General features: G+C 43.9%; 8 protein-coding genes across 8 annotated transcripts; 4 read left to right on the plus strand and 4 right to left on the minus strand.

Moving 5' to 3' along the window:
* Positions 1-1,382: 1,382 nt before the first annotated feature.
* On the minus strand, positions 1,383-2,360 carry LOC118094894 (olfactory receptor 6E1-like). The gene has a single exon (XM_035135639.2). It carries the CDS (start codon positions 2,358-2,360, stop codon positions 1,383-1,385), a length of 978 nt encoding a protein of 325 aa, XP_034991530.2.
* Positions 2,361-10,614: 8,254 nt separating this feature from the next.
* LOC118095714 (olfactory receptor 6E1-like) lies at positions 10,615-14,978 on the minus strand. Its single transcript, XM_035136946.2, has 2 exons — positions 14,969-14,978; positions 10,615-11,567 (listed from the first exon to the last, which is right to left on the minus strand). The coding sequence occupies exon 2, from the start codon at positions 11,554-11,556 to the stop codon at positions 10,615-10,617; it is 942 nt and encodes a 313-aa protein (XP_034992837.2). The 5' UTR covers positions 11,557-11,567; positions 14,969-14,978.
* A 3,775-nt stretch (positions 14,979-18,753) lies between these two features.
* On the plus strand, positions 18,754-19,698 carry LOC118095713 (olfactory receptor 6C74-like). Its single transcript, XM_035136945.1, has one exon. It carries the CDS (start codon positions 18,754-18,756, stop codon positions 19,696-19,698), a length of 945 nt encoding a protein of 314 aa, XP_034992836.1.
* Positions 19,699-27,050: 7,352 nt separating this feature from the next.
* Positions 27,051-27,995, plus strand: LOC118095712 (olfactory receptor 6C74-like). The gene has a single exon (XM_035136944.2). The coding sequence runs from the start codon at positions 27,051-27,053 to the stop codon at positions 27,993-27,995; it is 945 nt and encodes a 314-aa protein (XP_034992835.2).
* A 5,604-nt stretch (positions 27,996-33,599) lies between these two features.
* Positions 33,600-34,544, plus strand: LOC118095711 (olfactory receptor 6E1-like). The gene has a single exon (XM_035136943.2). The coding sequence runs from the start codon at positions 33,600-33,602 to the stop codon at positions 34,542-34,544; it is 945 nt and encodes a 314-aa protein (XP_034992834.2).
* Positions 34,545-40,497: 5,953 nt separating this feature from the next.
* Positions 40,498-41,451, plus strand: LOC118095710 (olfactory receptor 6C74-like). Its single transcript, XM_035136941.2, has one exon. It carries the CDS (start codon positions 40,498-40,500, stop codon positions 41,449-41,451), a length of 954 nt encoding a protein of 317 aa, XP_034992832.2.
* A 2,679-nt stretch (positions 41,452-44,130) lies between these two features.
* Positions 44,131-45,111, minus strand: LOC118095709 (olfactory receptor 6M1-like). Its single transcript, XM_035136940.2, has one exon. The coding sequence runs from the start codon at positions 45,109-45,111 to the stop codon at positions 44,131-44,133; it is 981 nt and encodes a 326-aa protein (XP_034992831.1).
* Positions 45,112-49,583: 4,472 nt separating this feature from the next.
* Positions 49,584-50,531, minus strand: LOC118095708 (olfactory receptor 6M1-like). Its single transcript, XM_035136939.2, has one exon. It carries the CDS (start codon positions 50,529-50,531, stop codon positions 49,584-49,586), a length of 948 nt encoding a protein of 315 aa, XP_034992830.2.
* Positions 50,532-57,782: the final 7,251 nt, after the last annotated feature.

The raw sequence follows: 57,782 nt of genomic DNA on the forward strand, positions 1-57,782 counted from the left end.
GAATCCCTGCGACAGGGTGAGCTCCCGTTGCTCGGTCCCAGCTCCTGCCAACCTAGCAGTTCAAAAGCATGTCAAAGTGCAAGTAGATAAATAGGCACTGCTACAGTGGGAAGGTAAACAGCGTTTCCGTGGGCTGCTCTGGTTCACCAGAAGCGGTTTTGTCATGCTGGCCACATGACCTGGAAGCTGTACGCCGGCTCCCTCGGCCAATAATGCGAGATGAGCGCGCAACCCCAGAGTTGTCCGCGACTGGACCTAATGGACACCTTTACCTTTATATTCCGTGTTAGCTGCCCTGAGCCTGGCCCTTCTTCTTCTTTTCTTCTGTATTTGCTCTTTTCTTGAAAATGTCTCACATTTCCTGAATACACTGTTGGTGAATCAGTTCTCTCTCTCTCTCTCTCTCTCTCTCTCTCTCTCTCTCTCTCTCTCTCTCTCTCTCTCACTCACACACACACACACACACACAACACTTTCCACATACATGTTGGTGGTGGCAAGGGAAAAAAGATAGTATTAAAAGGAGAATTCCCTCGATGCCAGTAGAGTGGTACCTCGGTTTACGAACACAATTGGTTCCGGAAGTCTCTTCATAAACTGAAGCGTTCATAAACTGAAGCAAACTTTCCCACTGAAAGTAATGGAAAGTGAATTAATCCGTTCCAGATGGGTCCGCGGCGTTCTTAAACCGAAAATTCATAAACCGAGGTGTTCATAAACCAAGGTTCCACTGTATCCAGATTTGGGGCAAGTACTCTTTGGTGAGAGAACCGCAGCAGAGATTTAAAATCACAAATTGTGCAGCAAAGTAAAGAGTGGAAATATAGGCCATGAGACCTTTAAAATATGCCCTTGTGAGTTCCTTCCAAAATTTCCCTCTTCCCTTATGAAAGAAAAAGACCATGCGGCTGATAAGTTAAAGAAATGGTTTACTTACAAACTTTCCAAAGGTCAGATTCATGTGCTTTTCCATACAGTGTTCAAAAAATGTAGCATAGGCAGTAAAACCTGGCTTAGTTACAGTGGTGAAATTTCTTAAATAATTGGTATAGGAACACAAGAATGTCCCGTAAGAGCCACACAGTCTGAACTTGGAGAAACTAGCTCAGACCCCACTGAAGTACAACAATTACCTTCCTCCTCAGGTGAGGTGGAGGGAACTAAGACTGGCAGGACAGCTTACACCATGGCATTAACTCATCCATGCATTAATTAAACTTAAGCATGTTGGTTATATGAAGCTGGTTATCCCACAATACATGAGAAGAATATAAATGACATTGAGTTCCTAGAAGCTGACAAAAGAAAGTCAGTTTATAAGTACAGCTGACAAAAGAAAGTCAGTTTATAAGTACAGCTTCAGCAACCACATGTATCAATACTTACTGTTTAGTATTATTTTTTTGCTCTGATATACCTGAATCACCCTTCCAGAATGAAACAAACTGTCTAATTGTTCCTCTCAAAGCATCTTGAACCTGTTTATTCCTCAGGCAGTATATGAATGGGATCAGAAGAGGACAGAGAACAGTGTTTAGAACAGCCACCCCTTTCCTGAAGCCTAACTCTCTGGTCCCTCTTGGTTTTACGTACATGAAAATGCAACTGCCATAAGTGATGGAGACCACAGTGAAATGAGAAGCGCAAGTGGAGAAAGCCTTTTGCCTCCCTGTGGTTGATGGGATGCGCATGATGGTGCAGATAATATTGATGTAGGACACAATGTTTATGGCTAAGGTCCCAAGGAGAGAAAGAACAGCACTGAGGAAACTGAGGAGCTCCAGCAGACTTGTGTCTGCACATGCAAGCTTCATCAGTGGCCCATTGTCACAGAAAAAATGGTTGATGGTGTTTGGGCCGCAAAAGGGCATCCGGAATAATAAAACTGCAGGAACGATGATCAGCAACAATGCCCCAGCCCAAGACCAGAGCACCAGCAATGAGCAGATCCGATTGTTCATGATGGTTGAGTAGCGAAGAGGGTTGCAGATGGCCACATACCTGTCAATGGACATTGCCGCCAGCAGAAGGAACTCCGTGGTTCCCAGGACAAAGTACAGAAAGCTCTGTGCCAAACAAGCAGCTAGAGAGATAGTCTTCTGGCCCATGGCTATGTTGGCCAAAGCTTTAGGAACAATGGCACTGGTATACCCAATCTCCACAAATGCAACATGTCGTAGGAAGAAATACATTGGGGCGTAGAGCTGTTGACTCACCAGTGTTATTAGAATAATCAGTATGTTTCCCGTTATTGTCAAAAGGTATATCCCCATTAGCAGTAGGAAAAGGATGATTTCAAGATCATGGTTGCCCGTTAAGCCCAAGAGTATTAATTCTCTTACCATGCTGTTGTTCTTCATTTTCGGCACTTCTCTGCAAGTAAAGGAACGTCAGTCATTTCAATACTGACCATTTAAAATAAGCACAAGTTGTTCAGCTTTGATTCTTGCAGTGTCACTAATATCATGAAGTATTGGATCATCTCAGGGGTTGCAGCAATGGACTTTGGGCTTTCAAATTTCAGCAGCACCCTCTGTGATGCTGAAATTTGGCATCCCACCTCCTCTTGCCTTCATTATAAGTTGTGGCATAAGTCTGTGGCATCAGCTCAGCTCAGCATCCAATGCGGATGAACTGGCCATGCTTCCCTGAACCCACCTCTGTTGGTTGTCAGCCACAGGCAAGCTGATGGCTGTTCTCTGTTGTGTCTCTCCCTCCACCCACCCCATAGCTGGTAGTCAATTATCTGCTGACTCTGTCCAAAAGGACTCATAACTACCATGTAAACCAGCCTCCACCAATGTGGTGTCCTCCAGATTTTTTGGACTACAACTCCCATTATATCCCGCAAACACATAAATGTGCCATAAAGCCTTAATCAGTTTCTGTTCTCATTTATTCTTCCAGCTAAAGATGCAGGTTGTTTTGCATCATGCCATTCAGCATTTATTTATATAACATATATTTTAGAACAGACTCTCTCATATAGAATGTGACAGTCCTTCAGATACTTTGCTCTCAGGCTATTTAGAATGGTGTGGATTAGGGATGGCGAACCTGTGACTCTCTAGATAATCTTAAGATTCCATGACAACAGGGGCGTAGCCAGGATCAAAACTAGGGAGGGGCAAGCCATGGTCATTCAGGGGCGGGGCCAAGGCACAGAAGGGGAGGGGCCACAAAGTGGGCGGGGCTAAAGGGCCAACGGGCCTGATGACATCGTGGCGGTGGCAGCAGCGGCCACCTTGTGCTTCTGGGGCTGGTAGCGTTGGCGGCTACCCTGCTTGGCTGGAGAGGACGGGAGGGTCGGGCAGGTGAGAGGGGGTGGCAGGGCGGGCGAGGGCGAGGCAAGACACGGCCGCAGCCACGACGGCTCCGAGGCGTTGCTGCATATCAGCATAATATTTCAACCATGGTTCAAGCCCCACCTTAGGAAAAAAATCCTGCATTGCAGCGGGTTGGACTAGATGACCCTTGTGGTCCCTTCCGACTACAATTCTACGATTCTATTGATATATTACCATACCATATGCATCGTTCTGCTTTCTTGAATTGTCCTACTCCTAGGCATAGCAGCCAACTCCTAGAGGCCTAGGTGCCTCTCCCCCCCCCCAATTACTGGTAAATACCGTATTTGAAAGAGTCATCCCCCATGTTGATGGGCTTTCTATGTGGGGCTTATCTGCCCCCCCTTATTTTATTAAGGATGGAAGAGGGAGGGAAGGAAGGAAGAAATAGAGAGAGGGATAACTCATATTTGTGGGTGCCTCTGGGTGACGCTGTGATGCTGGAACTCTGCATGTACAGGAGCCTTGTAAGCAGCTTTCTCTCTGCTTGATTTACAGCAGGCACGTCCAACAGGTAGATTGTGATCTACCAGTAGATCACTGGATGTCTGTGGTAGATCACTGGTAGGTCACTGGCACCCCTAAAAAAAGCTCACCCAAAATTTTCCTCCTCCCTCAAAAAAATTGAACTATGACCTGAAGCCCTAAACAAAAATGGGCCTCCCTCCCTCCTAAAAGAAGCTCAACAAGTTTGACCTAAACCCCCCAAAACAGGGCTTCCCTTCCTTTAAAAAAAAACTCAACAGCTTTGACCTGAACCCCCCAAAAGGGGGTAGATCACCCCCAGTTTTAAACTCTGAGTAGATCAGAGTCTCTTGGGAGGGGGCCACCCCTGATTTACAGTATACAGATGCAGGAGGAGGGGCAGACTGGAACACCAATGCTTTTTATAAACATCACTGTGTCTGTCAAAGCTACAGCCCCCCCCCTTTCTTATTCACTTCCTTTTAGCCTTGCAGAGCCACCTTAGTCAAATTGAATCCTCTGAGTCTGCACCTTCATTAAATCGCCAATAGAACTCTTAATGCTCCTGAATGCTCATTAACAAGTCCCACTTAAGAACAATAGGGTGAAATGGTCAGCTATCAAATCTTGCCTGGGGATACCGTGTTTCCCACATTTTAAGACACCGTCTTATAATTTTTTTACTCAAGAAAATAAGCCTATGGCTTATTTTCGGGGGGTGTCTTAGTATGGTTCCTGCCTCCTCCTGCCGCGACCGGCGTTGCTGCTGCTGGGCTGGCAGCACTCTGCGAAGGCAGGAGAAGCCGGCCAGACCGCTGGGGGGGGTGGGGTAGAAAAAAGTTCGGAGCGCGTCCCAATGGCAGCACTCCTCATGCGCCACAAAAGCTACCAAACAACTGGGGGGGGAGGTTAGAAAGGTGGCCGGAGCGCAGCCTTATGGCAGCGCTCCTCACACACCACAAAAAAGACGCAGAAAACTGGCAAACAGCTGGAGGGGGCTAAAAAGCAGCGGCGGCCACAGCTTTAAATGGCTGGATCGCGCCTTCCGTCCCGCGCCTGCGCTGCGTGCCAGGTTTTGCCCGATCCGTCGGGGAGCAGGGAGCGCTCAGAATCTGGTGAGGGGGGGTCTTTCTTCCCATTTGGGTGCCCGAGCATCGCCGCTCGAGAGGCCGGAGGCTCTCGGCGGAGTGGTCTGGAGGAGCGATCGCAAGCTCTTGGCTGGCTGGCTCGCTTTCTTTTTGTTGCTCACGGAAGGCGGAAGGGGCCAGCAGGGCTCCCGCCACCATCAGTCGCCCCGCCGCCCCTCTGCCTTGGGCCATGCAGCCCACAACGTTCCGGCAGCGCGGCTCCCGCTGCCGTCAGTCGCCCCGGCGGCGCGGAAGGGCCAGCGGACCTCCGGCCGCCGCTCTGCCGTGGACCATGCAGCCCACAAAGTTCTGGCAGCGCGGAAGGGGCCAGCAGGGCTCCCGCCGCCGTCAGTCACCTCCGGCCGCTGCTCTGCCTTGGGCCATCCGGCCCCAGAACGTTTCGGCGGCGCGGCTCCTGCCGCCGCTTGTCACCCGCCGCTGCTCTGCTTCGGGCCATGCGGCCCCACAACATTCCGGCAGCGCGGAAGGGGCCAGCAGGGCTCCCGACACCGAGGGGTTTCCCCGTCCGGGCGCTCGAGTGTAAAAAAGTTCTGGGAAGAGTGGGGAGGCTCCCAGCGCGGCTCGCCTGGCGACGCCGAAAGAGGGCCGAGCGCGCGGTGCTTGTGCCTCCTCCTGCTTCTCCCCCCCCCCCGCCCGTGTGAGAAATTAGCAGTTGAGGGCGAGGACGGATAGAGAGCTGCACGGCGCTTCAGCAGCAGCAACAGCAGCAACCAGTTCCAGGTGGCTCGGGGTATGGCTTATTTTCGGGGTATGGCTTAATTCCGCAAAAGTGTAAAAATCCTGCTACGTCTTATAAAATGACTACGTCTTAAAATAGGGGAAACACGGTATATGCTCCATTGTCTTAACTGCTTAACTACTGGTAGCCACTTTGCTTTATTTATTTGATGTGTTTTTGTTACTGCTGTGTCCACACCCCCCCAGCAAGCGGAGACTTAGCTGCTCTTGCTAAAGCAAAGCCTTTTCCACTTCAGTTTTTGGAGGGGAAAAGTGCTGGTTATGGTCTGTAAAATACATTAATTTTTTTGCTTCTAGGGGGGGCAGCTGCCCCCTCCTGCCCCCCCCTGCCTACACCCATGCATGACAATCTTCCATGGCCGTGCTGAATGAGACTGATGCCAGTTGGAGTGCAGCAACAATTGGAGAAAAACAGGTCCCCCTTACCTGGAATCCAAAGCAGCAGATTTTCATTGCACATGGGAAGTGGGGGGGGGAGGGATCTTGGAAATATTGAAAGTTGATGTTCCATCCCCAGCAGACCAATGAATTACTGCAGGCCCCTCTCGGTCACCACCCAAATGCTCATCAAAATCAATTCCATACATGATCTAATCTAAATGATGTTGTAAATATGCACCCATGTACAATCAGTTCCCTTTTTAATTTTTTTGCAGTACTTTGCAGCACTTCTTGCACTGCCAAAACATGAGGTTGTAGTGAAATACTCACCAAATAAAATCAAAATAGGGAGCAGAGACTATGCTCTTATTTTCACGAATGCAAACCAAGTTGTTGGAACCTGCAGGTTGTGATGGTGAAGAGTAAACCATCAGTTGTGATGGTGGCAATGTTCTCCTGCTAACTACGGTAAGTAAATGGAGCTTAGGCTCCACTCCCTGTTTTCACAACCCATTAACATGCCACATCCTTAATGCTTTGTGGAGGAATCCTTTCTTTCTTTCTGCACAAACTAGTTACCTTAGTAATATTTTGCTGCAGGGGTGAAGACGGAAGCAACCTCTAGGTGCTGCTTCATGTTCCTAAACACATGTTGCAACAGGTATTCCCTCTTTGCTTGTTAGGATACACAAGGGGCATGCATATTGCTTCTCTAAAGAGCACCATACTTATTGTACATTGTATGAAATTTGCTCAGGCGGGCTCCCCTGATTGAGATTGAATCCTGACAAGACAGAAGTACTGTTTGTGGGGGACAGGAGCTGGGCAGGTGTGGAGGACTCCCTGGTCTTGAATGGGGTAGCTGTGCCCCTGAAGGACCAGGTGCACAGCCTGGGAGTCATTTTGGACTCACAGCTGTCCATGGAGGCACAGGTCAATTCTGTGTCCAGGGCAGCTGTTTATCAGCTCCATCTGGTATGCAGGCTGAGTCCCTACCTGCCCGTGGACTGTCTTGCCAGAGTAGTGCATGCTCTAGTTATCTCTCGCTTGGACTACTGCAATGCACTCTATGTGGGGCTACCTTTGAAGGTGACCCGGAAACTACAACTAATCCAGAATGTGGCAGCTAGACTGGTGACTGGGAGCGGCCGCCGAGACCACATAACACTGGTCCTGAAAGACCTACATTGGCTCCCAGTACGTTTCCGTGTTGGTGTTGACCTTTAAAGCCCTAAATGGCCTTGGTCCAGTATACCTGAAGGAGCGTCTCCACCCCCATCGTTCTGTTCAGACACTGAGGTCCAGCGCCAAGGGCCTTCTGGCGGTTCCCTCGCTACGAGAAGCCAAGTTGCAGGGAACCAGGCAGAGGGCCTTCTTGGTAGTGGCACCCACCCTGTGGAATGCCCTCCCACCAGAGGTCAAATAGAACAACAATTACCAGACCTTTAGAAGGCATCTTAAGGCAGCCCTGTTTAGGGAAGCTTTTAATGTTTGATGAATTTCTGTATTTTAATATTTTGTTGGAAGCCGTCCAGAGTGGCTGGGGGAACCCGGCCAGATGGGTGGGGTAATAATAATAATAATAATAATAATAATAATAATAATAATTCCCATAGGCACCTGGTTGGACTAGATGGGACTTTGGCCAAATCCATCACATGCTCTTATGTTCTGCAAACAACATGTAGGTTGCCTACCTAAGCTTCACTTACCTATACTGAGCTTGTACAATATAGAATAGAATAGAATCATAGAGTTGGAAGAGACAACAAGGGCCATCCAGTCCAGCCCCCTGCCAAGCAGGAAACACCACCAAAGCATTCCTGACATATGGCCGTCAAGCCTCCGTGATGTGATTCCATGAATATTGTCATAACTGTTAAGCATTAAGCCTTTCCCCAGGGGCCAGTTGTCAGACTGGACCCACAGAGCAAATCGTGATTGCTCTCACAAACATGAAGAACAACACACACACACAAGTCAGTAAATAAGGCTTAACTGCTTTATTTACATATAAACAGACTGGGAGTTCTACATCATGGCTCCCTCTCTCTGGCATGACAGCCAGTAAAGAGAAAGAACAAAGGAGACAACAGTCCCACGTAGTACAGTAAGGTAAACATCCTGTCTACGTCACATCCACTCTGTGGAATGAAAATTCATACAGTCATATGATACACAATAAACCTATGACTGCAGACGGGGAATGAATTTCCCAACAATAACTAGGCCTTCTATGGCTGATTGCATTCAGTTTTATAATTCCCTCCAGCCCAGAAGTGAAATAGATAATGATGATGATGATGATGATGATGATGATGATGATGATGAATCTACCCCACACAATATGACATATAGGGACAAATTTGGTGGTGGTGAATGCGAATGTCACCAGTGGGTGTGAATGTCTTGAGGAGAAGGGCTTATGGTTCTGGCACTCTGAAATGGATTGGCTGAACCTGAATGTTCATAAAATGGTGGCGGGGGTGGGGAAGCTGGTTATCCATTGGCAAGAAAGGACTGAATGGGCAATGGATGGGGAAGGAGAAACACAATGGAATGTTTAGTGACTGTTTAGTAATTGAAGAGAAGGCTGGATTGGGAAGAGGGAGGGAACTAATGGAGCAAGGGACCAAGGAGAGAGGGGAATCTGGAGGAAACTCACAGTGCTTAATGTCTGTAGCCATTGTATGCTAAGGTATTTAGTTGGGAGAGGCAGGCGTATCAGAGCTACCTAAGGCCACTCAAAGTGAGTGAGGTTAACTGGGACACAATGCATAAAAAGCAAGGAATTCCACAAATTTACACACTTTCCTGTCTGAGAAAAGGAGAAGATGGGCCAACCAGATTCCACACACAGAACCTGATCAGATCTATTTCAACATTATATATGGGACACCACCCTGCACTGTGTCCAAGTACAGCCATCTAGGTTAGGAGATGAAGAACAGGCTAACTTCTGGGTCTCTGGAGGAATGATGGATGGATGAGTATTTCATTACATAAGCACCCATCATCTGGTACCTGAGGCAGATTCCTCACACTGTCTAGTAGTAGTGCCAGCTCTGAATGGTTTGGAATATCTTGCTAGTTCTTTAGCTGCAGACTCTGGTTAAATAGATTTTGCTGACTTTCTACATCATTCCTCAATGCTTCTCCTTTGGTTCTGATAAACTTCTGATTATTTTTCATGACTATATGGCTCACTTTTCCAGTTGACATCGCTGGAGTAAGATTTCAAAATCAGTTCTGTACCTGTGGGAAACTATTTATTTATTTGTCTTTAATATACAAAATCAAAACATGTAGTTATATAATACCATAATAATATAATTTGTTACATATAATAAAACGACAGAAAAAAGAATTATAATTTATTATTTAATTATCATTTGCTATTTGCAGCCTTATCCTAATTCTAACTGCATAAAGTTCCTTACAAAATACACAGGTCAATGTTATCTTACAGTTTGTTCCACCCATTATTAACAAAAAGGGTTCAATTTTTCAGTAAGTTGATTACTGTGTTGTCTGCTTCCTCACATGTTAACCAGATCTGTCAATTTAACCATATGAACATCCTCTCATATCAGCATTAATCATAGCTGCCAAGTTTTCCCTTTTCTCACGAGGAAGCCTATTCAGCATAATGGAAAATCCCTTAAAAAAAGGGGATAACTTGGCAGCTATGGCATTAATCTGTCATCCAGTGAGAAAACAAAGATTATTCTGACTGCAGCTGATTATCGCACAGGCAGCTTCTTGTAAATGACTGGCCATCTCTCAATGCAGTAAAATAAGCCAATAATAAACATAACCAAAAAAGAATAACCAAGGGATTGGTTGGAAAAACATAGTCTCTCATTTCCTTTATTACATGAATTATCAACTTCCAAAAATAATGTATGTTTTGCATTTGCAAAAAATTATATTGAATTTCATCAGATTTTTCTTACTTGATTTTTCTAAACAAAGTTATATATTTTACTCACATACGGTAAAGGTAAAGGTAAAGGGACCCCTGACCATTAGGTCCAGTCGTGACCGATTCTGGGGTTGCGCGCTCATCTCGCATTATTGGCCGGCGTACAGCTTCCAGGTCATATGGCCAGCATGACAAAGCCACTTCTGGTGAACCAGAGCAGCACACGGAAATGCCACTTACCTTCACGCTGTAGCGGTTCTTATTTATCTACTTGCATTTTGATGTGCTTTCGAACTGCTAGGTTGGCAGGAGCTGGGACCGAGCAACGGGAGCTCACCCCGTCACAGGGATTCGAACTGCTGACCTTCTGATCAGCAAGCCCTAGGCTCTGTGGTTTAACCCACAGCGCCACCCGGGTCCCTAGTACCTGGGTCCCTAGTACCTCACATACGGTACTAGAATATAATTGGCATTCAGATATTGAAAGAAATCTAGTATTCCCAGGAAGCAGCAGAGGAGAGTTTATAAGTAGCACGTCAGCAATTGAATGGATGTCTCCATGGTCAATGCTTAATATTAATGTTTGTTCTGATGTCAGTTGGACCCCAAATCATCTTGAGTCCTTCCAAATGGCAACAAGCTGTCTACATGCTCCTCTCAAGGCATCCTGGACTTGTGTGTTCCTAAGGCAGTATATGAATGGGACAAGAAGAGGAGCCAGCACAGCGTTCAGAAGAGCCACCCCTTTGCTGTAGTCCAATTCACTATCATGGTTGGGTTTTATGTACATAAAAATGCAACTGCTGTAAGTGATGGAGACCACCGTGATGTGAGATGCGCAAGTGGAGAAAGCCTTCTTTCTCCCTGAAGTGGATGGGATGCGCATGATGGTGCAGATAATGTGGACATAAGACACAGTATTTACAGACAAGGTCCCAAGGAGGGAGAGGGTAGCAGTGACGAAATTGAGGAGATTCAGCAGACTGGTGTCCGTGCATGCAAGTTTGACCAATGGTCCATTGTCACAGAAAAAATGGTTGATGGTGTTTGGGCCGCAAAAGGGCATCCGGAATAATACAACTGCAGGGACAATGATCAGCAACAGCGCCCCAGCCCAAGACCAGAGCACCAGCAATGAGCAGATCCGATTGTTCATGATGGTTGAGTAGCGAAGAGGGTTGCAGATGGCAACGTACCTGTCAATGGACATTGCCGCCAGCAATAGGAACTCTGTGGTTCCCAGGACAAAGTGCACAAAGGACTGTGTGAAGCAACCAGCTAGAGAGATAGTCTTCTGGCCAGTAGCCATGTTGTCCATTGTTTTAGGAACAATGGCACTGGTATACCCAATTTCCACAAATGCAACATGTCGGAGGAAGAAATACATCGGGGTGTTGAGCTGTTGACTCACCAGTGTTATTAGAATAATAAGTAGGTTCCCCATTATCGTCAAAAGGTATTCCCCAATCAGCAGGATGAAAAGTATAATTTTAAGTTGATGGTTGTCCGTCAAACCCAACAGTATAAACTCTCTCACCATGGTGTTGTTCATTGTTGTTGGCACTTCCCTAAAAGTAATGGGAAATGAAACCTTAGAGCTGTGTTAGCCTTTAAAAAATAAGCACATGCTATTCAATTTTAACTCTCTGCAATTGCCTGAATGTGACTGTTACTGATATCATGAAGAACTGGATCAGACCAGTAGATCTGTTTCAGTCCTTTAGAGACCCTGCTCCCAGACTATTTACGTAGATCAGAGATGGCCTTCCAAATATTATTGGGCTTAAACCCCCCTCAACTCTGAGTTGGAGTCCAGTGACATGTGAATACAGTAATCACAAGTTTACCATCCCTGGAACAGAACCAAAAGCAACATATTTTCATTGAACTTGGCTGGATTTCATGGGAATGGTCTGCACTGATATTTCCACCACAGCAGGCCCTTGCCAGTTCCCATCCAAATGCTCATCAAAGACATCGCCATATATGATGCATCACAATAACCATAGCTACATCTAAATGATTCTGTAAATAAGCATCTTATATGCAAAATCATTTTCCTTTACGAAAGCAAATACTTTTCATCACCTCATTTCATCACCAAAAGCTGTAGCAAAATACTCACCTCCTAACATCAGCTTAGAAAAGGGGATGATGTTATCATTTGTATAGATGCTAAGTTGGTTGCTAGAACCTTCAGGTCATGGTGATGACGCTGACATTCTTCCACTAACCAGGGAGATTGAGCAATTGTAAAGGTTTCACTCCATAAGCCTATTTTTTGTGTGGCCTCTTAACATGCCACATCCTTAACACTTCGCCAAAGCGTCTTTGCTGTCTTGGCTCACAGACTAGTGACCTTGGCGATATTTTGCTACACATGTTTCTCCGTCTCTTTGCCCCAGGAGTGAACACTGAAGCAACCTGGCTCATGTCCTTAAGTGCTGTTTGTGTCCCTAGGCACATCTCACAAGAGATATTCAGTCTTTGCTTGCTAACAATACACAATTGACATGAACATTGCTTCTCTAAGGTGCAGGAAACTTATTGTGCATCGTATGAAACAGGCACAGGCTGAAACCAATTTCGTGTGTGGGTTTCACATGGGAACCTGGTTGGCCGTTGTGCAGGAACAAGATACTGGGCCAGAGGGGACTTCAGCCTAATCCAGCATTGTTCTTCAAAGAACTATCATATTTTGGAAAGGCAGATACAGGGGATAACTCTGGATCTAGATAATCCTCCCTCCCCCACCCCCCGGTTTACCCCTTGGAATATGTTCAGAGCTACAAGACTCTGGGGCTGATGTATTAAGTTCACAATATAGACAATTTGTTGTATCTGACTAAGAGAAGGCCCATTGAAATAAATGGACTTACACATCATTATTAACTTTCCCATTCATTGCAGAACACACAAAAAAGTATACATTTCCTACAAAAGAGACACAAAACTTTTGATTCCTGAGTATGCTAAAGCTATCCACATTAGAAGCACTGGGTTCTGCCCTGACCATCAGGGTTCTGTTTCCCCCCCCCCCCGTTTTATTATTTCAGCTTGCAATGATCCACCCCACCTTATCATTGCTCAGAGGCTTCTCGGATTAGTCAATAATCAGCCATCTTTATTTTGAGGGAAAAGAGTTATAAGTTATAAGTATGATGTGGGGAGGGGGGAATTTCCACTTCATATATTAAATGTATATCTCAACCATACTCTCTCTCTTTTTTGATAATAATTATTATTAATTTTATACATTAGGGGGGGGGAAGAAAAATACAAACATTATAAAAAATATACATGAAAAGAAAAAAAGAAAACACACCACACACACACAAAACGCACAATAACAATACCTATAATCATTTTAACTTTCTTCTAACTCTTCAAACCATTGTTTCTGGGACTTCCCCAAGTCCCCCCTAACTGATTTCCTTTTCAAATCTTCTTTAGCAGTTTCCTAATCATTCTTTTAAACATTTCCCAAAACTATCTCCATATCTTTACATCAGAACAAGTATATCAAATTCATCTATACTTTCTTTCTAACATCTACTTTCATCCCTAATGCCAAATAAGGAATCCCCCCCCATAGAAATTCAAATTTTTATATATCTCAGCCATACTCTCAAAGGAGCCCCAGGAAGGAAAAACAACAAATGATTAAACAAATACAAAAATCTTTAAAATGTATTGCACTGGAGAGATAAAAATGCTATGAGGGTACAAGAGAGAGAATTCTGCTCGCCAGTACGTTTCCAAGCTCCATTCAAAGTGTCGGTGCTGACCTTTAAAGCCCTAAATGGCCTCGGCCCAATATAACTGAAGGAGCGTCTCCACCCCCATCGTTCTGCCCAGACACTGAGGTCCAATACCGAGGGCCTTCTGGCGGTTCCCTCATTGTGAGAAGCCAAGTTGCAGGGAACCAGGCAGAGGGCCTTCTTGGTAGTGGTGCCCGCCCTGTGGAACGCCCTCCCATCAGATGTCAAGGAAATAAACAACTATCTGACTTTTAAATGGCATCTGAAGGCAGCCCTGTTTAGGGAGGCTTTTAATGTTTGATGTTTTATTGCTTTATTATAATTACTAGCTGGCCCGGGCACGCGGTGCTGTGCCTGACTCAGGGTCCTTGTTTCCCAGGAAAGAGGGAGGATGTGTGTGTGTCCCCCCCGACTATGTGTTTTTTTCCACACACACCTGTTGTTGTGTCTCATCCCTGTGATTACTCCCATCCTGTAGCGACCCATGAGGTATCCCGTCCCCTCTCCCCCCACCCCGGGTCATCCCTGTGACTCCCCCCACCCTGGGTCAACCCATGACCTATTCAGACCCCTCCTCACCCCACCCAGGGCTCCACTCAGGATAGTCTGTAAAGTAGAGCCGAGGCCTAGTCTGTAGGATGTAAAGTGGAGCCGAGGCCTAGTCTGTAGGCTGTAAAGTAGAGCTAGTATGTAAACCCTGCTGGAGGTGTGGTCTCCGGGGCATGAGGGATTGTGGGAGTATGTTTGTCCTTTGTTTGTTGGATGTCCACTGGAGGGCGCATTTTTTTACATAAATCCAGGTTTTTACCTGTGCTAGGTGTGTCATCTGGCCAATATAAGTGGATGGTTACACTCCCACTTGTGACTCTGATGTTGTGGCCAAATTTGAGGGCGATCGGGCAAGTGGTTGTGGAGAAATGTGTGGAATAACAAATATGCACCTTCTACATTTTTATATACAGTATATAGATTATGATTATGATTATTATTCTGTTGGGAACTGCCTAGAGTAGCTGGGTAAACCCAGCCAGATGGGCAGGGTGTAAATAATAAATTATTGTTGAGATGTGGTGTGGTGGCCTGCCATCGCCCTTTCCCATAGCAGCCTGAGGGAATCAAGAGACCTGCGAACTCTCTTGCCAGTCGGAGGACTTGAATTTGTCCCACCTGCCATTGGCATTGTGCTGGGGAGGGGGTTGTCACATGGTGTTGGTGAGTCGGGAATCAAAGATAATGGATACATAGACAAAATTGACACCACCTCCCCAGCACTGTGATGGGTCCTGCTCCTACAGGGTGACCGTGGTGGGTCATCTGCATCCCTGGTTCCTATTGGTTGGGTAGTGGACAGGGGCATGAAAGAAGTAAACACAATGGAATGTTTGAAACAAAAGTCTATGCGCCAGATCTGCAGTATCTGCCGTGGCTTCAGAGGGACTAGACACCCTCCCCAAAACAAATCTATGTTCAATGGACCCTTTGCACTGGGGGAGGGGTAGAAACCACACAGCACGACTTCATACATCCAAATGGGTAACATATATATGGTAGGACCCCCACCCCCCACCCACAGACATAGATTACACAATACCCCCAAACAAACAAAAAATAATATAAAGTTTATTTATGAGGAATTGATATCAAGCGATATAAAATTTATATCAAAACGTGAGATTTCGAGGGTAAGGGGTGGGGCTTCTGCTACTTTAAGTCTGATGACTAGTGATCCCTTTATTTTGCTTCCCATCCCTGCTATAGATAAGATATAAAAAAAGGATGAAATGTTAAGTACCTTTTCTGCTCCTTCAGGGACCAAAGTGGAGGTCCCTAGCGCATCATGATGAACTAAGAGCTAATATCTGTTGCACTAAATGCTTGCTTAGGGACATGAATCTGCACCATTGCCTATAAGATGTTGCATCTGAGAAGTAAAGACTGAATATCCTTTGCACCATCTGCTCAAGGACCTGAATGGGTACCATGGAGATAGCCAGGCAATAACATTGCAGAGATTGCTGGAATGCAGATTGTGAGGACTCTTCTGTTCTGCCGCCAATTTCCATCCTTGGTAACATGGTTGTAGTAGTAGAGTCCTTTAAGTTCCTGGGCTTTATAATTTCTCAAAAGTTAAATTGGTCAAGCAACATCAATAGTATTATTAAAAAGGTCCACCAGAGGTTGTATTTCCTGCGTCAACTAAGGAAATTTAAATTGCCCCAGGAAGTGTTGATCCAATTTTACAGAGGCATCATTGAAACTGTTCTCTGTAATTCTATTACCGCTTGGTATGGTACAGCTTCCAAGACAGACAAGAAAAGGCTCCAACGAGCTGTAAGAATTGCAGAAAGGGTAATTGGTGCTAGCTTGCCTACAATAGAGACAATCTATGCTACCAGAGTTAAGAAGAGAGCAGAAAGAATTGCAGCAGATCCTTTACATCCCGGTCATCATCTGCTAGATTTACTCCCATCTGGACGTCACTACAGGTCTTCATATACAAAATCGGCCAGGCACAGGAACAGGTTTTCCCCTTGTGCCATTAAATTGTTAAATTTATAGATGTGTAGCTGTAGGGGAGGTCAATTATGGGTGGGTTTCTTTGCTTATTTGTATTGTGAGTGGAACAGTGTGTGTATGTTTACATTGCAATGTAGCCGAAACAAATTCCAAGTAGCCGAAACAAATGTAGCCGAAACAAATTCCAATAATAAATTATTCTTATTCTTATTCTTCTTATAATTATGGTCCTTTGGTTTTGCTTAGACAGAAAAAGGAGGTCTCTCCTTCACTGGACCTGAGAGGTCATAGCTCGATGGCAGAGCACATGTTGCATGCAGCCTAGATGGTAGGCATAGATGGGCCTTTTTTCATTCCATGTTGAATTTGTACATATCACCCTGATCCAGTAGGCTATTCTAACATTGTTATGGCTTTATGTTCCTATGTCCTTAAGACTTTGTTTTTATTCCGCAGAGAGAAGAATGTAGATGCAAAACTTTTGGAAACCAGGAAAAAAAATGGATGTGAACATTTCAGTTAGGTCAGTTGGTTAGAAGGTAAAGGGAAAAGGTAAAGGAGCCCTGGAAGGTTAAGTCCAATCAAAGGTGACTATGGGCATAGCTGCCAAGTTATCCCTTTTTTACAGGGATTTTCCCTTATGCTGAATAGGCTTCCTCGCGAGAAAAGTGAAAACTTGGCAGCTATGTATGGGGTTGTGGGGCTCATCTCACTTTCAGGCCGAGGGAGTCAGTGTTTGTCCACAGGCAGCTTTCTGGGTCATGTAGCCAGCAGGACTAAGCTGTTTCTGGCACAAAGGAGCACCTTGATGGAAACCAGAGCCCCCAGAAACGCGTTGGACCTTCCCGCTGCAGTGGTACCTATTTATCAACTTGCACTGTCATGCTTTCGAACTGCTGGGACAGAGCAACGGGAGCTCAGTCCATTGCAAGCAACGTGGTCATGGGTTCAGTGTCCATATGGGTCCCCTGCATTGCAGAGGATTGGAGAAGATGACCCTAAGGGTCATCTATGATTCTATGATCTTCCTGTTAAGGTGAAGTGCAAGAGGTGTGCAGTTTACTCTGGTTTCTCTTCAGATTGTATCAATCTTTGGCCTTTGCTGAGAATTTACCATTGAGTGTCATAACATTGTGCTCCAAAATCAGTTACTGCATAGAAAATAGGACATTCTTGTTTTCATTCTTGGTAACTAATTGTGAAATGTAGGATTATTTAAAGCACTGTTTAAAAGTGGCATTTTTGTGTCTGCACTGTGTCTTTTGCTATCAAATTGCATGTGATGAGCCAGAGTGTGGCCAAACTAGATGACATGAGAGAGATGTCAGAAAAGCATTCTGATTCTGACTTAACTGACAAGCAGGTTAAGAGGTTGTGGTCAGGGGGAGAACGGTGGTGTAGACAGAGGCATCACAATTCTGGTTACAAAGTTCTATTGTTTTTAATAAAAAATAGACTTTATTTATTTTCCTTTAACAATACAAAACAAAATCATAAATAAATCATAAAAATCATAAGAAACAAAATCATAACCCACCACCTTCAAATCATATTACACCAATAACATAATATAACATAATCCTAACATAAACACAAACAATAACCTGAACACAAACAATAACATAAGCAGCAAACAATAACGTAAACTTAAACAAAAATAAACATAATTTGAACATAGATATAATATTAGCCCTTTCTCCTCCCCCCACCATCCCTTGTGACTTCCAGCCTTTTCTATAAACTGATTTTACTTCCTTTACTTTGTGCACACCTTATTCTATCTTTTTTTTTCTTTTCTTTATTTTTGCACCCTTCATAAATCTGCTATAAGATTCACTTTTTCAACCTGCTTTCTTAAATATTGGTTAAATGGTTCCCACTCCTTTTCTACCCTTTCCTTGCCTAAACTTTTTGAGACTCCTTCTTTTGTTGCCAAATTTTTATATGTGCTTAGTTTTGATAGCCAATCTTCTTTACTTGGAATTATATTACTTTTCCAATTTTTAGCAATTAAAATTCTGGCAGCTGCTGTTGCATATATTACAACACATCTATATTTTGGTTACAAAGTTCTAGAGGCTAACTAAGAATGGACATGACTTAGGATCTGAGCTAAAGATGGATATGGGTCTGTTCCAGCAAATCACCTACTGCATCTCCTAGAAACTGTACAGCAGAGACCTGCTGGCAAAAACAAAGAAACAAACAAATAAACAGCTACTTGCAGTGCTTTTTTCTGGGGTACGCAGGGCTTTGGGCATACCCTAAACATTTTGTGAATATTTGTACTTTTGTCCATTTACTGTACTTATTTCCCCCAATTTGAACTATAAAATGGTGATTTTCTTGAGTCAAAATGAGAGTACCCCTAAACATTTTTTAAGGGGAAAAAGCACTGGCCACTAGAATTTAAAACAACTTATTAACATTGAATCCGGACTCTTCATTTCTCTTCTAGGAATGTGCCAACAATGAGGAACAACACTATGGTGAGAGAATTCACACTTTTGGGATTTACAGACAGCCGACAAGCTGAAATTTCGCTTTTTACACTCCTGCTTGGCATGTACTTTTTGACAATAATGTGGAACGCTGTGATTATCACAATCACACTTGTGAATCCACAGCTCAAAATCCCAATGTACTTCTTCCTAAGAAACTTTGCAGTCTTAGAGATTGGGTTTACCACCACTGTCCTCCCAAAAGCATTGGGCAATATGGCCAATGGCCAACAGACGATCTCTCTACCTGTTTGTTTCATACAGGTGTATCTATACATGAGTGTGGGAGTCACAGAGTTCCTTATGCTAACAGTCATGTCCATTGACAGATATGTGGCTATCTGCAACCCTCTTCGCTACTCAACCATAATGAATCATCGAACTTGCTCATTGCTGGTGCTCTTCTCTTGGGCTGGAGGATTTTTGCTCATGATGGCTCCTGCAATTACATTATATCAATTGCCCTTTTGTGGCCCACATGCTATAGATCATTTTTTCTGTGACTTCGGACCACTGATTAAACTTGCCTGCGTGGATACAAGTCTCCCGGAACTCATGTTTCTCCTCATTGCTACGTTCTCCCTCTTTGGGACCATGGCCGTAATTATTGTCTCATATATCAATATTATTTTCACCATTTTGTGCATCCCATCTGCCACAAGCAGGCAGAAGGCCTTTTCCACTTGTGCTTCTCACATCATAGTGATCTCAATCACTTACGGCAGCTGCATTGTCATGTACATTAAACCCAGAGGCACAGGTGAATTAGCATTTACCAAAAGGGTGGCGCTTCTTAACACTGTTGTGTCTCCTCTTCTGAATCCATTTGTTTACTACCTGAGGAACAAACAGGTCCAGGATGCCCTGAAGGCTGGATTTAAGGCGCTTTTTGGATTTTCTAGGACAAGAGAATAGAACCGACATCAACTCACACATGAAAATCAGAGATCAACTTTGGAGCAAATTGGAAATGCTTGCATTCCCTGGATTTCTTTCAGGAGTGAATATCAATTGGAGACTGATGTTGTGTGTCAGAGAATGTCAAATATGGTCCATGCAGAGGTGGATTTAGGGCAGCACGTCTTGTTCAGTAACTTGTTCAGGGGCTCCACATTGGGACACGGCAACTATGATGTAGAATGGAATGATGTGAGAGATGGGGGAACACCAAATTTTGGCATCACACTAGGTGCTACTAAAATTTGAGAGCCTATGGTCCACCTCTGATCCATGTCGGCTGTTTCAATTTACACTGGTGTTTAAGAGGATGAACCTCAGACATCTCTATTTGACTTTTTTTAATTAATTCCCCCCCCAATTTACAATTTTTCTTAAATTTCAATAAATGTTTTTCTTAAAATTTTGACTTCACACCCTTACCTCCATGATGTTTTTATTCCCATCTTATACCTACTGCTTTATATAACATACTTGTATCTAATACAATTATTCTGTATTTCACTTGTTGTTTTCATTCCTCTGCTCATAATTCTCATATATATATATATATATATATATATATATATATATATATATATATATATTTCTGTTTTGTAAATTATAATATTCATTTAAACAACATTAAAATATCCATGACTTCCCTTCTTCTCATTCCATAGTTTATTTTGCATATCATAAATCCCTGCATATTTTACATAAACTAAACCAGAATTCCATTATTACATCCATCCAAACTTATTTACACTGTTGAATTTAACTTAATGCTGCGAACATTGTCAAGTGTACACAATTTCCAACCATATAGTCAATAAACATTTCCCAATCTTCTTTAAACAAATGTTCTTCTTGTCCTCCCATTCTATATGTTAGGTCCGCAAGCTGCATATATTCCACCAGTTTAAGTTGCCATTCTTCTTTAGTTGGGACTTTGCTTGTTTTCCATTTTGGGGCTAACAAAACGCAGCCTGCAGTAGTGGCATACATACAGCAAATAACATTTTTTTGACAGCTGGGAATTTCTGTCTGAATTATCCCCAGCAAAAAGGACTCTGGTTTTTTTGGGGGAAAGTACTTTTAAATTTTTTTTCAATTCGTTATGGATTATTTCCCAATCCTCTTTTACGCACTGCTCATAATTCAATCCCTGCCTTCATTTTAATTTGACTCTTCCGTGAACAGCTCAGCTATTTTAACTCTTATTTTTGCTGTCAATCTTGCCATTTCCACATAGTCCATTCACTTTTGAAGCCATTCCTCCTTAGTTGGTTCTTCTCCTTCTTTTCATTTCTGTGCGTACAGGGTTCTGGCTGCTGTTGTTTCATACATAAATGCAACCTCAGATATCTCCCGTTTGGGCTGAGAGAGAAACCCCTACTGAAATCCCAGATGGTCAAAACTACTGGGCTGGATGGACCAATTTTACCAGATTGGTAAGCTGGTACCTTCTGTATCCAGAACAGATGCTCTGCTAGTGAAAAGTTGCTTGAGAACTACCACCATTTTACAAAGGGGTTTGGGGCATCAAATGCTTACATACAGTGGTACCTCTACTTACGAATAACTCTACTTACGAATGTTTCTACTTATGAACGGAGCTCCGTCCGCCATCTTGGATGCGGTTTAGATAGGATTTTTATTCTACTTACAAATTTTTAGATAGGGTTGCTTCGATGTACGAATTTTTTCTCCCAATGCATTCCTATGGGTTTCGACTTAGAATTTTTCCGACTTACGAATGTGCGTTAAATTCGTAAGTAGAGGTACCACTGTATTCCTCAAAGTGTGGTTGCAGTTTGGCTACTCTGAATGGGATGGTGGAGGTACGTATAAACAACTACAGACAGATTCAGGTCTACCTGACTGTATAGCATTTTGAACCTGAAATATACTCGGAGTCGAGAGTGAATTTCATGCTCTTTACTCAGCTTATAGTCATCAAGGAGAAGAAGAGAAGAATGGCTCTTTTCCCAAAACCATCTGCTTATATACATTATTTACACAATGGGCCTTGCATGATTGGCTACTTCAGGGCTACAACTGTGGGCCAATCAGGTTGTGGATTGACTTCTGCCTGCAGCCTGATTGGCTGCTCCTACAGGCCAATCAGGTTGCAGATTCACTTCTACCAGCCGCCTGATTGGCTACTCCTGCAGGCCAATCAGGTTGCGGATTCACTTCCACCTGGAGTTAAAATTGGGTAGCTCCTGCGGACCAATCAGACTGCTGATTCTGAATCCTATTGTTCTAGGATTCAGCTCAGTACATAACAGAACCGTTAACCATCAGATACAGATTCAGCACAAGTCGGCACGATTCAGACTGAGCCTTTTTGATATTCGCACGAAATATTAATTAGTGTGTATTGGTGGCTGTCAAATGCAGTAAAGCATTTGATGGCAGCTATCAGATATGCAGACTAGTTCATTGGCTAAAGAGCACACCTAGAATCATAGAATCATAGAGTTGGAAGAGACCACAAGGGCCATCCAGTCCAACCCCCTGCCAGGCAGGAAACACCATCAAAGCATTCCTGACATATGGCCGTCAAGCCTCAGCTTAAAGGCCTCCAAAGAAGGAGACTCCACCACACTCTTTGGCAGCAAATTCCACTGCTGAACAGCTCTTACTGTCAGGAAGTTCTTCCTAATGTTTAGGTGGAATCTTCTTTCTTGTAGTTTGAATCCATTGCTCCGTGTCCACTTCTCTGGAGCAGCAGAAAACAACCTTTCTCCCTCCTCTATATGGCATCCTTTTATATATTTGAACATGGCTATCATATCACCCCTTAACCTTCTCTTCTCCAGGCTAAACATGCCGAGCTGCCTAAGCCGTTCCTCATAAGGCATGGTTTCCAGGCCTTTGACCATTTTGGTTGCCCTCCTCTGGACACGTTCCAGCTTGTCAGAATCCTTCTTCAACTGTGGTGCCCAGAACTGGACACAGTATTCCAGGTGAGGTCTGACCAGAGCAGAATACAGTACAGTGGTACTATTACTTCCCTTGATCTAGATGCTATACTCCTATTGATGCAGCCCAGAATTGCATTGGCTTTTTTAGCTGCTGCATCACACTGTTGACTCATGTCAAGTTTGTGGTCGACCAAGACTCCTAGATCCTTTTCACATGTACTGCTCTCAAGTCAGGTGTCACCCATCCTGTATTTGTGCCTTTCATTCCCGCCCCCCAAGTGTAGTACGTTACATTTCTCCTTGTTAAAATTCATCTTGTTTGCTTTGGCCCAGTTCTCTAATCTGTTAAGGTCATTTTGAAGTGTGATCCTGTCCTCTGGGGTATTAGCTACCCCTCCCAATTTGGTGTCATCTGAAAACTTGATCAGGATGCCCTCAAGACCATCATCCAAGTCATTTATAAAGATGTTGAATAAGACTTGGCCCAAGACAGAACCCTGTGGCACCCCACTAGTCACTTCTCTCCAGGATGAAGAAGAGCCATTGAGGAGCACCCTTTTGGTTCGGTGTCTAGCCCGCACTTTACTAGCTTCTTTACAGGAATATCATGGGGCACCTTGTCAAAGGCCTTGCTGAAATCAAGATATGCTACATCCACAGCATTCCCATCATCTACCAGGCTTGCAATTCTGTCAGAATTGACCTATGGTCTGGTGAGATGGCTAGAATCTTTAGACTGTTGGACTAGGACCTGAAAGTTCAGGGTTCAAATCCCACTTAGTGATGAAACTTCCTGCGTTCCTTGGTACAGAAAATTAAGCTCAGCCTGCTCCACCTCACAGGGTCATTGTGAAGACAATTTGGGAAGGTGAGAACCAAGATGTGCACCATCTTTAGCCCCTTGAAAGAAAGGTGAGACAGAAAAGAAATAAATATATAAATAAATGCTCAGTGAATCTTTGGCAAAATATTCATGGGCTATCCCAGCCAATATCCGAGATTGAAACTCAGAGAAGAAAGGAGGCAGTGAGAAGCAGCAAAGTGATTTCAACTCTGGATTACAGAATTAATAACCAGCCACATAGAAGCTACATAGGCATATCATGTCCCTTATGGTCTAGTTTGTGGTGGTGTGATCTAAGCCTCTTGCATCAGATGTTTTTTCTGCTCTTCTGGGAAGGAAAGCTGAAGTCCTCCTTGGTGTATTCTGACAAAATTAGAGCTAATATATCTTGTGTTGAATGCAGGCTTGGAGACAAAAAAAAATTCACCATTGCCTAGAAGAGGCCCCTCTCAAGCATCAAATCAGCACTATCTGCTCAAGGAACAGAATGGGTACCATTGCATATCATAAGATTCTGCATTGTAGTGACGGTGGAGAAATGCATGACATAAAATTTGCAGGGCTTGTTTTGTGAGGTAAGGAAGGGGGGATTTTCTTGAAAGCATGGAGGATATAGGCACCACTCCCTGGAAAAATTGTATTCTGTATAGTAATGTATTTTGTTCTGTGGTTCTAACATTATTTGAATGTTTCATTTTTAGTTGCTAGCCTCCATGGGCTCATGGGAGAGGAAGGGAAGAGAATAAGAATTCTTAGTTAAGAGCTGGGTCCAAAAAGTTATACTCCTAGGACAAGTACTTCTGCCTGTGCATGAAGGCCCCTTTCTTCTCCCTATGCATCCACTTGTCTCCCCAAATCTATTTTGTGGATTCCTCCAACCGCCTGGATCCCATTTTGGTAGATGTGGAGGGAGGAAGTTGTGATGTTGAGGCAGAAGCACTTGCACTAATGGGATAAATTCACTGGATGCAATGTTACAATGACAATACATTTTGTATGCAAAATATTCATATTGTGTGAGCATAGGCAAACTCGGCCCTCCAGATGTTTTGGGACTACAACTCCCATCACCTGTGACCACTGGTCCTGTTATCTAGGGATGATGGGAGTTGTAGTCCCAAAACATCTGGAGGCCAGAGTTTTCCCATGTCTGACCTTGTGCTTTGAACTGAAAATGTATTGCAAAATTCAGAGAAGTGTATCCTCCGATCAGCAACTGTGTTCAGATCCATGTACAACTCCGCATGAATTAGATTGCAGAATCTCCCTCCATCCACAGCCCCAGCATAGCTGCCAAGTTTTCCCTTTTCTCGCGAGGAAGCCTATTCAGCATAAGGGGAAATCCCTTTAAAAAAGGGATAACTTGGCAGCTATGAGCCCCAGGTTCAATAGTCAGCACTTCCTATTAAAACGATCAGGAAGCAGATGATGTTAAAGACCCCCAGCTAAGAGTTTTGAGGGCCATTGCCCTTCAACTTGCAAAGCACTGGGGTAATTGAAGAAAAAGTCTGACCTCGTATAGGGCAGCTCCCTGATCTGTTTCTATAAACTTAAAACACTGTACTGGAACAGATGTAAATGGTTGGAGGCAGTAATATTTATGCCTGTTGCTGGGATCCACAGGACAGGGAGAGAAAGAATAAAGTAGATGCAAAAGTTCCAGAAACCGGGGGTGGGAAGAAAATAATGTGAACATCCTCTGGTTAATGTGAAATGCAAGAGGTGTGTGTTTAGCTTAGAATTGACTTTTGAGTGTGCATGTAGATGGCTTGAAACCTGTATTCCATATCTTTGCTCCTAATATTTTTATTGTTTTCTTTTTTGCATATGTGCCTATAAGCTTCTCCATCTTTGATCCCCACTCGGCCCTCAGCTCACCTGTGCCTCCTCTAAGGGAAACGACTTCGACTGGCTGGCTAAACAAGTGAGGGCACTCAATGGGCTTCCACCCTTAAGGAGTTAGGGATTTCCTCTGCATGTGAAGACAAGTTCTGGCAGATTGAGCAGATAAGACCAACTGTGGTGACTGCATGTGCAGTAGAGGGAAATGAGCAGCAGTTGGGGCTCATCCACCTGGGAAGGTAGCCCAACTAGAAGAAGGAAAATCTGGTCCTAATCCTCCGCTATCTTGTGGCTACATACTAATTCATGAGAAAGGCTTTGGGAATAAAACCAGAGGAAATATCCATACCTGCTGCTTTGATGGACATCACTGGGCAATCCAAAGGTACCTTTGCCATACTTTATGCTTTTGATGTTTTTAATATTATTAGCAACTCAGTCTGCCTTACTCTTTCCACCTTATGATCACAGCCAGCATCTTATCTCACAAGAAATTCTTTCCCATTGTTGCAGTAATGGTTGGTATACTTTTTTTTTTCTTCTCTTTAGTGGCAAACAACAGGAAAATGGTTAAAGATTTTTCATGCAGAGGATTCCCTCATCTGTTTATATATATATATATATATATATATATATATATATATATATATATATATATATATGTAAACCATAAATCGGGCATTTTGCTCTACCTTAGGCACTTCAATGTCCACTTTTTTCCATTCTGTTCTTCTTAATGACAGAATGTGCTACATACAAATTTTCAGATTGTGTCAGAGGGTCATCGTGTCTACTCTAAAGTAACTCCGCCTGATTCCAGTTTGTCTTCAAAGAATTTTATTGTGCTATCTATTTACAGTGTAGAGACAGCTTAAAACATGACCTCTCATCCTGAATCAGAATCCGGCAATGGCGTACGTCTGTTCCTACGCCTGCAAAGTAGTCTGGGCACCCCAAAACGCCACCCCCTTGACCTGCGTTGCAGTGCTCTCCTCATTTCTGGCGCCGGAAGGAGCGACGCCCTTTCAGTTTCCTCCTTCAGCAGTCAGTTCCCTGGCTCTGCAGCATTCCTAAGCGTCTGCCTGCATCCCTCCACCTCCGAGCTTTCCCATTGTTCCTCACTCTGATTTATCTCCCCCTCCGAGTCTCTTCTTCCCCCTCTAGCTGCTTCAGAACCACCGGTGCTCTCTGTACTTGATGAGGTGGACATTAGGAAGATAGAGGGGTCTCTCCAAGTTATACTTTTCCTTGTCCCAGAAGTGTTTAAAGAAGGGAGGGTGTGGGTCTTTCTTCCTAGAGAAGGTATTTATGTGACTCCTCAGTTTCCCAGCTCATTCTAACTTTTGTCTGAGGCACCAGGCACAGAAAGCATAAAAAGCCTCAATCAAAGCATTTGAGGTTGCTCACGAATCCCCCTTCTCTTCCTGAGTGATTAAAGGTCAGCCCATCTCTTTGACTATTATTAAGCACCACAAAATTATCTTCTGTCAGGGGCGAGCTAACACAGAGACAGCTGAATCTCAATTCTTCTCCCTTGAAGTCTCCACCTGGAACTGATTGTATGTGAGGCATATTATTATTCACAACAGTTTTGACCTGATTTTTTTTTTGGGGGGGAGGTATCAAAATGGAGTAGCAAAATATATTTAAAGTGGATTTGAAAAAAAAATGGTTGATTTTCTATTCACTTTAGTTGTAGGAATGTGCCCAAAATGTGGAACCACAGCATGGTGAGAGAATTTGTACTTTCGGGCTTTACAGACAACCGGAGAGTTGAAATCTTTCTATTTACCCTCATATTTAGCACGTACCTTTTGACAATAATGGGGAACGCTGCGATTGTTATAATCACTCGGGTGAATCGCCAGCTCAACACCCCAATGTATTTCTTCCTCCGACACTTTGCCTTCATGGAAATTGGATTCACCACCTCTATCATTCCAAAAACATTGGCCAGCATGGCCGCTGGCCAGAAAGCCATCTCGCTACCTGGTTGCTTCACGCAGACCTTTTTGTACTTTGCATTTGGAGCCACAGAGTTCCTTCTTCTGGCGGTCATGTCTATTGACAGGTACGTGGCCATATGCAAACCCCTTCACTACTCCACCATGATGAATGCTCGGGTCTGCAAACTGCTGGTGCTCTGCTCCTGGGTTGGTGGGTTGCTGTTTACTATGGTCCCAACAGCTGTGCTGTTTCAGATGCCCTATTGTGGCCCAAACACCATCAATCATTTTTTCTGTGACAGTGGACCACTGATGAAGCTTGCGTGTGCTAACACAAGCCTCCTGGAACTGAGATTTCTTCTCATCGCCGCACTCTGTCTCCTTGGGACCTTGACCATAAACATTGTTTCCTACGTCAATATTGTCCTCACGATCCTGCACATCCCTTCGACCACTGGGCGGCAGAAGGCTTTCTCCACCTGCGCTTCTCACATCACCGTGGTCTCCATCACTTATGGTAGTTGCATTTTCATTTACATAAAACCAAAAGGTGTTGGTACTTTGGACTTCAGCAAAGGGGTGGCTGTTCTTAACACGATCGTGTCCCCTCTTCTGAATCCGTTCATTTACTGCCTGAGAAATAGACAGGTCCAGGATGCGCTGAAAGCTGGATTTAGACAGTGTGTTGGGTTTCATCAGAAGCCAAGATGATTGCCATCAGCTGAAACCTTAAAATCAGATATTATCCGTGCCTATCGGTAACACTGCGCGGAGAGAGTACCATATTCTGACAAAGACTGTGTTTGGAAAACATCAAACGTCAAACAAATTCAGATCAATTTTGGTGTCAAAGAGTATAGAATGTTCACATCAAAGAGTATAGAATGTCCACATCACAGAGGAATTTCAGCTACACATAAACAGGATACCAAGTGTTAAATGCCAGGTGCTATTCAGTAACCTAGACCAAGGTTGGGAGATTCATTTAAGCATGGAGTCCACATTACATTCTGGGTACCTTACCAGTGGTTGGTGGGGCCAATTGGTTGGTGGGTGGAGCAATTAATGAAAATGTTACCTTTGTGGAGGAGACTAGTTTCTACACTTACTCCCACACCTAAACACCTTTAAACACCCATATCCAGGCAAGCAAGAGACATTATCAGAGTTCAAGTATACCTCCCAGGTAGGCAGATACACTCATGAAAGTTGTGGAGCAGGGGGAGTGAAGGATGTGGCCCAAGGAAAAGATCTGTGACTGGGGAGAGCCCTGGGGACCAGCTAGAGAGGCATCTGAAGGCAGCCCTGTTTAGGAAGGCTTTTAATGTTTAATAGATTATTTTATTTCATTTTTCTGTTGGAAGCCACCCAGAGTGGCTGCGGAAACCCAGCCAGATGGGCAGGGTATAAATAAATAAATTATTATTATTATTATTATTATTATTATTATTATTATTATTATGGAGGGCTGCATCTGACCCTCAAATCTGAGTGCCCCTGACATGCACGATTCCAGCCCTTAAAGGTAAAGGTAAAGGGACCCCTGACCATTAGGTCCAGTCGTGACCGACTCTGGGGTTGCACGCTCATCTCGCATTATTGGCCGAGGGAGCCAGCGTATAGCTTCCAGGTCATGTGGCCAGCATGACAAAGCCGCTTCTGGCAAACCAGAGCAGCACATGAAAACACCGTTTACCTTCCCGCTGTAGCGGTTCCTATTAATCTACTTGCATTTTGACATGCTTTCAAACTGCTAGGTTGGCAGGAGCTGGGACCAAGCAACGGGAGCTCACCCCATCACAGGGATTCGAACCGCCGACCTTCTGATCAGCAAGCCCTAGGCTCAGTGGTTTAACCACTTAGCAAAGGCAAATCAAGCAGGATGATCAGAGCTGAGGAATAAACTTGCCCTTTAGTGGCAAATACCTTAGAGATCATAGAATTGTTGCAATCTAGTCTAACCCCTTGCAATGCAGGAATCTTTTGACGAATGTGGGGCTTGAACCCACAACTCTGAGTTTAAGAATCTTATGCTCTACTGACAACGAGATGTGCTTAGATCTGAGATTCTAATGGTTGGGTTTAATTAAGTAATTAATCATGGTATATTTACATCTCACTCTTCCTCCAAGGAGCCCAAGGTGGCACACATGGTTTCGCCCTCTCCCATTTTGCCATCACAACAACCCTGTGAGGTAGGGTTCGGCTGAGAGCCAATGACTGGCTCAATATCACACAATGGGTTTCATAGTTGAGTGGAAATTTGAACCCTCATCTTCCAGGATCAAGTGGAACCATTTTAGTATGAACCCAAGGCCGTCCTCCCGAAATATGAGTGTTCATGAAGCATTGATCAAATTGAGAACCCACAAATCAAACAGTGGGGTGGATATTTAAAAAGTAGTGATTGACATAGTTCCATAGACTACAGATGCCATTGGCTCAGAGTATGTAACTCTGACCCCTAACCACGATTAAATTTCACTCATTTCCATTCTAACTGAGCAGGACAGCGGCATTTTGGAGACGTTAGCAGAGACCTCCAGGGTTGGGATGTCTGCTATTCTGCCCATCTTTCAAATGTATGAATGTATATTTGGTGGGTGAGGGTGATTTTCTATGTTGTGTCTGGCTTGCCATTAGTATGTGTGAAAAGGATCTAAGTGTCTTAGTAGACCACCAGTTTAATATGAGTCAACAATGTGATGCAGCAGCAAAAAAAGGTAATGCTATCCTAGGCTACAGCAACAGAAGTGTAGTGTCCTGATCAAGGGAAGCAATAGCAACACTCTATTCTGCCTTGATCAGACCATACCTGGAGTCCTGTGTCCAGTTCTGGGCACAACAATTTAAGAAGGATATTGACAAGCTGGAACATGTGCATAGGAGGGCAACCAAGATGATCAAGGATCTGGAAACCAAGCCTTACGAGGAACAGTTGAAGGAGCTGGGTATATTTAGCCTAGAAAAGAGGAGACTGCGAGGAGATATGATAGCCATCTTCCAATACCTTAAGGGCTGTCATATGGAAGATGGAACAATATCCCCCCCACAAGCTCCGGAGGCTAGGACTCAAGCCATTGGCTTCAAGTTACAAGAAAGGGGATTCTGACTAAACCGCAGGAAGAACTTTCTGACAGTAAGAGCTGTTTCACAGTGGACTAGACTCCCTTTGAAGGTGGTGGACTCTTCTTCATTGGACATTGGAGGTTTCCAAGCAGAGGCTGAATGCCATTCCTGCATTCCAAGGGGTTGGGCTAGATGCACCTTGGGGTCCTTCCAATTGTACATATTTTATGATTCCATGAAATTATAGACAAGTATCTTCAAGTTTGTTGTTGTTCTAAACACACACACACACACACACACACACACACACACACACACACACACACTGCACCTGAAATGCCACACTGAATTTGTAGTGTTTGTACACTGAGCATATAATATACACTGCATTCACACAGACCCACAAACAGCCACACATGGAAATACTAATGACAATAGAAAAAGAACAAAACTGGAAATAAAATGCAAAGCTACTGTCAAAATGTGGTGGAAAGGGAATTAGGGCAATGCCACTATCTTGACAGGAGCGTGCCAGAAGTAAATCACACTTAACAAGTTGGTGTTAACTCTTTTTAAGCAAAAGCAGGAGTGTCAGGCCTATTGAGCACAGCAGCTCATCTCTGTCAGGTCTTGCCCCATGAAATATCGGTAGTTGCTGAGACTGAAGGTCCCCATCTCCCCACCTAAGTCTCCTCTTCTCCACGGTTTTACCCAAGCAACCTGAGACTATGCTGGCATGATGGTAACTTCTCCTCTGCCCTCTTCATGCCTCTCCTGGATCTGCGAGACCAGTTGGGAGGGGAGCTTGTTGCAGCAGGGGGGGGGGGGAGACACCTGTGCCTCTTCACCAGCCTGACTAATCTCTTCCTCTTGGCTTCCTTCTTCTCTTGTTTCTGCTTCTGCCACAGACTCCCCACATAGACCACAGAGGTAGGACTTCTTGCCTGTCCTTAATGTTCTTCTGCGGCAAGCGAGTTCATGTCAAGCTTCTGACACCTCCTCCCAGTCTGCTGCTGCTTCTCCCTCTGACTACTCATCATCCCACCACCAATCCCTTGGCTCGGAGCCTTCTTCCCTGTGTCCAACCAGTCCGTGACACTATCTAAAACACAAACAACAAATTATTGTTTGTTTATTTATTTAATATATGGATGGGAGTGGCAGGGCTGCTGAGAGTGGGTTTGTGGTCTTGTCGGGGGGGAATGGGGGGGGCAGCAGGAGCAGATCAGCCAAAGACCTTTCCACGGGAATTGTATTAATGTGCAAGAAACAAAAAACGGAAGCAAAAGCAAATATGCACAATAAATATGGTGCCCTACATTATTATTATTTCCACTACCATACACATCGACCACAAGGAGGCAGAAGACTTTCTCCACTTGTGCTTCTCACATCACAGTGTTCTCAATCACTCACGGAAGTTGCATTTCCATTTATTTTGTTGTTGTTTAGTTGTTTAGTCATGTCCAACTCTTTGTGACCCCATGGACCAGAGCATGTCAGGCACTCCTGTCTTCCACTGCCTCCCACAGTTTGGTCAAACTCATGTTGGTAGCTTCGAGAACACTGTCCAACCATCTCGTCCTCTGTCGTCCCCTTCTCCTTGTGCCCTCCATCTTTCCCAACATCAGGGTCTTTTCCAGGGAGTCTTCTCTTCTCATGAGGTGGCCAAAGTATTGGAGCCTCCATTTATATCAAACTCAAAGGCACAGGTAAATTAGCATTTACCAAGGGAGTGCCTCTTCTTGACATGGTTTTGCCTCCCCTTCTGAACCCATTTGTTTACTGCCTGAGGAACAGACAGGGTGCCTTGCAATCTGGCTTTGGACTGCATGTTGGGTTTTGTAGCAACTCAAGGCGATTGAACTCAAACATCAGCACAAACATCAAAAACCTATGTAAACCTTGCAACCAATTGGATAAACCTCGCCTTTCAGTAACACAGGATTTCCTTCAAGGAAATCCTTCAAGTTAATAATGTCAAGTACTGAATATTCTGTGTTGATTGTCAAGAGCTATTCAATGACAGAAATCAGGGTTGAGGGACCATGAAACTCACCAGGTATTCATGGACCAGTCACTGCCTTTCATCCCACCTCACCTGACAGGCTTGTTGCGTGAAAACTGAGGAAGACAAAAACATATACAGTATACCACCTTTAGTTCCTTGGAAGAAAGGTGGGGTAGCTATATAATGGGGGGGGGGAGGAAGGAGCACAATAGTTTCAACTCATGACCCCAGAATAGTAACCAGCCATGTAGAAGCCCTATGGACCATGACCCTTCCATCGAAGCTTGCAGTAGTATGGCAGTAGCCTCTTACATCAAATGTTCAGCAGTTTTTTCCTGCTCCTTTGGGAAGCAAAGCTCATGTCCCTGTTGTGGGAAAACAAACTAATATCTCTCATGCTGTATTGTTGCCTAGGTGAGGTTGCAACCAAGAAGCAAATAGCTCTTGTTCTGACTCCCTTAAAGAACAGAGTGGGCACCATTGCTTCTCATAGGGTGTTTCCATTTTGCAAAGAAATGCATGTCCTAAATTGCAAAGTTTTGTGTGGTAAAGAAGGGGAAAAAACTTTCTAGAGACCACTGGGGCTACAGACATCACTGTCTGGGATATTGTACGTTTTATTTTAATTTATCTCGTTGTTTTTATTGGAGGTGGGTTTTCTCTGATGGCAGATGGCAGAACCACGAGACAACGAGACTGGCATTAAACACTCAAATAAAGGATTTATTGTAGCTATACAAAAACAACAGACTTAAAGCGCGTGAGTGTTCTTTCCCTGCAGGCAAATTCAAACTGCCACTTCTCCTCCTTTCCTACTCGTCACCAGCTGTAACTAATCAGCTCAGAACTTACACCCAGAACTTAAGGAAACAGTTCTTAAAGTTACAATCATCTTTTCTGTTTCTTTGCAGAATGACTGCCAACAATTTTAACTGTGCTTTAAAATTGCTTTCCAAATGATGTACTATAAAATTACATCCTGTGTCAAAAATGGGAGAATTATATTTAAAAAATTATTGCCTTATTTCCATCACAAATACGTTTGTGTTCCTGTTTATGGAATATTAAATGAAATTGATTTTTAATATACCATTTTCTCCTTGGGACCTGATCATTCACAGCACTGTTGACTTGATTGCCAGGAAAGGAAAAGCAACACTTGCTCAGTATAGTTTATTAAACATTGATACTAATGAATGATTTCTATTCACTTTAGTTATAGGAATGTGCCCAAAATGAGGAACAGCACTATGGTGAGAGAATTCATACTTCAGGGCTTTACGGACAACCGGCAAGTTGAAATCTTGCTTTTCACCCTTCTTTTTCCCATGTATCTTTTGACAATAACGGGGAACGCTGTGATTGTTATAATCACTCGGGTGAATCCCCAGCTCAACACCCCAATGTATTTCTTCCTTCGACACTTTGCAGTCCTAGAGATTGGGTTCACTACCTCTGTCATTCCTAAAACATTGATCAACATGGCCATTGGACAGAAGACCATCTCTTTGCCTGCTTGCTTCACACAGTGCTTTCTGTATTTTATCCTGGGTACCACAGAGTTCCTTCTGCTGGCAGTTATGTCCATTGACAGGTATGTGGCCATCTGCAACCCTCTTCGCTACCCAACCATCATGAATGATCACTTGTGCTCACTGCTGGTGCTCTGCTCTTGGCTAGGGGGCTTGGCACTCATTATAGTTCCAATAGTTGTCCTTTTTCAGATGCCCTTTTGTGGTCCAAACACCATCAACCATTTTTTCTGTGATAGTGGGCCACTGATGAAACTTGCATGCGCAAACACGACTCTATTTGAATTCCTCAGTTTCCTCATCGCTTTGCTCTCTCTCCTTGGGACCTTGGCCATAACAATTGTGTCCTATATACGCATTGTCTCAACCATCATGCTCATCCCTTCGACCACAGGGAGGCAGAAGGCATTCTCCACTTGTGCTTCTCACATCATAGTGATCTCCCTCACTTACGGCAGCTGCATTTTCATGTACATAAAACCAAAAGGCACTGGTACGTTAGACTTCAGCAAAGGGGTGGCTCTCCTGAACACTGTTGTGTCTCCACTCCTGAATCCATTCATTTACTGCCTGAGGAACAGGCAGGTCCAGGATGCCTTGAGAGCTGGGTTTAGACAGTGCGTTGGACTTTGCAAGTCCCCAAGGTGATTTGGAATAGGACTGACATCAGCTTGAACATGAATATCAGACCTTTTTTTGGCTTCCCAGTAACACTTCAAGGATGGAATACAATCTATGGGTGAATACAGTGTGTGGAAAATGTCAAACTCCAAATCAATTTTGGCATCAGAGAGCATAAAGTTCTGAAATAATCAGACTACCAGCTGTACATTCCTTGGTGATCACTCGTAGCTGAGTAAAATTGTCTTCCATGAAAATGGTATCCCCCCCCCTTTAAATGCTTTATTGTTCGTTTTCCAGATATATACACCATGTAGTCATCTTCATTTCCGTCAATCCAACAAAGGTATCAATGATCACAAAATATACATACAATTTCAACTATGTGTTTTCTACATGAACCTATGACTTCCTGTCCTCTCCATATTTTCCTTTATAATATGCATCTTATCATTATTGTTTTGTAAAAAAATCTTTGTTTTTTCTATTTCAATATCATTTTCCTTCATATGTATTATTTACAGAAATCATTCAAAGGCTACTACCATTTTTAAATTGCATCTACTTTTCAAATGTTTCTTAAAAGTATCCCATTCTAGAATGGACTCCTGTCTGGGCTTGTCTCTAATTCTTTCCAAAAGAGAGGCTAATTCTGCATATTCTGTCAATTTCAGTAACCATTCAGCTCTTGTAGGGAGTTTGACATTTTTCCACTATGGTCTTAATGGTGTGTCTGTAAGTGACTGCGGAGGCCAATTCTGGTTGTAGGTAACAGGATATCAAGTATTAAATATTTCATGTAGAATGTAATGAACTATTCAATTATGTAGATCAAAGAAGAATGGCCCTTTGAAGCACAGGGTCCCCTTTAATCTTTGCCAACTTTCTGGTATCCACATACCAATAGTTAGTTAGCTCCAAGATGGTGGAGGTATTAATGCAAATTAAATCAAAGATAAGGAATCAAATTTTCCAGTGTTGGCAAACACATTGGAGATGGATAGGCATAGTTAGAATTGAGATTATGAAGACTGAAACCATGGGGCAAAATGTTTAATTACTGAGGATCAGCAGAATGGACTGCAGGAAGATTTCTTAATTTGGGGGAGGGATGGAGAGGAGATATGGATTTTGCTGAGATTTTATCAGCCCACTCCCCTTGAAGCTGGAAATAAGAAAAGTGAAAGGGATAGGATGGGCCACAGTGCATTCCATCTTGATGGCTTCTGAGACTTTCAGACAGAGAAGAAGAGATATGGATTATTATGTTTATTTATTAATGAGCTGATTGTATGTAAAATTAAGGATTAAATTTGGTGAAAAGTGAGGGTGGGTACCCCTGGGAGATTGGCAGTGAGAGAGGGGAAAATGTACACACACACACACACACACACACACACACACACACACACACACACACATTCTAGGGGTTCCATTTTCACCCTCTGCACACAGCACCAGTGAGGCTGAGTTGTTTATTACTGGGGCCAGATGTCAGACAGCAATGTTCAAGGCCATGTTAGGGAAGAATGTGTGTATGTGGTCTGGGAGGAAGCAAGATCTGTTTTTCACAGACATCTGTGGGGAGTCAGCTTTTAAATTTGTGTTGCATTTGTATTAATTTGTATTAATTTGGTGACCATTTGTTAAAATTATGGAAAAACCACTAAAAATAATTGGCAAACAAGTTTAAGTACTTAATTTATAATTGTGTTCATATTGCACGTCTTCTCCAAGGAGCTCAAGGTGGCATACATGACTCTCTCCCTCTGCCATGTTTTCATTGTAGCAACTCTGTGAGGTCAGTTAGGCTGATCAAGGGAAGTCATAGTACCACTGTATTCTGCTTTGGTCAGACCAAACCACACCTGGAGAACTATGTCCAGTTCTGGGCACCACAATTTAAAAGTGATATCAACAAGCTGGAACATGTGCAGAGGAGGGAAACCAAGATGATCAAGGGTGTGGAAACCAAGCTTTATGAGGAATGGTTGAGAGAGTTGGGTATGTTTAGCCTGGTAAAGCAGAGACTGAGAGGAGATATAATAGCAGCCTTTCAATATCTAAAGGGCTGTCACATGGAAGATGGAGCAAATTTGTTTTCTTCTGCTCCAGAGGGTAGGACCCAAACCAATGGCTTCAAGTTACAAGAAATAAGATTCCAAATAAACACCAGGAGGAACTTTCTGACACTAATAACTGTTTGTGTGATGAGGCTGACAGAAATCTCCCCTAAATAACTCACAACACACACATTATTTTAGGTTTGGGTTTTTGGCATTATTTTGGCCACATCTTTATTTAAATACATTTTAATTTTGAGTGTTGGCTTAGGCTTTTGGTTAAACTACCTGTTCCCTTGTTGGGACAGGACCATTTCCATCTGTCCCGCTTGGGACAGGACCATCTCCATCTGTGCACTTGGGATAGGACCCTAAGCATATAGGGAAGTCAAGTAAACACCCCATGGAAGAGGAGGTAGCTGTGTCCAGGCATTCCCCCCCTTGACCAGGAATGTTCCCCAAGGCTCGTGGTCTGTTATGTCCCCCCAGCCCTGCCTATGGCGGGGATGTAAGGACTAGAACCAGAGCCCCAGGATTCCTTTAACGGAATACTTCTATGAGGATCAACATTAAGAAGGGGGGTAGGCATCTGGATGCCATACCCCTCCTCCAACCAAATTCATTAACCAAAAGCCTAACCGCCAACCTAACAAGTTGTGACAATTTGCTAAGCAGTAGGCAAAAACCAAGTGGCAACAGCCAATCAGCCAAATGGCAAAATTCCTACTGGGCCCCTTCAACAGGCGACTCCATGAAAGGCAAAGCAATGTCAGGCTAAAACCTGCAGAAAAAGCAGCGGGTGGGAGGGAGATTCAAACACTCGCAAGAGTGGGTCAAAACCGAAAGACACTGAGTCTATATAGGGGCCCGCCTACCAATCAAATGCTGCAGCATGCTTTACCACCACGCCCCCTATCACTCAGCTCTGGCTCAACCCAGCCCCCACCCCAAACCTCAGGGACTTCTTCCCAGCCCTTCCGCAACCCTCATTATCGTTTATTAAGATAATGCGCTTTGACAGTGGAACATATTTCTATCAGAGATGGTGAACTCTCCTTCCTTGGAAGTTTTGAAGCAGAGGTTGGATGCTTTAAGGAATTATACGACATTCGACTAGAAGACCCTTGGGGTCTCTTTCAACTGTACAGGATTCTAAACAGAATAGAGAGTAGAGCTAGAAATAAATGCAATCCTAATTTTCAAAAGGCCTTCTGTTAAAATGGGGTGGGGGAGAGGTTAGGAATATGACACTATCTAAGCTAAGGCAGGGACGCAGGTGGCACTGTGAGATAAACCACTGAGCCTAGGGCTTGCTGATCAGAAGGTGGGCGATTCGAATCCCTGCAACGGGGTGAGCTCCCATTGTTTGGTCCCAACTCCTGCCAACCTAGCAATCATTTCCGTGCACTGCACTGGTTCACCAGAAGCAGCTTAGTCATGCTGGCCAAATGACCCGGAAGCTGTACGCTGGCTCCCTCGGCCAATAAAGTCAGATGAGCGCCGCAACCCCAGAGTTGTTAGCGACTAGACCTAATGGTCAGGGGTCCCTTTACCATTACCTTTAAGCTAAGGCAATCTGGCTAGAACAGAACGAACTAACTCTTGTTTGATTGATTAGCATAAGGATGAGAATAGTTTGATTGAGAAAGGATGGGGGGGGGACTATAAACTTGTGTTGAGTACTGGGAAAGAAGCAAGGCACCAGCTGAACAAATGCCACCAAATTTCATCAAACTATTTTAAAGATACGACTTCTGGGGAGCAATAATTGAGGAACGAAGGTCTCTTGTCACCTCTTTACTGGATTACAACTATTGATCTCAAAATAGTAACCAGCCACTTAGAAGCCACATATACAAACTCTGCATCAGATTTTTCTTTCTTTCTGCATAACTTGGCTTGGGGACAAGAAACTGCAGCAGTTCAGTTCAGTAGCTGAGCCCCATACACAAATATTCTTCCAGATTAGTTTGTTGCAGTGGGACTCAAAGCTCATGTCTCTGGTGTATCCTAATAAAGTGAGAGCTAGCATCTCTCATGCTAAATGCTGGCTTAGGAACAATAAGCTGCACCATTGCCTTTGAGTGGTTGCCTCTATAAGCTTCAAAGAGTGAATAGCTCTCATGCAAGGACCTGAATGGGTAACATTGCATGCCATATGATTCTTCATGGTAGCAAAGAAATGGATAAATACATGGCATAAAATTTGCAGAGTTTGTTGGTTAGTGATGTAAGGAAGTAGAAAAAATCTTTTAGAAAGAATGGAGGATATAGAAATTGCTGGTGGGGAAATTGTATGCTACATTGTATTTTCCTTTCTATGGTGGTTTTAATTTTGCTTGACTGATGCATTTTTAGTTGTTAGCCTCCACAAGGCAGGAAAGGGAGGAGATACAATATCACAGTTTGGAGTTGGATCCAATAAAGCCATCCCATTAGCCTAAGCATTTCTGTCTCTGCACCAGGATTTGTCTATTTTTTCTGTGCACCCTCATGCTTTCCTAGATCTGTTCTGTGGGCTCCCCAAACCCTCTGGATCAGATTTGGACAGGTGCAGAGAGAGGAAGTCCTGTTGTGCAGGTAGAAGTATTTCCACCATTGGGACAACTTGATTGGTTGTAGTGACAAAGATACACTATGCCTGCGAAATACACATCTTGCTGTGTTTGGTGTGGTGAAAATATATTGAAAATATATTGTGAAATTGCATGTCCTCTAATCCATCACTTTGCTCAGATTCATATATACTTTTGCGTGGTCAGGCGGAGAACCCCTAGCGGAATAACGACACCAGACAACGTTCTATGGGATTAAAATTGGCCACAACTTTATTAAGATTCAGATGTAGGGAGACCCTGGCACAGGCACTGGGCGTTTATCCTCCCAGCCCCCCAGCCGGGGGTCTGGGTAATTTCCGGGTTATCCAGCATATACGAGGGTTGGGCTAGCTCTGGAGAACATAGCTCACCTCCCACATGCCGCCCCCCCCCCCATTTTGGTAAATGTCTAAAGGATTCTGCCCAAGGCCTGCAACTGCCAAAGTTGTGACGAATTGTTACGGGAAAGGTGAAACCTGCCAATGCAGGGAAATTCCTTTACGGCCCTTCAACAGGGGCCTTGTCGTAGCAGTGCCTGAGTGCATGTTCGCCTGCAGAAGAAAAGAGGTTAACCTGCAATGTAAGCATTAACTTTTTGGGAGTGGAGGGTGGAAAAGCTCTGGAGCCGTCGACTGCTTCCCAAGTATGTCTCGCCTTCTGCTGTGGGCACTGGGTGGTTACCGCCTCCTGCCTGGCCAATCCCACCCTGGCAACACCTCCCCCGGCCGGATTGGACGGCTGGCTGTGTGGGCACTGGGCAGAGACCACAGGTATCCAGCCTGGGAAGGTGGTGCCAGCCTCCAAACTGCTGGGGGCTGCCTGAGGCTCCCAGGTTGCTACGCACGACCGCACAAAATGCACAGCCCTTTTATATGGGGAACGGTCATTCTTCAATGTGGAAAGCACTAGTCCAAATGGAGAAGTCTGAAATTGTATATGTTTCTTTAAACTCAAGATACTTTCTCAGTCCTGGCTTAAAGGTACATGGCTGGAGGCAGTAAGACTTCTGAATGCCAGTGGCTGAGAACCCTACAAGGGGGAGAATGCTCTTGTGCTTGGATCCACCTTGTGGCTTTTCCAGAGGTATCCGAGTGGTCACTGTGAGAACAGGATGCTGAACCAGAGGAGCCACCAGCATTATTTAAGCATGAGGGTCACAATACATATTGGGCAACTTTCCAAGCTCACGTAGCTTTAGCTGGTGAGACCAGACACACAATTAAAATAATGTATACCTTTGCATACTGGGCTAGTCTCTACTCTCTCTCTCTCTCCAGCCCATCTTCCATCTGGATACCTCTTCTGTTTACTTCTAGGAGCATGTTAACAATGAAGAACATCACCATGGTCAGTGGATTCATACTTTGGGGTTTAACAGATAACCGACAAGTTGAAATATTGCTTTTTAGCTTCCTGCTAGGCACGTATCTTTTGACAATAATATGGAACATAGTGATTATTACAATTACATTCGTGAATCACAGTCTCAACACCCCAATGTACTTCTTTCTGCGACACTTTGCTGTCTTGGAGATTGGGCTCACCAGCACCGTCCTCCCGAAAACTTTGGCCAACATGGCCAATGGCCAACAGACTATCTCTCTACCTGGTTGTTTCATACAGGTGTATCTATACCTGGTTGTGGGAACCACAGAGTTTGCTCTGCTGGCGGTCATGTCCATTGACAGATATGTGGCTATCTGCAACCCTCTTCGCTACTCAACCATAATGAATGGCCGAACCTGCTCATTGATGGTGCTCTGCTCTTGGACCGGGGGATTTTTGCTTATCATGGCTCCGGCAATTATATTATTTCAAATGCCCTTTTGTGGTCCAAATGCCATGGACCATTTTTTCTGTGACATTGGACCTCTGATTAAACTTGCATGCACAGATACAAGTCTTCTGGAACTCATGGTTCTCCTCACCGCTGCTTTTTCTCTCCTTGGGACCTTGACTATAAACATTGCATCCTATATCAATATTATTTCCACCATCATGCGTATCCCATCTACAATAGGGAGGAAAAAGGCTTTCTCTACTTGTGCTGCTCACATCATAGTGATCTCCATCACTTATGGTAGTTGCATTTTCATGTACATAAAACCAAAAGGCACCAGTGAATTAGACTTCAGCAAAGGGGTGGCCCTTCTGAACACTGTTGTGTCTCCTCTCCTGAATCCATTCATTTACTGCTTGAGGAACAGACAGTTTCAGGATGCCCTGAGAGCTGGATTTAGACAGTGTATCACATTTCACGAGACCCCTGTATGATTGGAGAGAGCATCATCCAAACATGACTTCTGATATGAAAATACGTTTAACAGCCAGCTGAAAGGTTATGGCTCAAGAGACTAATTTTAACACCTGGGACCAGAAAGAAAGAAAGAAAGAAATAGCTTCACATTAAGGCTTTTTAAAGATGAACATTCCTTCCCGCTTGGTGAAAAGCATCAAAGACTTCTCTCAGAGCCACTTCCCCCTGTTCCACCAGAATGAGCTTCCCTAGCCAGACTCCCCATTTGCAACTTACCCCAGGGAAACAAGGTGGCAGCTATGTTTTCAAAAAAAAGTCAAACACATGAAGGCACAAGAAGCTGAGAACTTTATTTAAATGCCTGGCGGGGTGGCAAGGGAAACCCATGTAAAACTTCAGCACTGCAGTACAGCTAAAATTGATTATGTTAAACCTGTCAGAAGATCACCTAATGTCTCCCAGTTTAAGGATGTCAGGATATATGTTGACTCTTATTGGCAGGCAGGGTTATGTTAAGTTGTCGGGAGGCCAGTGCCAGATTTACGTATAAACTAAGCAAGCTATAGCTTAGGGCCCCACTCTCTTTGGACCCGCCAAAAAAATCCACTATTAATATACTTCTTCTTAATTGTATTTCAGTTCAGCAATTACTTTGATAAAATACATATTTTGTTAGGTGCAAATGGCTTTAGATACATATTAGGTCCATAAATTACTGTATACTATTCAACACAAAAAAGCAGTGACAACAGGACAGCTGGACGTATATTATCTTCCCATTATCTTCAGTAGCTTAGGGCCTCATCAAACCCAAAGAGACTAGGGCCCAACGGGAGTTGTCATCTTTTCGTAGGGCCTGCAAGACAGAGCTGCTCCACTTGGCCTTTGGACTGACTCAGTCTGACCCCGGTGTTACCCTCCCCTAAGGTTTTATCCTACAGATATTTAAATGATGTTGCACTTGTAGATTCCTGATTTTAAAATTGAATTTTAACATTGTATTTAATCTGCATTTTAATTGAATTGTTTCTTTTATGCTTGCTTTGATATTCTTGTTGTTAGCCGCCCTGAGCCCGGTCTTGACTGGGAAGGGCGGGGTATGAACAAAATTATTATTATTATTATTAAATCTGGTCCTGCAGGAGGCTGAATCAATCAGCTAGGAAATTCAAATGCTCCTCACAGATCCCTTTGGTAATTAAACTTACAAATGTTCCTAGATGTGTCTCTTTGTAAAGTAGTGGTAGTTTATTGTTTTAGATATTAATATGTAAATAAAGCCAGGGAACTTCCCTGGCAGCAGAAAACACACACACACACACACACACACACACACACACACACACACACACACATCTTGTATGCTTGTACCATGAATCTCCCTTTCTTTCCTGTAAGATTGGTCCTGCGGCAATGATATTAAAGATGCTCTAATCTTATGGGGCTTTTCCTTTGAAATTGTATATGTTTTTTTTTTTTTTTGGTAAATTCCCCACCTGGAAAAAGGACATTCGGAAGTGATTCCCCCCCCTCATGACACTCAACTATGATTTTATCCCACCCCCACTCCCTAGCCCTGCAATCTTCAACATAGGCAACAGAATAACCCATGAATATTTTAGAATGGTTTTTATAACATGCAAAATTAATGAAATTAGCCAATAATAGAAATGACTTGCCATCTTCGGCTACTAAATGATTTCTAAATGCAACGGAATATAGTGATTGTTTATTTCTTTGAAAAATTTAAACTCGCAATTCAGCCAAATAAGATAGTCATTTCCCTCAGACTTAAAATCTAAAAGTTACAACACACACACACACACACACGAATTGAGAGGGAGGATGGGGAAAGGACAATCAGCCACTAGTTCTTAGATACAAAGTCCTTATAACAATCACCTGGAATGGAAATAGTTGGAAAAGAGGAGGGGCCAAAAGTTGCATGTCTCTTGGTGAGACCCCGCCCCCCTTCATCTGTTGTAGCCTTATGGAATGGCTGCTGCCAAGTGATAGTTGAGGGAGATGGTGAGCATTTCTCAGGAAAGCTGATGAAGCGGCCCTTCCTTCTATTACACACTGACTTAATATGCAGTAGGCTTCAAAAAAACTAAAACTACCATTTGTAAGTTAAATGTCTGGAATAGAATTCTCAAAACATCTGGGAATCTTTTAAAAGTTCCTATGTTTCCTGCATGTAAGGAAAGTTTCAATATGTTTTTCATACTCAGGACTGTAACAGGGAAAAAGAAGGAAGGAAGGAAGGAAGGAAGGAAGGAAGGAAGGAAGGAAGGAAGGAAGGAAGGAAGGAAGGAAGGAAGGAAGGAAGGAAGGATACATGGGTTCTAGTAGGCTATTGGGCAGAAGGAGGGTGCCGTCTCCAATATATGAGTATTGTCTCTTTCATCCTCCACTGAATGGCAATGATTATCAGGGCCGGATTTAGTTCTGATGAGGCCCTACGGTACTAAAGGTAATGGGGCCCTTTGTCCTTTGTCAACAACAAATGGTCACTGTTTTTTTGTATTGAATATATGCTATATGGTAATTTATGGACCTAATAGGTAGCTAAAGCCATTTGCACATAACAAAATATGTAGTTTATCAAAGTAATTGTTGAACTGAAATACAATTAAGAAGTGAATTTCTCCCCCCCCCCAGAGAGTGGGGCCCTAAGTTGTATCCGGCACTGGTGATTACCCTTCCTTCCTTGGAAAGCTAGTCTTCAGCTTCTTTGTGGTGCATGAGAGTCTGGACACTGTGTCTTTGAGCACCTCCTTGACCTGCTGATTCCTCAGCGTATAGATGAATGGATTGAACAAGTGGGTGACAATACAGGTTTGGAGGGTCACAGCTTTCTTGAGGCCAAAGGAAAAGCCTTTGTTGGGCACGATGTACATAAAGATAGCACTTCCATAGAAGACAGAGGCCACCGTGATGTGGGAAGCACAAGTGGAGAAGGCCTTTTTCCTACCTGTCGTGGATGGGATGCGGAGGATGGTGGTGATGATATACAGGTAGGATACCACTGTCAGCATCAGAGAGCTCAAGAGCACAATGGCCGAAAGGGAGAACTCAATCATCTCCAGGAGGGCAGTGTCAGCACAGGAAAGTCTTATCAATGGCTCAATGTCACAGAAGAAGTGGTCAATTATGTTAGGACCACAAAAAGGTAGCTTAGAGATAATGATGATTGGAGACAGGACTGAAAAGAAGCCCCCAAACCAGGAGAGAAGCATTAGCTGGATTGTCAAGCGTATATTCATTATGGTGGAATATCGGAGTGGGTTGCAGATAGCAACATACCTGTCCAAGGACATGACAGCCAAGAGGATGAATTCAGTGGTGCCAAGAAAGAAGTAGAAATAACACTGAGAGATACACCCAGATACGGATATGGCCTTCTTCTTTGATAAAAAGTCCCTCATCATCTTGGGAGCAATGGCTGTGGCCACCATGGCATCAAGGAAGGACAGGTTACAGAGGAAGAAATACATGGGGCTGTGGAGTCGGCGGTCAACCCATGTTGCAGTAATGATGACCACGTTGCCAGTGATGGTCAACATGTAGACCAAAAGGAGCACCACAAAGAAAACGATATCCACCTGCCAGACTACCGAGAAGCCCAGCAAGATGAATTCATTGACTTTGCTTGTGGTTTGGTTGTTTTTGTACATTTGGGAGTTACCTAAAAAACATAAACATTACCTAAAAAACATAAACAATGGGTACTCATTAAGTAGATGCACTTAACTCAATGTACTCAGGAGATAAATATCTCAAGCACAGATGATACTTCGATGTAGAAGTATAGAGAAAAGAGTGGTTGGGTGGGGGGAAGTGAACAAGGACTTTGTTTTGTATTCTTCATTAGATGTCCCCAAGTTCAACTTTTATGAGAGAGGGATAAAAACGTATCTAGGGTCCTTTTTAAAAAGGATTTTGAGCTTCCAGCTTTAGTATTTTAAAGGCTAGCTTGTGCTTAATTTTACTGATTAAATTTTGCTGTGCTTTATTATCTATGGATTGATCGACCTACAGACTTTTATGTACACTGCCCAGATAACCTTAGTTGTGGGGTGGCATAGAAATACCACGAATAATAAATACATAAATAGTTCTGTATTAGTCTGCAGTGTGACAGTTCAGAGGCTACAAGAGGGAAACATTAAGTTGTAGCCACACAAATTTTACTCACAGTAGACATGTTGAAATTAAAGGACCTTGCTTAGTTGTGCTCATTAATCTCAATGAGGCAAGTCTGAGTATAATTAATATTGGATACAGCCCACTAAGTACTGAACTTACCAGTTGTGTTTCCTCTCTTCTGCCTGTAAATATATGAAGAAAAAGTCATTTTAAAATGTGTTAAATGAAAAAGTAGAGCACATAAATCTCATCCCATCACACAATAAACATTGTAAGCTCCTGGCAATTTTATCTTAAAAAGCAAAAAGCAAAATCTAACAACAGAAATCAAAGCAAATGCCAAAATAGAAAAGTTGTGTTCTTTGATGAAGAAACAATGCAGATTTCAGAGCATTTCTATGAGAGTTTTGATGATGTTTGTGTGTTGCTTTCTGTAAAAGTAAAAAGCAGGAGGTGCGGGGCACAGAATAATAGCAAGAGAAGGCATTCATTCTCACCGTTCTTTGTCCCTGGTATCTATAGGATATCTATGTGATGAGATGCCTTCTTTGGTGGTTTCAAACTCAAATTCCCATAAGTCTTCATTTTCTGTATTTCATGGAGAGCTTCCCAAAGGAATAATGGTTGCAAACAATTAAGAGTTGGTAGGCAAAATGTTGGATGCTTTAGACCAGGGTGGTTAATTTGTCACCATCTAGACGCTGAAGAACTCCCAAATCTTGCCGGCCCATCAGCATAATCAACGTCAAGGGATATTGGGAGTTGAAGATTCCCACTATGTGGTTTACAGCTTTTATTTTCAATACTATTCTATTCTATTTTCTATTCTATTCTATTATTTTCAATACTAACAGTGCAGAGGATACTCCCACTGAATTCAATAGGACTTTCTCCCAGGTAGACATGCACAGGGCTGCAGAGCAAGTCCCATTGAACTTAATGTAGCTTTCTTCTGAGGAGACATGCATAGAATGTCACTGCTGGGGATTCAAGATGGTTCGAGGACAGTTCATAATTGTTTTTCTTGGGTGAGAGGCAGCAGATCTCCTGCAGTAGCAGAAAGTTTGTACGACTGCTACTAGATGACCTTTGAGGTCCCTTCCAGCTCTCTGATACTAGGTAGGAGACAATGGTCACTCAAGTGGTCACTCTGGGGGTGCAGAGGAATTAACTTTGACCCATTTGTGGCACTCCGCTGGTCAGGACAGCAATGCACCTACACCTATGGGGCTACCAAAATCCTGTAGCTCCTTCAATCCCACTTCTGCCCCAACAAATGCAGTCCTACCACCACTAGGACACCGCTGTCTCAGCCCTCATGAGCTGATGGTGATCCTTGCTTCTCTCTCTTCTAAGGTCACACGAGTATGGACTCAAAGCATTGGAATAGTAATACTAAAGTGTTTGCATTTGGAATAGCAGGTGATGGGGTGAAATAGCCATGCAAAGAACACTTTGGGGTGTGAATCAGAGTCAATGAGACTTGTGGCTTTGGGAGAGTTACATGGAAGAGATAGAAAGGCTGAAGAGTTACAAATTTTGCTCTTGGGCTTCAGGTTCCCCATCCTCCTTCTCTCGGCGGTGCTACATAAGATTATCATAGGTGGCTATTATCGTCTAGGGTTGCCATATTTCAAAAAATCTGGGCAAAAAAGTTATCGAGACTTTTTTTTGGCCAAAGTTGTTGAGCTGCTTTTTAGCTATTTTGAGCTATTTTTCGATATTCGGCAAAATCAACACTGCCGAAATGACTTGCCATACGTCCTTGATATGTATGGGAAATTATGAACATATGCCAACCCTACTTACTCATTCTTTAATAATCAATTCCATCAAACCTGATGGAATTGATGATTCCATCATTATATTGAAATCAGGGGTAAAGTTGTTCCATTTTCATTTCCTTGGCTGAGAGGAAAGGAAAGTTCTGTTCTGTTCTGTTCTGCTGCATTTACTGACCCCAGCAGGAAACAATACTGAACATGCTTCATTTTTGTGAACAGAGAAATCGAGGGGGAACCATTGCACCAAAATTTATCCAGGAAGGGAATCTTGAAGAGTTCATTGAGGGTGGGGCTCGCCATTACCACAGCTTCTTCTCTCTCCATCCACAACCACCACCAAGCTTGCAAGTGGGGGGGGGGCAGCAGCAAGTGTGTTGGGAGCCTGGCCATTATTTTTCACTCCTCACAGTACCCAGATCTATTGCTATTCTAGGGCATTTTGGTGATGAAGACAAGGGAAAGACTACTACAGAGCAGGTTCTACCCTTAAAGTAAAACATGGGTTGCGGAAGGGTTAACAAGATATCCCGGGGTTGGAGAGGCGGGTCAGTTTGGATGGCCACATGTGTGATCGGTGGGTTGAGCTGTTGCTGGGGAATTTAGCATGTAGCAAATGATTGATTGACAGCTTCTACACTTAAATATGCTTAGCGAGCAGCTTTCCCCCCACTTTTGCTGCTCGCAATGAATCTCCCGCCCGCCCTCTTCTAATTTTAGGTGTTTTTTGCTTGACCTTGCTGCGCCTGTCATGGGGTCGCCTGTTTTGGATCAGGGGCCTGGTAGGAATTTTGCCACTTGGCTGATTGGCTGGTGCCATGTGGTTTTTGCCTACTACGCTGCAATAAGTCACAACTTGTAAGGTTGGTGGTTAGGCATTGGTTCAAATTGGATGGTGGAGGGGTATGGATTTTGGTTGGGCCTGCCCCTCAGGGTTGCTGCTGCCTTTAGGGGTATTCCTCTAAAGGAATCCTGGGGCTCTACATGTTTGTCCGTTCATCCCCGTTAGGGGCCAGGGCCACGCATGAGCCTCGGGGAGCATCTGAGGGATGAGGTCAAGGGTGTAGGCCCCTGCCCCGATCTCTCCCAGAGGGTGTTCACCTACTGGCTCCCCTACTAGGCTAGTGGGAGTCAGATCTGTCCCAGGCGGGGGACAGATGGCAAGAACCAGTGCCTAAGCAACCACTCACATTCAGTTGTATTTAAATAAAGTTGTGGCCAAAATTAATGCCAAAAACCTCAAACTTAAATATCATGTGATGTGTGAGTTATTGGGGGGATATCTTGGTACCTCGGCACACAATAACCTCCACTCAAAAAGATGGGTTTTTTTTGGGGGGGGAGGAATCTGCTTCCTTTATTGGGTATGTGTGCATGACATAATTTCTATTGATTCCCCCTCCCCCAAGCCTTCTTGTCACCTGACCCAATTTTATACCTCTGTTACTTTAACCTACTTATCCCCCTCCCAGAGGATCAAAGTAAGGATGAGGCACTTTTGGAACAAAACTAGAATTTTATTTACATAATCTTGTTGAGAGTTACAGCTTAATGGGTTACTCTGATAAGGCACAGCTCATTGTTTCACTCACTCTTTACATAACTTTATTAAAATCCACACTTTGAACCTCTCCCTGAATACAACAATCTCTTCTAGAGCGATTAGTGGTCTGGTCACACTACATAGTCTCTTGAGACAGATGGATGCCAACATCAACCAGTAAAACTCTCCCAGTCCCTTCTAAGATCTTTATGTTCCCCTCGTAAAAATGATCTGGCTTGCCCTGCCTAGCTAACTTCCAATTCAGCCCTAAGCAGGCTCTGAACTGCACCCTATCTATGTGCTCTAAGCCCTAACAAACATTTGCTGTCAGAAAAGCCATATATGATAACAAAACTCACCTAATTTGACAATACTCCACACAGTACTGATTGGTTTCTGGTTCAACAGGAGGCTAACCTGTCTGTCCGTCAGACCCAGTTACCCAGTTTTCTATTTATAACCATTTTACATGTAGTGATATCTTGCATTTTCAAGGTTCATGCAGTCATTTGCTGGTGATATAGTAGTTAAAAGACAGGAGCTGCACCCCCCCCTCCCAGAAGAAACACCACAACCAGCAGTCCATCACATACTTGCTCACATTCTAATCAGCCTGAACAAACTGAATCATGATGATGCAATGAAGAAAGGAAAGGATGTATCAAACAGCTTCTTCTCACAGTGTGACTTTCCTCCTCTTCAGACAGTCTTTGAAGGCCTCCTTGACCTTCTCATTCCTTAGACTATAAATAAAAGGGTTCAGCAATGGGGTAAGCATTCCGGTAAGGACAGCAACTGCTTTCTGGACATCCCGAGAGCGTCCCTGGCTGGGTAAAGAGTACATGAAAATTGAGCTGCCATAAAAAATGGAGGCAACAGTGATGTGAGATGCACAGGTGGAAAATGTCTTTTGTCGACCTGTGGTGGAGTGCATGCGCAAGATGGTGACGATGATGTAGATGTAAGAGAGAAGAGTGACGAACAAAGAACTGAGGAGCACCACTGAGGACAGGGCAGAAGCCAAAGTCAGATTGAGATATACATCATTACAAGAAAGCTTTAGCATTGAAGCATAATCACAGAAGAAATGGTCTATAATATTAGAGTCACAGAAGGATAGTGGATAGAGCAAAATGGCTGAGGCAACAGGAGAAAGGAATCCCGCAAGCCAGCAGCCAAAGACCAAATAAGTGCAGACCCATCCATTCATGATGGCGGCATAGCGCAGTGGTCTGCAGATGGCAACATAGCGATCAAAGGCCATCACAGCAAGAAGGATGGTTTCAGATGTGCCAAAGACAAAGTAGAAGTAGCATTGGGCCAAACAGCCCAAAAAAGAGATGGACTTGCTCAGGGAAACCATGTCCACTAGCATCTTGGGGATGATAGATGTGACAAAGAAGACTTCCATGAGTGAGAGGTTGCAGAGCAAAAAGTACATGGGGGTTTGGAGACGCTGGTCCAGACATACCAGTGCGATGATGGTGATATTCCCAGCTACTGTTAGCAGGAAGACAACCAGAAGCACCACAAAAAGGGAGAGCTCCAAGTGTCTAGGAAGTTGAAAACTAGTTAAGATGAACTCGGCCACTTGAACCACGCTGCTCTGATTCCTCAGTCCCATGGTGAATGTGGAGTTGTGGAATGATCAAGCGGAAGAAACACATTCACACAAAGGTAATCCATCAGTCAAGGATGTGCTGTGTAATAATAATAACAATAACAACAATAATTTATTTATACCCTGCCCATCTGGCTAGGTTTCCCCAGCCACTCTGGGTGGCTTTCAACAGAAAAATACAATACAATAATTCATTAAACCTTAAAAGCCTCCCTAAACAGGGCTGCCTTCAGATGTCTTCTAAAAATCTGGTAGCTGTTTTTCTCGTTGACAACTGATGGGAGGGTGGGCGCCACTACTGAGAATGCCCTCTGCCTAGTTCCCTGCAACTTGGCTTCTCACAATGAGGGAACCGCCAGAAGGCCTTCGGTGCTGGACCTCAGTGTCTGGGCAGAACGATGGGGGTGGAGACGCTCCTTCAGGTATACTGGATCGAGGCCATTTAGGGCTTTAAAGATCAGCACCAACACTTTGAACTGTGCTCGGAAACGTACTGGGAGCCTATGTAGATCTTTCAAGACCGGTGTTATGTGGTCTCGGCGGCTGTTCCCAGTCACCAGTCTAGCTTCCGCATTCTGGATTAGTTGTAGTTTCCGGGTCACCTTCAAAGGTAGCCCCACGTAGAGTGCATTGCAGTAGACCAAGCAAGAGATAACTACAGCATGCACCACTCTGGCGAGACGGTGTGTGAAGTACTTTGTTTTGTCTGTCCTGGATTTTCCAATGTCCAACTTCAGTGGATGTCCCCAGGTTCTAATGTTATCAGAGAGGGAGCAAAAGTATTCTCTCTCCACATTCTTCACTGGTCTTTATGTCTAGGACAACTGGTTATTTCCCCACTGTATGTTGTATCCAACTAATTTTTATTCACGGTAGACCTGTTGAAATTCAAGGACCCCAATCATACTCAGTAATTTCAACTAATATTGTCTACAATCCATTATTGCCTACAATCTATTGTTTGCTGAACTTACCTATTGTGTTTCCTTTCTTCAGCCTATGAAGAAATAAATAAAAAGCTATTTTAATATACGGTATGATAAAAAGAAGAGCATTGGGATTTCTTCCCATCCAACAAGGAACACTGGAATCTCCTAGCAATTGTATACTTAAAAAACAAAACAAAACTCCCACTAAAAACAGAAATTAAAGAGCATGCAAGAATGTGTTCTTTTGATGTAGCATTAGGAACAACAATACAGATTTCAGAGTATAATTGTGTGCTGCTTCTTCTGGAAATAAAAAGGGAAGACAAACACAAGGAGGCAATAGCAGGAGAAACAAGCCATTCTTAGCATTCTTTGTCATTGGTATCTATCATCTACCTCATGAGATAGACGCCTTCTTAGGTGCTTGTAAACTCAAATTCCCAGAAGTCTTCATTTTCTACATTTCATGGAGAGGTTCCCAAAGGAATAATAGCTACAAACAATTAAGAGCTGAAAAGCAAATGTTTGATGCTTTAGAAGCAAGAGGTTAACCTTTCGCCATCCAGATGCTGCAGAACTCCCAGATCCCAATAGCCCAGGACAGCAAGGTCAATCATCAGGGATGTTGGGAGTTGACCTGTAGGGCCTCACAGGTTTGCCACTCCTAGTTTTGATACTATCAATGCAGTAGCTATGCATATCTACACAAAGGGAGCTCCTTCTAAATTCAACAGGACTTACTCCCAGTTAAACATTTATAGGGTTGCATCATACCAGGGAGCAAGTCCCGTTGAACTCACTGTGGCTTTCCTCTGAGTAGACAGGCATAACATTTCACTGTTGAGGATTCAAGTTGAATCAAGCACACTTCAGAATGTTTTCTCTTGGGCTAGGAGCAGCAGATTCCCTGCATGAGCAGGAGGTTTGGACTACTTGAGTACCAAGGTGTTTGAGAACCAAGGTACCACTGTACAGCTAAATGACCCTTGAGGACCCACCCCATTTTCTGATGCTATTATGTTAATGTGTGTTACTGTTAGTAAGTAGGAAACAGTGTTTCCTGGTGGTCACTCCTGTCATTGGCTGCATTGTGCTGGTCAGGACAGCAGTGGAGCAGGGAGAGGCAATGTCTGTAAGGTCAAGAGTGCTCCAGGTTAGTGGTGACCCTGCTGGGTCACCTGTACCTGTGGGGGTACAAAAACCTGGGGCTCCTTCAATCCTATTGCTGCCCCAACAAATACGCTAGGACACTACTGCCTTGGCCCTACTGAGCCACCAATGGGATAGCTTACTCCTCTCTCTTGTTAGGTCACCCCTACCCCAGGTCTCAGTACACAGGGTTAGTTATAACCACTTTCAGGCTTGCTTGTTGTTTTCTAGCTGCTTCTGGGAAGCATCTGGAGGTTTGATCTGTTGAAGAAATTGCCCTAATTAGGGGAATTGCTGGGTACGATTATGAATGACTTTGTCAGGGTTTTCATTCTGAGTGGCTCCTTTGCTTTTTTTTACTCACAGTTTTACTCACTTAAAAAGCAAATACATCACCTTGCTGACAAAGGTCCATATAGTTAAAGCTATGGTTTTCCCTGTAGTGGTGTATGGAAGTGAGAGCTGGAAGAATTGATGCTTTTGAATTATGGTGCTGGAGGAGACTCTTGAGAGTCCCATGGACTGCAAGAAGATCAAACCTATCCATTCTGAAGGAAACCAGCCCTGAGTGCTCACTGGAAGGACAGATCCTGAAGCTGAGGCTCCAATACTTTGGCTACCTCATGAGAAGAGAAGACTCCCTGGAAAAGACCCTGATGCTGGGAAAGATGGAGGGCACATGGAGAAGGGGATGACAGAGGACGAGATGGTTGGACAGTGTTCTCGAAGCCACCAACCAGGGCCGGTGCTAGGGTTATTTGCGCCCTAGGTGAGATCACCTTCTGCCCCCCCCCCCCCCGGGCCAACCATATTTCAAACACTGATGTATTATAGGAAGAATGAAGAGCACAGAATTTGAAATTGTTAATTTATTTTTTTTCAAATTGTGAAAACAAGTCATAATACAATTTCAGATTCATTTTCTCTAACAGAACACAATTTTAGCTCAGAAATCACTTTGAAAAATGTTAAATCTGATGCTGAAATTTAAGTCTCTTTAAATGTTTCAATTTCAAGCAAATCAAAATCTTATTTTGCGTGCCTTTTCCTTTGCAAATTTTGTTAACAGTTCCTTCAGATCAAGTGCTGATGCTTCAGCATGTTCGATTGATATAGTTGCCAAACCAACTAGTCTCTTTTGGAACACAGTTGAGCGTATGTGTGTTTTTAAAAGTTTGAGTTTTGAAAAACTGCGTTCACCACTTGCCACTGACACTGGAAGTGTGAGAAGGATCCTAAGAGAAACAAGAAACATTAGGCACACTATTCTGGATTTTGTGTTATAGTATGAAGAAAAGTACTTTTTGTGGTGGCATAGACTCTGGAAGCCTTCGAGCAACTGCTTGAAGTTCACAGCACAGATCTTCAGCATCAATATCTTTGTTTTCAATGTCTGCTCCAAAGTCTTGCAGACCTTCTGTACATCTTCAGTACATTTTTTGTTGATGCTGTATATATCATACAGGAAGCCAAATACGGAATTATAGTGTTGTAGTTGTTGGAATCTTTCTTCAACAGATTGAATGGCCATCCTATCTCCCTCCAGAGAAGGATGGAAACGTGGAGGATTTATTTCATTATTAAACTTCTATACCACCTTCCCTCCAAGGAGCTCAAGGGGAAATGACTCTGTGTCCAGTTCTGGGCACCACAGTTCAAGAAGGATACTGACAAGCTGGAACGTGTTCAGAGGAGGGCAACCAAAATGGTCAAAGGCCTGGAAACGATGCCTTATGAGGAACGGCTTAGGGAGCTGGGTATGATTAGCCTGGAGAAGATAAGGTTGAGGGGTGATATGATAGCCTGGCCAATGCCTAGGTATGTCCCTGCCTTCAACGGCTCCTTCCCTGATGCAAACCAGGGTGGAACCATGTGGTATCGGGAGGTGACTTGCTGTCTAAAAGCAAACCAGGTGGGGGGCAGACCCCCTTCACGTCATCCCATTCCCCTACACTCCATCTGCAGAGCAGCAGACTCTTAATCTCAGGGCTGTGGGTTTGAGCCCCACGTTGTACAAAAGATTACTGCATTGTAGGGGGTTGGACTAGATGCCCCTCAGGGTCCTTTCCAACTCTACGATTCTACAATTTGCCAGGGCAGAAGTGACTTCCGGTGCCAGGCTGCCCGTGTCTGCATGTCTGGGCACTGGAAATAATATCCTCCCGGGCTGCCCGTGTCTGCATGTCTGGGCACTGGAAATAATATCCTCCTTCCCACCTGTCTCTCCTGTCTTCTTCCTTCTTTCTTTTTTTGTGGCAAAAGAAACAACAGCAGCAGCAATTTAGATGCAGCAAATACTGTAAATGAATAAAGTCACACACATACCTAAATCTAAATTGCTACGTCTAAAGGCATGCACGCCCGTCCACCAGTACAACCCCCCTGAAACGTCCCTCAATTTTTGGTGGGGCCCCCTGAGAATATAAAACAGCTCCCCAAAGTCACAAAGGTGTGCTTTCCCATAGAAAGTAATGGAAAATGGATTAATCCATTCCCGACGATGAAAAGCAACCCCTAAAACAGCAACTCAACATGAATTTTACTATCAAATGAGGCAATTGATCCATAAAATGAAAGCAATAAACCAGGCTGCAATCTCCAGTATCAAAAACTGGCAGTGATCTACCCATTGCCATTGGAGGGACAAGATGGGAGGGGGAGTTTAAGGGGTGTTTGGAAACACTCAAACTGGAAACTCCTGCAGCCAATCAGAAAGCGTGCTGGAAGGGGTGGTGCCCAGAGGCGCCCGCAGCTTCTGATTGGCTGCTGGAAACTCCTGCAGCCAATCAGAAGCCGTGCTGCATCGCAAAGTCAGCCTCCAGGAAGACGCGCACAGCAGCAGCGGCCTCAGAGGAGGATCGCCTCCCGCATCCTCCTCCCCTCAGCGCCCCGGTGGCCGGGCCTAGAGACGGTCCTGCAGGCAGCACCGGGCGGTGGGTGGTGGGGCAGGCTGGCCAGCGCCCCCTCCATTTTGGCGCTCTAGGCAGTTGCCTAGTCCACCTAAATGGACGCTCCAGCCCTGCCATCAACATGAGTTTGACCAAACTGCGGGAGGCAGTGGAAGACAGGAGTGCCTAGCGTGCTCTGGTCCGTGGCGTCACGAAGAGTTGGACACGACTAAACGACTAAACAACAACAACAACTGTAGACTCAAAGCATTGCAACAGTAATGCCAGATCGTTTCCTTTGGAATAATGGGTGGCAGGATGGGGCAGCTGTGCTTGCTTGACCTCTCAGCAGGAGAATCAATTATGCCCACTGGGAGGAGGAAGGTGGCTAATTTTGCACAGACCAATATCATGGAAGCTGTTCCACCTGGCCTTTGGCTTAGACTCAGCCTGACCCCTGTGTTTTCCTCCCTCATGGCTTGGATTTATGGACTACTTGAAATGAGGCTGCACTTTAAATTTTAATACTGTATTTTAATCTGTATTTTAATTAATTGTTTTTATGTTTTATTGTAATTCTGTTGGTGTCAGCCGCCCTGAGCCCGGTTTTTGACTGGGGAGGGCGGGGTATAAATAAAAATTTATTATTTTATTATTATTATAAGCACAGTATTGCAGAGTTGGGAGAGACCATGAGGATACAACCCTCTGCAACACAGGAATCATTTGCCCAACATGAGGCTTGAACTCATAACCCTGGGATTAAGAGTCTCATGCTGTACTGACTGAGCTATCACAGCTCAGTCAAGAGGAGGTTGCTTACAGAGCCAGCTCAGCTCAGTGGTTCCTTGACCAAACCATTGCTTAGATCCCCTAATCGCTTCCAGCAGTTTGAGACCCACAGGTGTTGCCTAGCTTTCTTTAAAAGAAAAAGAAAAAAAGAGAGGGGGGCTGCTTGCGACATGTCACAATCTTTCCTTCCCAGAATGGCAGAGAGGGCTCCGAGGATCAAAGTAGGATTGCTTTCTTCAAATGTGAAGAGTGAGGTAAGCCCCTCCCATCCTGGAATGCAGGTCGTAAATTTCCAGGACAGCATAAGACAGACAGAGGGGCCACATCTTTCAGACACGCTCTCCGGGGAGGAGGGACAAACTGGACAATCTGCTCCTGAGTCTCCTTGTACTAGGAGGATGAGCAGAGTCCAGGCTTGGCATCAAGCCAACAGAAGGAGGAGCAGATGGTGGGTATCCTGTTGGAAAAGAGCCCACCCTCCAGTGGGCTCAACTGACCCATCGAGTGAGGAAGATTGAGCTGTGTGCTCTGACTGATTTACTGTGTAAATACCAATAAATCTGAAAGTAGTAAAACCACCAGCCTGCTGTCTCTTTGGTGTGAGAGGGAGATCATAAATCCTGACATGACATATAAGCCTGCTGACATCCTTCTTCTATTGCCTGGGTTGAGAAACTTTATTGATCCAAGGGCAGCACTCTTTTCAGGGCCACATTCACACTTACACTCCTCTCCCTGTCTTCCATCCAGACAAGCAAGAAGCAGAGTTCAAGATGTGGAATAACGTGCAGGTGTGAAGAAGAGCAAATGAAGGGTGTGGCCTGAGGAGAGTTGTGGACACCGGTTAGACACCAGATAGAGAGGCTTAGGTCAAGGTAAAGAAGAGACTGAGAAGAAATATGCTAGCCATCTTCTAGTTGCAGACTTTGGTGCCTCAAATTGTTGCGGCGCCCCAGAAGTTACGTGGCCAGTGCAACCAAACCACTTTTGTTCCCCTAGATTTGCCTTTGTGTCTTCAAATATCTAAAGGGCTATCACTTGGGGAATATAGAGCAAGCTTGTTTTCTCCTGCTCTAGAGAGTAGGACCTGAATCAGTGGGTTCAAGTTACAAGAAAGGGGATTTTGACTAAGCATCAGGAAGAACTTTCTGATCCAGTAAGAGTTGTTTGACTGTGGAACAGACTCCCCTAAACGGTGGTGGACTCTCCTTCCTCAGAAGTTTCTAAGCAGAGGTTGGGTGTCCATCTGTCATGGATGCTTTAGTTGAGATTCCTGCATCACACAGGGATAGACTAGATGATTTCCCGGGTTCCTTCCAACTGTACAATTCTATGATTCTATAATAATGACAATTATCTGATATTTCAGCTCAGTTCTAATGAAAACTCTCTACACTATCCCCTAAAAACCCTATGCCATACTCAATCCCAACACATTTTTCAAAGAATATCAAATTACAATATAAGTCACAATAATTTCAAATCAGCCCTGAGTG

This window comes from Zootoca vivipara, chromosome 13, assembly GCF_963506605.1.
Source record: "Zootoca vivipara chromosome 13, rZooViv1.1, whole genome shotgun sequence".
In the NCBI taxonomy this organism is placed as follows: Eukaryota; Metazoa; Chordata; class Lepidosauria; order Squamata; family Lacertidae; genus Zootoca; species Zootoca vivipara.

Bases quoted from the DNA above. Each gene is read 5' to 3' on its own strand.
- LOC118095712 (XM_035136944.2), top strand. From the start codon at position 27,051: ATGTGGAACCACAGCATGGTGAGAGAATTTGTACTTTCGGGCTTTACA.
- LOC118095713 (XM_035136945.1), top strand. From the start codon at position 18,754: ATGAGGAACAACACTATGGTGAGAGAATTCACACTTTTGGGATTTACA.
- LOC118095714 (XM_035136946.2), bottom strand. From the start codon at position 11,556: ATGAACAACACCATGGTGAGAGAGTTTATACTGTTGGGTTTGACGGAC.
- LOC118095709 (XM_035136940.2), bottom strand. From the start codon at position 45,111: ATGTACAAAAACAACCAAACCACAAGCAAAGTCAATGAATTCATCTTG.
- LOC118095710 (XM_035136941.2), top strand. From the start codon at position 40,498: ATGTTAACAATGAAGAACATCACCATGGTCAGTGGATTCATACTTTGG.
- LOC118095708 (XM_035136939.2), bottom strand. From the start codon at position 50,531: ATGGGACTGAGGAATCAGAGCAGCGTGGTTCAAGTGGCCGAGTTCATC.
- LOC118094894 (XM_035135639.2), bottom strand. From the start codon at position 2,360: ATGAAGAACAACAGCATGGTAAGAGAATTAATACTCTTGGGCTTAACG.
- LOC118095711 (XM_035136943.2), top strand. From the start codon at position 33,600: ATGAGGAACAGCACTATGGTGAGAGAATTCATACTTCAGGGCTTTACG.